The following is a 72,089-nucleotide window of genomic DNA, read 5'->3' on the forward strand; positions in this document are numbered from 1 at the left end:
TTTAATATATTATTTACATTGCAAAAGCTAAAACTAATTAATCAAAAGAATGGGCACCATCCTCTGTAGTCTGTATTTAGAAACTGGATATTTATTTAAACTTGCAAATACCTTATGACTCGCTCCAGCGTCTTCAAATTGTATTGTGTGTCTAAGGATTTAGAAATCTAGATTTCCTGAACATCTACGATGAACAATGGAAAAATTATTCATTGGGCACATTTTAAAGTGACAGTTAATGAGGGTGTTTTTAATGATGTCTTTTTTATTTATGAATTATAATTATAACATTTCTCCTTTCAAACTCTTTCCTATAGCCTTTCCCCTCTCCTTCAATATAATAGTCTCTTTTCACCAATTATTATTGCAGCATTTATGAATGTGTAATATATATAATATATTCAGTTCATATAATGTTAAATGTATGTAGGATTTCAAGTGTGTCCACTTGGCACTAAACAACCAATTAGTGAGCATTACTCTGGGAAAGCAACCTTTCCTCAGTTGCCTGTAGTTCTTTGTGTAGGGTTGCGGTCTGGTGCATTTTCCTCATCCACTTTGGCATGTCCATCGGTGTTGTCTTTGTTCAGTTTGTTTTGGGCAGTCACATTGGTGAGACATTATGAGTGGTGGTGTCATAGTTTAAATACACTGTTTTCCCTCAAATGCTCCAGTTCCATCCCTCATCCTCCCCTGCACTGAGGCAGAAGTACTCTTCAAGAGTACCCTCTGTTTCCCTCTCACTTTCCGATAGACTGTGACTGTCTTTAACCCACGGTCTTTGCCACTATGTCATTTCTGTTACTGTGCTTGCTTTGATTGGAGCTCTATTGCTATCATCATTTTTAGCAGTGTCTTTTGATGTGGCTTTCTAGCAGATTAGAAAGAGTCCTCTGTGCATATCATGCTCCATGGTCCTGGGTTCACATGTGGCATCATTAGAATAATGTCATTAAAGTTTTTTTTAGATTTTTTTCTTTACTTATACTTCCCCAAGTGTCCCCTCTGGAATCCTCCTATCTCTTCCCCTCTCCCCATGCCTGTATGAGAGTGTTCCTCCCTCCCATATCCCTGCACTGGCATTTCCCTGCACCAGGACATTGAGCATTCATAGGGCCAAGGGCCTCTCCTCTCATTGATGTCCAATAAGGCCTCTTCTACATATGTGGCTGAAGCCATGGGTCCCTCCATGTGTACTCTTTTGTTCTGGGGGTGGTCTGGTTGGTTGCTATTTTGTTCTTCCTGTAGGGTTTCAAACCCTTCAGCTCCTTCAGTCCTTTTTCTAACTCCTCCATTGGGGGCCCTGTTTTCAGTCCAATGGTTGGTTGAGAGCATCTAACTCTGTATTTCACATGCTTTGGCAGAGCCTATCCCAGTAGATTATCAGTCTTTCTATTCACAGTGAAACAGGTAAGTTGCATAAATCATATAATTTATCTGTCTGTCTATCTATCTATCTTTCATTCTCTCTCTTAAAATTGTCTGTTCATGAGGATAGAGTGGTGTCTCAGTGGTTAAGAAGACTCACTGCTTTAGAGAGGACCCAGGTTTGTTTCTTGGCACTCACTTATTGTCTACCATCAGTGATACCAGTTCCTCAGAGTTCAGTTCTCTTTTCAGGTACATACATGGTGCACAGATGCACATACTAGCAAAATACATAAAATAATACACACAAAATAAACATTATTAGCAAAAATAAATTGAGATAAAATAAAAATGAGAAAATTAATATTTTTGGGTAATAGTTTTCCTTTTTATTGGTTATTTTATTTATTTTCATTTCAAATGTTCTTAATCTCCCCTCTGCAAAAACCCCCATCCCATCTCCCCTCCCCTTTGCCTTTCTGAAGGTACTCCTCAACACACCCACTCACTAAAAAATACCATCCTGAGTGAGGTAACACAGACACAAAAGACGATACTTTGTATGTACTTACAGATAAGTGGGTATTAGCCCGAAATCTCAGAATGCCCATGATATGACTCACAAATTAAATGAAGCTTAACAAGGAAGACCAAAGTGTAGTTGCATCAATCCTACTTAGAAAGGGTAACAAAGTAATCATTGGAGATAGAGAGAAGGAGAGACCTGCAAGGTGTGGGGGTGGGGAGGGGAAAGGAGAGACCAGGATCAGGTATAGGAAGAGACAAGAGAGAAGTACAGAGGCTCAGGAAAATGAAATATGTAGCAGTGGTGGTATGGAATTAGATTAGGCTGTTTTCCCTCCCTACCTCCAGTCCCTGTAGATTTCACTGAACTTCTCAGAGGACCCATCACCACCCCCTTCTAATCCCTTTGTGTCAGTCACAGATACATAGAAATACTTTCTACCTGGGATAGGACCCATGTAGGCAAATCACACTCTACTTTTTGTTCTCAATTACCATCTCTCTATTCTCCCTCTCAACTCAAAAACAATGTGCTTACAGGAACCCCTCCTCCTACCTCAACTCCATCTACTGGTGGCTCCAACTCTTGATTTAAATCCAGGGTCCTCCTAGCTCTTTACTTCCTGGATCTCCTCATAATTATTTGCTGTATTGCATCCTACTTGCAAGATTTCCTCTTCTTACACACTGCCAATTCCCTTTGGACTCTACCTCAAATTCTGCTCTTTACCCTCTGGCAGTGTTTTCTCCTAGACCACCTCTACCCATCTCTACCAACCACTAACCTGCACGGCCACTCCATTACAGGCAGCCCACAGATACCACGCCTTTCTAAGATCTACAGAAGCAAGAGAAACCAAGGAATAACATACACATACACCAAAGACATAACCAGATATTGATACTTAAATTCACCTCAGTAGTGCAAACCCCAGATGCCTTAACACTAGTACAAAACCACAAACATTAAGAGTGAAGACAATATACTCCCCAACTAACCCAGTAGCCTTACTACTACAGTAGACCACAAGAAATACCATGTAGCTGAAGTACAAGACAAGGTCTTCAAAATAACTATTATAAATATATTCAAAGACCTTACAGAGGAACGAAGAAATCCTCTACTGATATCTGTGAAAACACAAACAATGAAAGAATAAAGATAATTTAAGACATGAAAGTAGAATTTATAACAAAAATAGAGTCACTAAACAAAATAAAAAACTGAGAAAGAGCTGTAAATGAAAAAATTTGGAAGGCAAACAAACAAACAAACAAAAAAAAACCCACACAGGTAAACCTTGCCAACTGAATTCAGACATAGACGAGAATCTCAAGTATTGAAGACAAGTTACAAGAGACCAGAACCCTATGCTCCAGTCAAAGAAAGTGTTAAATCTCATAAACTTCTGACACAAAACATGCAAGTAATATGTGATACTATGAAAAGTCCAAAATTACAACAACAGATACAGGAAGGAGAAGAAACCAAGGTCAAAAGCAAAAAACTATGTTCAACAAAATAATAGAAGAAAGCAACCTCATGCAAAAGGAGATGCCTATCAAGGTACAAAGAACATACACCACTAGGTAGGACCAGAAAACAACATATACTATAATACATAATATAATATATATGTAAATGTATAGAATAAATAAACAATATTAAAAGATATAAGGACAAAAGACCATGTAATATATAAAGGCAGACATATCAAAATAATACCTGACTTCTTAATGGATACTTCAAAAACATAAATGATCTAAGAGATAACAGATGGCATCTCAGATTATTATATATGAGAAACATACTTATCAAAGTCTTAAAAACTAGCATTCACATATAAGAGAATACATACCGTTTTTGTCGTTTTAGGTTTGAATTACCTCACTAAGGATGCCTTTTTTTCACAGTGCCATCTATTTGAATTTCATGATTTCTTTCTTTCTTTTAATTTGATTGATTTTGTTTTTGTAACTGCTAAGAAATTTTCAACAATATAAATGTACCACATCTTTACTATTTATTTATCTGTTGATGGACATCTATACTGTATTCAATTTCTGGCTGTTATATGCTTTATTCTAGTTAGAATTTTTTGTGTTTTATTAGCTTGTTTACTTTCTAAAGACACAGAGAGAATGAAGCTGTGGGCTGGCTAGATGTGAGCATCTGAGAAAAGACAAGAAGGAAAAACCATGACTATAATATACTACATGAAAATTTTTCAATAAAAATTGATGATGAGTAAAATTGGGGGCTCTAAAGAGCATGGGGAATTATAGCTAGAATGAGTATAATACAAAGGCATTTGGGACATTTACAGAAAACTAGAGGACTCATGAAAAAGGAAACATGTTCTTCCTAATTCTAAAGGAATGGGAGATAATGAAGTTAGTGAGTGCTAACAACCCTATTGGGACAAAGGTGTCATCAACCTAAAGAATCTCCAAGGAAGAAAGAAGGCTGGGAAGCAACCTGTTCCTCAGTAGAAAGTGAATTCTCTTCTTTCTCCTTTTCACTCAATAGAAGATTCACAGCCGGTCTTTAAGAAAAGGTCTAGAAAGTATAAAAATCCAGGTTTCAAAAATAGAAAAGGCAAAACTTAATAAGAAGGCATATTGGAGTGTTCTTTGAAGAAATTAGGACATGGGGAGTTAAAAATACATTCTAAGAGTGAACATGACTTGAAAAATACACAATGATCTTCAAGGATGAATGGATAATTTTGTGTTGCCTTGACTGTCAAGATACTTGGGTAACATTAATTTGGATATAACTCTGAAGGTCTTTTTGGATGAGATTAACAGTGAATGAATAACCTGAGTTAAGATTGCTCATCTCCCTGTATGTGGGATGTCATCATCCAGATAGCTAAAGATGACTCACTGAAAGGCTGAATAGAACTCATGAAGAAGGACTCCTTCTCTCTTTATTAACTCTGACCCTTAGATATCAAATGTCTCCTGGTTTGTTTGCTTGTTTAGGGTTTGGGGGTTGCTTTTTTGTTTGGTGGGTTGATTTTGTCTCCTGTTTTTCTAGATTTCCAGCTTGCCAACTACAGGAAATACAACTGTTTGAATTGATTGGTTTCTCTGAAGAGTCCAGAGAAATGCAAATTCCAAAATATCATCAGGGGAAAATAACATGAGGTATACTTAAATATACAGTAGAGACACAGTAATAATAACACCCATGGGAATGGGATTACATGAGTAAATTTTCTCAAGAATTTGAGGCATGATGGGATTAACCGAAAGTCTCTGTGCTGCGGACATACTCTTACTGACAAACTAAAATTCATTGGGTTATCTGCTTAGTCATTGCCAACAAAGGATAGCAGGCAAACTGGATGTTGCTATTATTGTCTAGATCTTGCTTCTTGCTTAAATTATAGGATATAAGAAGGATTATAATAGTCCTAAAACATGAATGAAATAAAAGTGGCCTGATAGAAGGGCAAGTATGTTTGTTGCAGGGGTATTAAGCTATTCTTTAAAATAGAGAGGCTATAATTAAAATCAAATATAGATCTTCATTTATTGATGAGTTCATCAACATGAAATTTTGAGCTGTAATGATTAGGAAAATAAGATTTCAAAGTATGAAGCTGTGAGACACATTAAAGCAAGAGCTGATCTTAAGTGGGATATTACTGAAGAAGCTCAACTGAGTGGCTTTGCCAGTTCCCTCATGTTTTCCCCTCAGTAGCTGCTAACATTGGAGGATGATGCTGCAGCTTTTTTGACAACAGGAATGTGCCACTGATATAATAAAAAGTGTGACCCTTTAAGGAGATCAAGGCTTAAAAAGGAATAGGCAAGGGCTAACAACAAAGAAACATAGCTTCAATTAACACATTGCCTCTCAGGCTTTGACGTTTCAAAATACTTTAAGAAGTTCACGGGCAGATTGTCAAGGAGGGAAGAGAGCAAAGCAAAGGATTAAAAACTAACATTTAATGGAGTCCTTAACCTTTACTCTACCACAATCCTGTCATCTTCTATTGGAATAATTTATAAAATATGTAAACAATTTAACAATCACATTTATTTAGGTATAGTTAGTAAAATAGTATGTATTTTGGAGGGGGTTGGGTTTCTTGAGACAAGGCTTTACTATGTGTATATGTGGGAGGCCTGGATCTCAATATGTAGACCAGATTGGCCTCAATCTCATAGAAATCATCCTGCCTCTGCCTCAATACTGCTGGGTCTAAAGGCATGTAACAATTAAACCTACAAGTAAAATATATTTTAACTTATAATATATGAATTATTCAGCATTACAATGTAAAGATATAGAGAATATGAAATAACTGCTGTAAGTTTTTATAGCAGTAGTAAGTATAAAATAATATTAGGATATAACTATAGCACAGAATAAAAGGATCTGTGACTTCATGGTGGACGAAAACAGAGATACTGCTGATCTATTATGACAGTTTATGAGCTATTATTTTTGTTAAAATATGTGATGTTTTTAACTTAAATGTTAGGAAAAATATGGATTGACTTGTTCTTTATGTAATGGTTTGAATTCTCCTCCCATCAAAGGCTTCCAAGAGCTTTTGGCCTTTTTGGAAGTCACTGAAATAGAAGGTCTCTGACTTCTAATGCAATAATTCATCAATGATTTCATAATTTTGATGGGCTATTGGTAATGAAAATTTGAAATTGGAACCTAATTCAAAGGGTTGCCTTTGATAATTTTTCTCATGGCGGGTATATTCTTCTCTGTTTGCATCTTGGATATATAAGTTGAGTAGCCTTCTTCTCTGGTACACATGTCCCTGCAATCCTATTCTATCTCCCTTCATACCCAAAGCAATGCTGGCATTTGTTAATGAGTTAAAACAAAGGAATTGCAAGTCAAAATAATTATTGCTGCCTAAAAAGAATTTCCATATTTTTTTTGTCATGGTAACAGAAAGATGATCAACATTATCTAATACCCACACCTTTTGAGTTCTATATATTGACACTTTGGAAATGAAAAATGAAACTTAAGAGAATTCAAATTAGTCTTTATCAGGTTTGTGTTATATAAAACTGATTGAGAAATTATTCTGGCTTCAGAAAATTTAATACTAAATATCCTAGACCACAAATAGCAGTAGTAGTAATGTTGTCCTCTTATAAAATGAACAACAGGAAGATGAGGTGGTCAAGGGTTTCTATTTAGAAATATATTCAAGACCTTAAATTATCATATATATTTACCAATGACAGTGATACTTTTACATGATGCCAATAAATTGTGGAAGTCTAAACAACTTAATGGTTCATAAATAAACTTGAAGAATCACAAAAAGTACGATTTTCTAACAAAATTAAATAGGTAAAAGAGCTAAGTGTCATGATACTGACTGAAATGGTAGTATTAACATCCATGATTGCATCTACAAACCTGGATGCTTTAATGTTGGTGATAATAATAATAGAAACCATTGACAAATTTCAAAATCTTAAGAAATAAAGAGCAAGCACAAAGGAGGTATACACAGTGTGATCCCTGGGGTTGAATACAGTTGCAGTGCATCCATCAAGGAGTATATGTTGGTTTGGGATCCTTAATCACACATGAGGTAATAGGAAGAGGTAGTGGGAGCTTTGTAAGAGCTGGGGTGTGATGGAATTCCAATGTCTGACCCTTTTTCCTCATTCTATTGTCTTGTATGGCTATGGTATCTCTCTCAAATTTTCTACCATGGTATATCCTATCATGATATACAGAAAACTACATCAGAGCTGGCTAAATGCTGTGTGGAATACCAGCTTCAAAACTTACAGCTTCAAATGGCTCATTTTAGAGTATTTAGCCATAAAGATTTCATTGTAGCAATGAGAAACTAATCACTAAAAAATTGGTACCAGGAGTGAAGGAAGCATAATAACTAAAGAAATATAGGAGAAGATTTTACAACAGAGCGATGGGAAGAGATCAGAGATTTAAAGAGGCAAACGAGAAGAAACACGGAAGTACAGAAATACTGCTGATGTTTGTGGGTACCCACAAGTTACACTAGGAAATGTATATGGTGGAAATGAGGGTATTGCCAAGGCATCAAGATAGAGGTCAGTGATCCCTGTTATGCTGTGACAAATATCTAGACTGTTCTATGTCTGTATACTCAGTTATATGGATGCTTAACTTCAAAAGTTGTAGTCTGGAGTATTATGCAGAAACTATTGCTAAACAACAAATCATTAGGACTTTGGCCCTGATAAAACTGGCCGTGATTACTTTGATTGACAATAAGATTCAGAAGTCAAAGGAAACTACAGAAAATCTGCAGTGAGAGAAGGGAAAGACAAAGCACGTATGGTTGTGGAAGGAGAAGCACCTGAACGTGGACAACAGGAAGCCATCTGAGAGACAGGGAGACAGGTCTTTAGGGAAGTCTCAGAAAAGATTGAGGCCATCCCTTGCATTACAGACCCTAAGACTAGAAGATCAGAGATATTTTACACAACTCTTGAGCTGCCTCAAGAGTGTTGGGAAGGAACTCTGTAGCAGCTACAGTCATGGTCTAACCGGGTCTATACATTCCTTTTTCTCTGGACAGACTCTCGTGTTTTTCTAGTACTGGTAGAATTTAAGAGCTGTGGAATTAGATTGATCCTAATGTGATCTGGAAGGAAAGTAAGGCAGAAACCTGCTCCAGTCAAAATCCTTCCAGATACGCTCCATTCAAAGAACACTGGTGGAATTATGGAACTAAAACTACAAGAAGGACTGGAGGAAGCTGGATTAATGGATAGCACCTGCGTGTGATCATATTCATTATACCCCCCAAAAAACAAGCATTAATAGTTTAAGGATTTATATTCTCATAACATGGCCCGAAGTAAAAACTGTTGATTTGTATAATAAGTTAAAAAACATTTCTAAATTTATTATTGGTCAAGGAAGATTATCAGGAGGATTAACATAAGGGAAAAACTTTTGAAGAAAGAGACTTTGATACAAGAATGAAGCACCTCCCTGCACAGCACAGACATCCTCAGACATGCAATCACACTTCTATGGATGGCGCAGCCATCCTTAGCAAGCAATTATATGAAAGAGCTTACCGTTTTCTTCAATCGTTCCAGAGCTCCAAATTAAAATCATTACACAGTGAAAAAGCGGCTTAAACAATAATACAAACTAATTTCAATCAGCAGAAGTATAGCTACTCTTCACTGCTGTAGTTGGGTTTCTACTTGGATCTTGAATTAATCCCTGAAATCAGTTGCTGACTGGAGGACTAACTGGAGACTCCAAGTTTTCATTCAACCTAAAAGTTGCCTGACTTTTTCAGCTGGTGAATCAGCTGAATCCTTGAGTACTAAGGGAATTTACAGTTATGTGACCAAATGCCACTAAATTGCTTTCATATATTTGTTCACAATTTTATTGCTATTACCTGGTTGGCACTTGACTCATTTACAAGCACAGAATTTAGGCAGGTTTCAAAGACAATGTTTATGATAAAGCCAAAGAAACAAGCATTTTGAAGTCTACATCGATGACTGGCTAAGAGGACCAGCATTGCCTTACTTTGTCTTTCCATGTTAGTATATGAAATATGGTGTGACATTTTTATAAAAGAAAAGTGTAAGTTTAAATATAATGTGGAGAAGATGAGAAATATCTCTCCTGTTACACGGTATCAGAGAAGACACAGATCTCTGCAGTTGTTCTGAGACTTGGTGCTGACCTTGTAGAGAGGGATTGCATCAGTGCTTCTCCCTCCTCTGCTGAGTACGCTCTGTACCATGACCTGATGATTGGGTTTTTCTTCTATGTGAGGGCCGCCAGGAGGGTGAGCTGTTTGATAAGTCACTGCTTGTACTTGGGACCCCTAGTCTTTCACCACCTTATTGTTGTGACTTCCTCCATTCTTCTCATTAAAAATTTTCCACAGTAAGAGACATTTACATACTTCTTTTAGGTACTTAACATTTTAAATGAGCTTAAACTCATTGACTAAAATGTGTCAGAGTGAAGAGTTCACAGAGAATGAGAAACTTTCAGATACCATGAAATACGAAGAGGAAATGAATGATTTTAAAAGAAAAGGCATGAGATATGTTTTTAAATTATTATATACATTTTCAGGTTTTTACAAAGTAAAGTTTTCTTAGGTAAAAGTAAAGCATCAGAAGATTATATACATTTGCATGTTTCTGGTCATATTTCATTGAATATCCACATGGACTGGGACAGTCATGGAATTATCTCCCTGGCTGCTCAATGAATCTCTGTCCTCTGATTCAAGGCATGTTCAGAACAACAGGGCTGAGTATGGACAATAGATTATTCTTGAGGTCAAATGAAATATCTGGAAAGTCACAGAATTATCTGTTTTTCCTCTAATGAGTCATTGTTAAATACGATTGCATAAAAACACACGCAAATTTTCTTGAATAACACAAGGAATACATGAGGATAAGAATGATAGCTACTAGAGGAAATGAAGTCTTTGTAAATTTCAATATTATGAATCATTTTAGACATAAAAATATTCTCAATATAATTTTATCTCTAAGATTTAAGGTAATTTTCTCTATCCAACCATTTGAAGGTAATATTTGGATGACCTTCCATACTAAACCCTTATCATGTTTTGTCGTAAGGCCTTCCTAGGGCATAGGTCCAGACGGAAGTAAACGAAGAGCCTCTAAGTCCATGAGGGAATCTTACTCTTACTGAAGGCACACAATGACATTGGCTTCTAATACACAAGAACAAAAGAACTTACATTGTTCCTGGGTTTACTTTAGAGGAGAATGGTATAAAGATGTTCAGCTTATAAAATCTAGTCTACCAAATGTATTTTTTTTTACTGTAGGGACAGAAGCAGTGTGAGTCAGATACTTGGTTTTAGGTAGTTAAGTGACACATCTATAACAATGAAGAACCCCCCACTGAGTTGTGTTTAATTCTCCTTAGCATAAAATATGAGTGACTACCTTGTCCAGGGTCCCCAATAGCGGTCTCTTCTGCAAATGAAATATCAAAATTTGAATGTCTATTTTATATATTTATATATTTATATTTATTTAGTCATTTAATTTGCATACCACTCAGGGCTCCTCTCCCAGTGACCCCTTCCTACAACCCTTCCCTTCACCCCCTCTCCACTCTTCCTCTGAGTTTCCTTTTCACCCTGGCATGTCAAACCTATGAGGCTAGGGTCATCCTTCCCTACTGAAGCTAGACAAGGCAGCCCAGCTAGAGGAACATATGCCATGGGGTGAGGAGGCAGGGGCATGTCCAAGAGGAGAGAGAGCCCTGGGATAAGGGAGGTGCCCAAGAATCACTGGCAGTGCCATTAGCTGTGACTGACAGGAGTGTCTATTTTTAATCTTTATCATTTCTAGGAATTTACTTTTAGCCCACCCATCTCCAAAGAAGGCCTGGAAGATTTTTAAGGTTGTCTTATGGTTAGGCCTAGAGACACGGGAATAGTTGATAGCATTCTCCCACATTACATCCATTCAAGCTCTTTCATACTATTCCACGGCAAGAATAACAGAAGACATCTGTGTATTGTTAAACAATCATTTGTTCTCATTTTCACACTTTATATATTGATTGTGGAAAGTAAAGTCGTCTCAAAGCAATTAAGAGTCAAGAAAGAAAACCCTTTTTAAAACTCATAGAATAAATCTTCTAATTAAGCAGGGAGAGACACAGAGAGGTATAGACAGAGAGCCTGTAGCAATTTCAGATGTCTAAATTATTAAAATAATAAGATATCCTTGCAAGTGTCTTGTAATTAATGATGTCAGTTTAGGTTATAGTAATTATGTGTTTTTTTTTATGAAAAAGTTGAGTATGCATCATTAACGACTATGATGTAGTCTATTGTTACAGATTTGAGAGATGTGATGCCCATGAATGGGCATGTATCTGATGTTATATTTAAGGGGATAATTATAATATACCATAGAACTGCTTCAATATTGCTAATATTTATTTAAGTCTTGTGAAGTCCACAAAGAACATGCAGACCACCTCAGTATCAGCCTCAGCTTGTAAGAGGATCCTGAGAAAGGGATGTTTGGGAATGACTTGGAGTCAGTGATGGATGAAAGCTGACAGCTATGTGATGTGCTCAAGATAGCTCTCTCTCTTGCTGGCATTTTCTGATATCAAGATAGCTCTCTCTTGCATATCAAAGCCTAGTCTTTTATTTGTAAAAGCTATTTCCTTAGAAATTTCATATCAGCTTAATCATTTACCACAGGTTCCCTTTTGATCATTTTATGAATCAGCATTTTATGACCTCGCCCATTGACTCTTAGAAATTGAAACAGAGAGCACATTCAAGGCAAATGAACCAGACAGCAAATACATTTTTTTAAACATAGCAAGTCCTATGTGCTTCACTGGACACAGCACTTGTGGTTGCCAAGTCTAGACCTATGGCTATAGGCTATTTTTAGGTGAGAATATTAGATTTACGAATTTAAGAATAATACTTGTTATACTTTTTTTACACATTAGCACACTCTTATTTGTGCTGATGCAAACAGCATTGACTCTCATATTTATAAGTCTTAAGTACCTCAATAAATTCTTTTGATATTTGGATTTTCTTCCCTTTTTTAATCTCAGCAAGTCCAAGATATATTATTGGAAAGTATTAAGTGATCCCAGAAAGTAGGAATACCATTAAGTCATCATTTTTTTTCTTGATACCGGACTTTTTGTCCATCTCCACCCTCTATTTGTATTGCACATATAACTATCTCCTTTACAGAGGAGAATGTATGGGACAAATCCAGCTGTTGATGGCTGAGAAGACCACCATTTTAACCACTCATATTACACAACCATCTATCTGATCCAGGTTTTTCCTCTATAAACAAAATCACGTCTCCTTCAATATCTTTCTGGCTAAGTTGACTCATTAGTGCAGCTGCCTATGTTCTTTCTGGTTTGTGAAATCCTTCATATAATTTATTTGTATCCTTTTTATTTTGCATAGTTGAGAAACCCTGTAAAGAACAGTTCTTACACTGCTGAGGACCACCAGATACATTGCTGTTGTGCTGGCCATGTTCCAGAGGTGGGAAGCCTGTCACAGCATTCCTTCCTCAGCCATGCCAGACCTGACGCAGAACAAACTATAGTGAAACATATTTAGTAGGACTAAACTAAACTAGTAGAACTAACAAAATAAAATATAATAAAGAAATTTGCCAGTTAATGTGCAATTTTTTGTTTTGCACTAATGAGATTCAGAAAAAATAATGTGAAATATTTTTATGTTGTGGAACAATCAGAACTATGCATCATTAATGAAATAGAAAAATAACTGCAATCAAAGCCAAAATTAAATGTATGTTATCAGTGTGACTCCAGATAGACACTTCTTTTCTACAGGCTGGGGCTAGAACTCAGTAGTTACACACACACACACACACACACACACACACACACACACACACACAGTAGCACTTCCTACATAGTGCCCACCAACACGCACATACATACACACACACATGCACATACATATACACATGCACATACATACATACACAAATGCACATACACGCACATACATACACAAATGCACATACATACATACACAAATGCACATACACGCACATACATACACAAATGCACATACATATACACATGCATGCACACATACACACACACACACACACACACACACACACACACACACACACCACATCACTTGTAGTGGTGAAAAACAGAGCTCTGGTAACTATTTCTTCTGCCTGTATCTACTTCCCTGCTTCTTTCACTACTAATTCCCTGAGTTCCACTTCATGCACTTTCTGCATTCAGTTTTTTTGATATACTTCCTTCCCTCGTAGTCATGTATCTCCCAGATCTTAGGTATGAAAAGCTTGGTCTCAGCTGTTGGCACTATTTGGGAGAGTGTGAAAACTTTAAGGATGAGCACATTGGGAGAAAAAAAAGTCACTGAATGTGTGTTCTTGTCTCCTTTTCTTCTTTCTATATTTGCTTGCCATGAGATAAGCAAGTCTGTTCTACAAAAAAAAAAAAGCTCTTGCTGGCGGTAGGTATTTCAGGATGATCTGCCCCACCACAGACTGAAAAGTGATAAGGCCACCCAATGGTTTAAAACCAGGAGCCAAAATATTTGTCTCTTTTTAAATTATTATATCAGGAATTTTGTCACAGCAACAGAATGCTGACTGATACTTTTATGTGATACATTCACTTAACATTTGAACTCTGATGTTCCTTTAAGTTGTCAGACTTTTCCCGGACATCTCAAAAGCTACCTATACTCACCAGCCTTAGACTCACATCAATTTGTAAACGCTAACTTCCCTACCCAGTTCCTGAAAGTCCTCTTACAAATGACCCTTTGACCTGAAGATTTCCAAGGTCATTCCTAATTTTCCAATTCCTTCTATCCTCAAACTCTGCTTTTCTCACTTGTTGCCTACTTTCATTTAATCTCTCACTCCCTCTCTCCATCCCTCCCTCCCTTCCTCCTTCTCTCTCTCTTCCTCTTTCCCTAGCTTTTATATCTACTCTTACTTATGTCCTTAGTAATCCTGTCTGACTCCTTAGCCCACTCTATACTACAAATTCCCATGTTCCAAATAGCTAAGTCTGTGTGCCCAACAGACTTCAACTGTCTTCTGGACCCTCCCCAGCAAGGAAAAATTTACCATAACCCAAGAAAATCCCAAGTTGTCCATTTGAGTTTTTCCCTTCTTTGAATTTCTTGATGTCTTTCAGTGATGCCTCTTTGCTCATTCCCTCAGTAGAAAAGTCTCATCAGGTATGGTTTCTGTACTGGGAACCATGTTCCAACCACAAGAAAGCTTGATGATTTTCAGTTCTACTTACACTACAATGCTTATTCTCACACGTGTCTTTCTTGCTTGTGAACCTTCTTGGTCAAACTGACTGTAAATATCTATCCCCAAATAGTCCTGTTAAACTTACCAGGTTTCCCTTTAAGACTATTACATTAGCTATTAGAATATATACCAAGATAGATACGGAAGTCATTTGCAAAGTGAGTTTACATCTCAGGCATCTTCTGTTCTACATATGCAAAGGGACACTGAAAACTCCAGTTATACACCGCCACACACAAGCCCCATCATCTCCTTCTTTTCTGATATTATTAACGCTTCATCTGTTCTCAGGAATCCTTGCTCTCTTTTCTCCTTCCCAGACATCATGTCAAGATTGTACTTATCCCGGAAGGCCACCTGTTCACATTTCACCTCCTTCAGATGTCTCCTTTCTAATCCTCTCAACCATCTTCAAACCTTTTATGATGGCAATTAGTGTATTCTAGCTTGTATTTCAGATACAATGCTCCAACTATACACTTCCTAATCTTCTTGAGTGATGCCTTTTCTATTTGCACCTGGGGAATTCAACAAAGGATCCTGCTGAATTCAGTAAATGTTTAATAAATTTACACATCTTTTATGATATTCACACAATTTGTGACATTGTATGGAAATTACTTGCAGAAAATTTTAACAACACCATGATCTGTCAAGTTGAGAGCTAGTCTAAATTTTCTCATTATGTTTGATGATTTAAATATTTCAGGTGAAATACAATAAACAGCACAAATGGGAAATTCTACAAAATAAATGAATACATGGATAATATTAATTGTATATGATATAAAAGGTTTTGATGTGAGAAAATAATTTTCTTTTCAGCAAAAACTAGAAGTTTTGCCTCAGTTTTTTCACTATTACTAAGGGAGAATTAGATACAAAAAATATAAAAGTCAGATATTGTATTTCTACTTCTATTAATTTTTTATAGACCTTGCATTGGAATCAATGTCAAGAAAAGCTGTGTTGTCTAGAGACAGTAATTTATTTGGGGTTTTAAATTTTCATAACTAACTTTAAATATATTTCCTAACTTAACTTTCTCAAAGATTCTTGTGACTAGAATCAAAATTTTATGTTTCATTTAAAAGTTCTGTAAGATCCAAGGGATTGAATTTTATAAGGTTATGAAAATGAATAACTGACGGGGAATAGAATAATCAACAAGTATAATTTATAGAATATGCTTTTTTAAAAAAAGCCTCATTCGCAATCTTGAGATTCTCTACCTGCAGCTGGGACTGTATTGATAGATGAGTCCTGTAAACACTGCTCAAATGGTCACACTGCATTTGCAGTTGTGACGGTCCTAAGCAAATACACCCAAGAACAGGAAAGGATCTGCTATAGAATTGATTGCTCAGGACCTAGTTTATCAACTCTCTGCATCCGAGAGCTCGCTTCTGTGTAAAAATGAAGCTCAGAGTTTCACAGCCAAATTTATTTTGGAAATTGAAGTCTATAAGCCTACGGGCACAAACAAATCTCTATCTTCCGGCACGTGTTTAGAAGAAAACAACCACAATTTCAGAGCTATTTTCTCAAATTCTAGAGTCTCAGAAAGTTCCAGTTACATTTTGTCTTTGACCCTCCTTCCTTCTTAGCATGTATTACCACAGGATTTCTGGTACAGTCTCATTTACTTTAAGAAAGTTTGTCTGGATCCCTCTCCTTTTGCACTCGAAAGTACTTCAAACACAATTCTAGAATTTGTTCAAAGTTCATTTTGTACTTTCACATTTTAAGATATTTAAGTACTAACTTCACATGTTTTCTTAGAAACTTCTTTCTCAGTTTGAGAGAGGAGAACAGTGCATTTTGTATTTCATGCTCTTTCCCTCTGGAGTGACAAGCCATAGAATACTGTCAAAGATTTTTAAAAAAAAGTATTTACAGATTAATTATTGAATCATAGCATTTAATGTCTTTTTTCCAAAGATGAGAATGATAAAGTCTGGAGTGTTTGTTTTTATTGACTATGCAAATCAAAATAAACTTAATTAGTTGCTGCTTATTTCTTCTCTTCCACACAGATCTTTTAACTTTGTAGAATTCTAGAACTGTATAAAATGTACTGTACAGAGAGCTGAAGATCAGAACATTCCATAAGTAATAATCCCAAAAGAATTTCTTTCCCAGGGCAGGAATAGCTCGTTATAAATGACCTGAGTTTTCAAGAAGGTCAGAAGAGAACTTGATCTGACTCTTGGTTTCAAACCATGCCCTGAAGCACAAACACAAAGACAGCTTTAGACGGAAAGCGAGCTGTCACACCTGGCAGTGGGCCTGAAGGAAGCCACTAAGAGTAAAATTTTAATTCAGGCTGCATGGAGCCCACACTGGCAGTAGAGAGCTATTGTGTATGCCTTTAAAAATCACAAAAGGTATAATTTGGATACATAACTCTATTATGTACTCGAAGCCAGGATAATCCTTTTACTTTATTTTAATTAAATCTTATATGGGTCATAAGTAAAATTAAACAACATAAGGGGAGTTTCCTTTATTTTTCTAATTTTTCATTTCCGAATGTGATTTCGGTGCCTACACTGTATTATTCATACCATACCCCCACACACACAAACACACAGACACATACACAGAGAGGGAGAGAGAGAGAGAGAGAGAGAGAGAGAGAGAGAGAGAGAGAGAGAGAGAGAGAGAGAGATCCACATCCCCATAGATTTTTTCATGAAAAGCACAAGACAAGTATAAAAGAAGTCAGCAAAGGTATTCATGATTCCTGAACACACAGGATGAGGTACCCGGATCAAACACTCACATTTTCTAAGACTCACTCCAGGGCAGGCCACAGGTAAGAAGCTGGAGTCTTAATAATGGATTTGCTGGTGCAGGTAGAAAATACGAGTCTGTATAGTGGCCACATAACTGATTGCAAAAAAAAAAAAAAAAAAAAAAGTCCTGTAGGTATTAATCCTTGCTGATCCCTTTAATGGGAGCAAACGTGCATTTCAACGCAATCTCTTCTCATTTGATCTTTATGCATCTTACCTGGTGATGGTGATATGCTCTCTGTCTGAAAGGAAAATAAACACCTCAGTCAGTGTCTCCATGAAGGGATTAAGAATGTAATTATATGACAGGATAGAGCAAAAGGATGGATTCTGTCATCTCCTTCTGAGGGTGAAAAGTACAAAGGCTAAACCAGGCATTCAAAGATGAGCAAAGCCCTTCTCAGAATTGACATTGCTTGAAGAAGCAATTATTTACTTGAGTAAATCTAAAAGAAAAGGGTAAGCTCACACAACACTTCAAAAGAAAAACCCAACGGGAAATAGTCTGAGTTCTGGAATATGAAAGTTAGTAAAACAGAAATCACTAAGTTCTCAGATTTTACATTACCTCTACGAAGTACATTAGGACCCAACAAGACACCACTTTCCAGTTATATATCAACTCTCAGCCATCAATAATCCTGATGTCTTTTTCAGAATATAAACTCTGATTTACATGAACAATAAGGATATCTCTCTCTGTGTGTCTCTGTCTCTGTCTCTGTCTCTCTCTCTATCATCTGTGTGTGTGTGTGTGTGTGTGTGAGAGAGAGAGAGAGAGAGAGAGAGAGACAGAGAGAGAGAGAGACAGAGAGAGAGAGAGAGAGAGAGAGAGAGAGAGAGAGAGAGAGAGAGAGAGAGAGAGATACAGGGGGGCTGCTGGGAGGGAGGGAGGGGAGGAGAGTTATTTCTAGAATGATACCCGACATGAAATTTACAAAAACCTGAATATCTAAAGCAGTGTTTCCACAGTGATCGTTATAAAGGAAGATAAGGATTAATGAACTTTAACAATTTTAAAAGCAAAAGAAGGCACTTTTGACTTTTAGTCAGCAACAATCTAACTGAATTCTTTCTCTATAAATCATCCTCCAAAATACTATGGGAAAGGCTGCTATTTAATAGCAGAAAATTCCTTAGATGAATTAAGGCAAACGCTTCTGAAGCTGCCTACTGTGCACTAGATGGTCCGCTGCTCGATAATTTCATATTTAGTGGGTACAGACAGTTACGCTGCCTACTTAGGTTGAAAGGCCATGGCACATCTTCAGTTCATCATCTTAAAACACAAATTATTATTTCTTCAAATAAAAGCACACAAAAACTAAGTGGCACAATGAAAAAGGGCATAGGTCAGTACACATATGACATCAAAAGACATACGACATCAGGATGCAAAACATACTAACAGATGGATGTAAGAAAGTACAACCGTGAAATTATTGTACAAATCAAAAAGATTTTTGGGGGGAGTGAGATTGTGTCAGTATTCATAGAAATTAGTCTGAACATGAAGAGGTGGAGGGTTTGAAAAGGCAAAAGTTGGCTTATTTCAAGAGTGATATTGCAACAGAGACAAAGATTTTAAAAGGGGAGGGGAGAGAACCATATTTGAAAACAGATACAACTGGGAGAAAGTAAAAGAAAGCAATACAGAAAGGATTAAGCCTTAAGTGAGCAAACATGGTAAGTTGCAGTTAAACTAAATTGGATTGTACGGAAATGTTCTAAACTGGACTGAAATGAGAGCTAAAGTAATACTTACCCATCAGCAAAACTAAGGGTCAAAGTATAGATGTAAGGATTTGCTCCCATGGTGGAAATTTGCTCATTTCACACATGTCTATTTAACTGCTTATTACACAGCACACTCCTTAAAATCCGAAGGCAAATGCAGCAGTCTCTGTGCTTTAGGTAGAATGAACATGGACAGTGTGGCAGAATGTTCACAGAAGGAGTCATTACGTGGTACAGGGCATTTTGTTATGGGAAGAAAGAGGCATAGCTATCCAGAGAAGGGAAAACATACAATCCCAGGAAAAAGTGACTTACAGTATAAAGGGGAAGAAGCTGGATCCTGCCTAGGGTATGGCAAAGTGTTCCACGAGTGCCCAGACTCCCCAGTTTAACCTAAACATTCTATATGATGATTTCAACACATTAATGTAAGTATTCATCGCCTCCCTTCATGGGAGCTATGATAAGGAAATTTGTCAGTTAAGTAATAGCAAATTGTATTAATAGTTATGTTTTCCTGAATCTGTGGTCCTCTGTGAGGCACATGTTTTCCTTGCTTATGATTTCCAAGTAAACTTTGAAATAAAATACCAAAGTGATCCTCAAGAAAATGTCTATCCTTGGATTATGAGAAACTTAGAGGAAACTCAGCACCAACAGAAGGATCCCTGCCATTTGAAAGCTGCTGAAGAGAAACAATATGAGAGGGGTCAAGCGGGAATTTCTGGCTTCATTGGGGACTCAGTCATGTCATGTGATGTTTTTCTGGACGCTGTCCAGTGAAATGGCATGGGATGTTTGGCTGCAGTGGAGTTGAGAGAACACTTGATGTTTGCAAAGAGTATAAGTATAACCCAACAGACAGTGGAAGATGTCTACCTTGCTTTTTTTCCCCTGATCTTTGCTTTTCTGACTTTGTAGAGAGAAGGGCACCAAAGAACTTCTGGTGGTGTTCCTGCTGCTTCTTGCTGCTTTAGGAGACTCCTGCTGACTGACAGATCCTGTTTCTTCTGGTGAGAACTGCTTCTGCATGTTCATGTTTGGTGTTCTGCTACTAGCCTGGACTGCAGAGGGCAATTGGGTTTGCTTCCATTCCATGCTTCTAGACAGGCCCATCCCCCACCCTACCCCGTTCTATTAGCCAGTTTCCTCCCCCACCTTTGGTTAGTGGCTATAAAAGAGGTTGAAGCCTTTAAAAACCCATATTGAAGTAGGTTTTAGAACATATAAGCCTGCAGGGGGATGAATTCAAAATGAATAAATACACACAAGAGAAAACATTATGTATGAACCATACGAAGAACGGACTTGAAGATAGTGTTCCATGCCATGAAAACAACTAGGAGGACCCCAATCCAAGATACCACAAGACAACTGCCATTTTCAAGGAGGAGTACATGCCAGCATGCAAAATGATTGCACTTAGATGGATAAATTAACTGTTCAATCTTCATCTACAGTTAGCCAACCATCATATTTTATTAAACATATCATAAGAATAGAATAAAATTCATCAAATAGTGAAGTATTTGGTACAAGTATCTTGTAAACACAAACTGTAACAAAATGGGTTATTTCCTAAAACATAAAAATTTGAAATTTGATAATAACTGTTTTGAAGTTATTTAAACAACCCTAGCCTGGTCAAACCCTAGCCCAGACTGGTCAAAATGAGTGTGCATGTCTACATTTTAGGTTGAGCTCATAAATTTGAATTTTCAATCAATTTAGCTTACACAGTATTGTACTTTTAAAATAAGTTTGCATAATTTAATTTTAATTGAAGCTGATTGTAAACAAATTCACATCAAATGAAATCTGATGGACGTTAAACACTTAGGATGTAAGATTGAAAAAATATGTTTTATGGAAACTCATAAAGTGCTTATCCAGTAAAATTGTCTGCTTCAATTCAAAGAAAATCTGTAGTCTAAAAGGAGATACTCTATGTAAGGGCTGGGACATCTGCTCAGATGGGATGATGCTCGCTGAAGAAGCATGAGAAGCCACGTTCAATCATCTGTACCTTCATAAAAATCAGGGGTGCCCAAGTGTAATGCAATGTCTGGGAAGTAAAAAGGAGGATAGCTGGAATTCACTGGACAGCCAACTAAAATGTATCAGTAAGTTCCTGGTTCAGTGAAAGACTATATTAAAAATAAGGCTATAGTGATTGAGGAAGTATGCTATATTAACTTTTGGAATACACACACACACACACACACACACACACACACACACGTGCATAAGCTTGCATATGAATAACCATAGTCAGATATCTTTGTGTATTCCTATATACATATATGCACCGTAGTTAGTATGGCTTTTCATAGAAATTAAATCTAAAATATGACATTTTAGGCACACTAGTATTAAAATTACAATTTAAGATAAAAGGAATATAACACAATGAATATAAACATAATGAATATAAACATTATTTTAAATGAATTTACAACTATTTTTCTCAAAATTAAGATAACACACGGTTTTAAATATTTTATATCAGTATCAGTGAGAATGTAAATTGGTGTGGTTTTTGTGAAAATTAGTGTGGATGTTCCTTTAAAAACTAAAAACAGAATTTTCATATCATCTAGCTAGCTACACTTTACCAGAACAGATTTCCAAAGAATTCCATATCCTACTACAGAATTACTTGATCATTCATCCGTGATAGATTTGTCCCCAGTGCTTAAATAGCATGTACATGCTAGATAGTAAACTTTCAGTAAACGTTCATTTAACTGATGAAGCTACAGTTACTGACGATTCCATTACGTCCTTGGACAGGATCCTAAGGAAAGTAAGGGAGCCAGGCACATGTGTGTCTAGAAAAATATAGTTGCAATAATAGTAACATCAAGGACTGGATATTAGAACATCTTTGTCTTGTCTGAGAAACAAAGACAACAAGGATTTTATAAGTATGTGAGACAGAGGAACCAAAGTAAGAGATGAGATCAAGGAGGTCTTGGAGGAAGGAGCTAGGTAGATGGTAGTGGACTTTACTTTGAATGCATGGACAACTTTGGGCAAAGCCTGAAATAATGTTTCATAAGCTCTCCACAGTCTACCAAAAACTTTGTAGGGGACATGAGAGCAGAGATTCAAGTGAGAAAGTTTCAATCATTCAGGTAAAGGCTTTGGTTATTTAGAACAGTTATTAATGGAAGCCTCTGTGTGTACTTCCAACTGCAAAGGGGGGGGAGAGAAGAGGGGGAGGGAGTCAGAGGCAGAAAGACAGACAGACAGAGTAACACAGAGTGGGGGAAAGTTGAGGAATTAGATGTGAACTGTGATAGAAAAAAGGGCAACCAAAGGTGACCTCAGTGGTTTATGGACTGAGAAAATAATTTGCAAGATTACAGAAGGAGCTGATTTATAGAAACATTTTAAGATTGAGAGGTTCTCATGAAAGATAGTAAACACACAAATGAGAACTTCAAACAGTAATTCAATGAAATCGTCCACCAGTTCCCTCTTTTCCTTCACAGAATCCTACTCACATCCCAGCACAAAACTCTCACCATATCCTTTATAAAAGTGGAAACAACTCAGTAAAATCCTCCCTTTTATCACATATTATAAGGATATTTACATAGATACACTCAAAATAAATTACCGCCATCTCTTCTCTGTAAGGAGAGATTTAACCCTGATGATATGGTTGCTTGAGTTTGTGAGTCACACACTTTTTGAGAGCCAAAACAGCAACTGAAACCGTTTTTATTAACTGGCGGTGCCGGTCAATGCCCTACATAGATATGAAGATTTATGCTTTTTCAGAATGTGCCAGAAGAAGGGCTGGCACACTTTGCATGTCAACAAGGATTACTGGCATCTCATTTGGTATTTATCCTTGACTTGCTTTGTAGAAGGCCATACAGGAAAAGCCCTCAGTATCACTGATCTATGCCAACAGTGTTGTAAACTTCCTGGTATTCTGGATGCACGTGAGTCCCAGACTTCTGTCTGAATCTATGCCCTTGTACTAAACTAAGAGATGCATTTGCAGAAATTGGCTGGAAGATTGTGACTTCAGTTACAGTGCTAGCTTACGTGGTATATGCTTGCTTTAATTCGAGCCTGAATAGGGGTTGAAGCTGCCTCGTTTCCTATAGTGACATACTGTCCTGACTCTCCTATGTTTGCAGACTTGCTGTGGATTGCTCTGTAAGCCAGAGGTCTACCTGAATTGTGACTTGCTGAAATCTAATCCTTTGACTTTTTTTTCCTACTAGGAGACATCAAAACATACATCTGATCACTGAAGTTCACATAAGTGTGCATGTTTTGTCCCCTGTTCGTAGGTTAAAAATCTTACTTCCTTTCCATTGTACAACATTCTTTTCTTGGTCTGACACTAGTCCTGTAGATCTCAGAGGGTATCCAGGGTCAGGGGAATGTCCTTAGTAAGGTGTAAGCTCTCATGTCCCAGATTAATGAAATAGCATAGAGATGCAGGGATAGTACAGTGGAGATGTTTTATTAGGAGATAGTCTACTTCCAGGAAAAAGAAAGCTGACTGGAGGACAGAAAAGCTCATGTCCTGGTCACCCTCTACTCACACCATTGCTTTAAGCAGGAGCACTCATTCTCCATGCTGGCTATACTGTAACCTCTTCAGACCTAGAATTGCATAGCATACAAACACAATGTCTATGTCTGAGGATGTAAAGTAGGGATTGTGGTAAGCAGTAATAAAATATGTATTTTTTGTTGTCCCTGTTTAGAAAATTGTATCTCAGGTATTTATATCTTTGGATAGCAACATGGTATAGAATTTATAGGCAAGAGATGAGGATTTAAAGTCCTGATTTTTAACTTGGAGACCAATTAATATTTTTGTTCACAACTGTCCCAAGAAGGAGAAATTTACAGAGAAGAAGGAGGGGAGATGGGAATTTTATGGCTCATAGAAAATGATCCAACTTCAGGTTGGTTTATTCGGTGGATGCACTAGTAGTCAGATAAGTTTACAAGGGGGCTATATACTGTTTTGAAATATAGGTAGAAATTCAAGTAAATAAGAAACCACTTGATGTCCATTAATGCTGGGCAGGTCTACTATTTCAGTGGCCATGAATAAACACTATCTCTGTAATTAATTAAGGAATGAGCTTTGGCTTTCCATTGCTCTGCAGTCAGGTTAGCAAGGAATCACTAGAGATTTTTTTTTTTTTTGCAATCTTATTATCTAATACTTCAACCTACTATCCTTTATAGCATGAGTCATTTTATTTTAAAATACCTGTATTTAGAAAATATTAATAATGTTAAACTAAGCATATAGGAATTAGATAAAAAATAATCTTATTAGATAAACAAATTAAGAAGTCTGTAAGGTAGGAAGAGCAAATATTCAAATTATTGCACAATTGAGTTTGGGAATTAAGATAATATGTATGCTGTCCTCTTCTTTCTTCTTACCTTGAGAAGAAGAGGAAGAAGAAAAAGAAGAGGAGGAGGAGGAGGAAGGAAGGAAGAAGAAAAAGAAGGGGAAGAAGAAGAGGAAGGGGAACGGGAAGGGGGACGACAAAGACCTTCTGTGCCTTTACTCATATTCTAATCTAACAGAAAAAGTCATCTAGTGACCATTGCTTTTCAAGTTCATTAAAAATTTCTTAATACACTGGATTACTTGATCTCAGTGCACTGATCACATTGTGTAACATTAAGCCAGAAACATTTTTTTATTTATTCTTTAATCTTTTTTTTCACAGTCCAGACTTTATCCCCTTCCTGGTCCACCCTCTGACTGTTCCACATCCCATACCTCTTACCTCAGAATCTAACAGGATACCCCACCACAATCCCTACTCCACCAGACCTCCCCACACCCTGGGGCCCCAAGTCTCTCAAGGGTTAGGTGCATGTTCTCTGACTGAGTCCAGTCCCAGCAGTCCTTTGCTGTGTACGTGTTGGGGGCCTCCTATCAGCTAATGTATGCTTTCTGGTTGGTAACTGATTGTCTGAGAAATCCTGATGATCCAGGTTAGCTGAGACACTGATCTTCCTATAGGTTTGCCCTCCTCAGCTTCTTCCAGCTTTTCCCTGATTCAACCACACGGGTCACTAGCTTCTGTCCACTGGCTGTGTGTAAATTTCTGCATCAGACTCTTTCAGCTGCTTGTTGGGCCTTTTGAAGTGCAGTCATGATAGGCCCCTGGTTGTAAGCACACCATAGCATCAGTAATTATGTCAGGCCTTGAGGTCTCCCCTTGAGCTGGATCCCAGTTTTATTGTGTAACAATTCTTCTCAGCAATCATTGTCCTCTTTCTCAATTTTTAACATTAAAATTCTTTTACTTGTAAATCCTTTTTTCTTGTTGGAACAGCCTACTCCGTTGTCATTTAACCATTTTGTTATAAAACTAGTGTTGGATAAGCCTAAGGCTCAATATTAAGTCAAATTTCAGGGTTGATGTTTTTACCCCTTCATTTTATTTGATGGTGCCTCAGATTTGCCACACAGACAATGGTCCTTACCCTGAAATGTTGTTTCTTAGAGACTAAGGTTATTACTATTGTCACTATAAATAGCAAAGTGATCCTGCTCTTATTCCTTGGAATATTTGGAAACGTTGATTATTTATATACTTGGCACATGCAAGAAACTGAAATTTGTGGGATTTGCATTTTCAATATTATATTTGAAACAACTTGGCTGCTTATCCTACTGCAACTTAAACAGCTAATTATACTTCAATATTCTATTAAGACCATCCAGACTAAATATTAAATATCTCCTTCCTCCTCCTCCTCTTCCTCCTCCTCCTCCTCCTCCTCCTCCTCCTCCTCCTCCTCCCTCCTCCTCCTTCCTTCTTCTTCTTCTTCTTCTTCTTCTTCTTCTTCTTCTTCTTCTTCTTCTTCTCATTTTAACCAACAAATCTATACTGAAGTTTGAATAAGCAAGAATATTAAACATTAATTATTATCAAACTATGTGACTAAATTATGGAAAGTGTCACTGATATCTTGGGTCATCATTACTTTAATTTACATCTGTTTACAAGCAGTAGGAATGTTCTAGCTTTGTCATTTTTTATAACTGCATAAATCCATCTTCAGAGTAATTCAAATACTGTGGAGTACCTAGTGTGTTTATATAAAAACCAGAAATATTTCAGATAGCCTTAAGTATTACAGTAAGAGATATTTTATTGTTCAACATTAAGAAGTCATTGCAGATCATTTAGAAACAGCCAAAACATATTGAATGTGAAATATGAGTCCAAATAGAATTTCCACATGCCTAAAAAAGAAGCAGTTGGATCAAAAGTTGATTAAAAAATTTCATATATTACCTTCAAGTCTTTGTTTTAAATTTTGTTCAATAAACACAACACATACCCCTGTATGAGTTGAGCAAGAATGACGTCAGCAAATACGCGAAGTGCACAGGAGAAAGCTCATGAAGTCTAAACCCTACCCAAAGAACTACAGGCAACTGTAAATTGTGAATGAGAAACCTGGCCCTCCACAGATGGACACCAGTTGATTTTCCAGTGTCAAATGGTCAACGCTGAAACATATATACAGGTAACATTATATGAACTGTGACCATACTATGTCAGAAACTGATGAACACATTTTATTTTTCTACAATAACAGAATTTATTGAATGATAGTATTCTCTTAAGATATAATGATTTTGATGTCGGTCTATTGGCCGATCATCATATTTTTCATGATAGCCCTGGCAAATGCAAGCATAGGCTCTTTTATTCTGATTTAATTGATAAAATTAACTCTTAGATTACATATTACAGTTCTATATTAAATCTCTTCTGCCTACCTTCTCTCTCTCTCTCTGTGTGTGTGTGTGTGTGTGTTTGTGCACACATGCACATGCACCTGTGCAGACTACATAATAGCTACAAAGAACTAAAAAGTAAAGACTATGTAAAGAGAGGAAAACAGATATAAATACTAACGAAATCTCCTGGGAGAAAGATAAGAAACTGTGCTAGAGGTCTGTAGAAAGAGCTGGTGCTTTGAGTCAGGCTGATACTGGGTCACAACTTGGGCAGAGTTCAACCCAGTTTAAGAGGTGAAATACTGAGAACAGCTGAATGACTAATCACACAGATGGCAGCTCTGGCTGGGCGAGCATGGAGTTAGTTGTTGGGACTGAATTGAGCTAAAGTCTATGGGACAGATTTGACTTATCTATTTAAAACCCTTTATTACACATACCCAAGTCAGGTCACAGGTCAGTGTGTCCATCATGAACCATCACAATATCCATCTCTTTATAGGTTCCAGGTGAGGGAATTGTATCATTTATTCAATCTTGTTCACTTAGGCTCCTTCCTCCCAGAGTAAAGAAACCAAGCTGAAAAGACTCTCGGACAAGCCAGGATGTGAAAAGGACTCCCAGACAAGCAAAGCTGCAAAAAAAAAAAATCTCAGAAGAACAAATGATACAAGGAAGATTCTGAGACCATGTGACCATACTATCTCCCTGCAAAGAACAGAAACCTGGCCCAGCTCCCTGAAAGAGGTTTAGACCAACCGAGGCACCTGGAAAGGATACCCTTCCACCTGTTGGGTGTCTTCCGGCTGTGCAGTGTGCTCCAGATTCCCAACTTAATGAGCTGTCACCCATGCAGGGATGGACTTGGGTGATGCAGCTGTCTCTTCGTCTTATCTTGCACCTGTAAGTAACCTCTCATCCACTTTCCTGTAAACACAATAAGACTCATGGTTCATTAAGTTGGACTTTATTGGTGTCTATCTTTTGATCTGTCATAAGATGTGTATATAGGATGAGTAGATGAGATGTGTGTGTGTGTGTGTGTGTGTGTGTGTGTGTGTGTGTGTGTGTGTGTGTGTGTGCATGGAAAAAGTTTTGTTCCACAACAGTTGGGTTTGGGGTGAGAGGAAGAGCACATGTGTTTGAGAAAAAGAGCTGCTTTGTCCGTGTTACATGACAAAGGTGAAGGAGAGGGACACGTGCAATCTAAGCTATGTGACATGGAGTATGAGCAACTCAGGCTTTATGATGTGGGTCACTCATTTTCTTATAGGGGAGTGGTGCTTCGGGAATGTGTTAATGGGGAGATGTGATCCAGGTCAAGCTGCCTCTGCCTCCTAAAGTGTATTGTAAACAATGCAGTATCTTCTCGTGTTTCGTGAAGCTTTTTCTGGGTAGAATCTGAAAGGATGGAGTTCTTTAACATTCTCAACCTTTTGTTTGTATAAAAGCCGAATCCAGGAAAATGAATGAGGAATAGCACATGGAGGAGTTAGTGGTCATCAAGGTAGTCTTTGTCTTCTTCCTCCTTAATTAGGGATCAACTGAGTTTGGAGCTTCTCCTCACTATAGTAGGTAGGCAGAAGGAGCGTCCTCTGGGTAAGAGAGCTGGTATCTGAATTGACACACTGTCCCTTGATCATAGATCACATATTGTAAACCCTTTTAATGGTGGAGACTATCAATTCGGGCAGGGGTGGGGGTGTGCAGTATGTGTATTTACTACAGTGAGTAGCTCAGGGGAGCAGGAAGATGGACTTAAGGACAGAACAAGCGCCAACAGAGAGAGAGTAGTGCTTGCAGGATTCAATTTTTGATGGCTTTAGCTTCCTGAAGAACAGTTTTTGGTATTTAAACTGTTTGTAATGTAGATAAGTTAGACATGGTATGAAGACATTGGAGTAAAAATAGTTTTGTTTTTAACAGAATTGTTATGGGTAACTTCTTGGTTAATTTAAGTGTAATGATTAACTGTTTTGGAGTTTCCACCAGGAAAAATAGATTGGCAGAGATTAGAGGACAAAATATTTTCCTGTGTGACAGGGTCCTCTTTATTCTGTATACAGGAAAGAAGGAGGTAGTTGCATCTCAGTAGAATATGTCTACTGAGCAGGAAGAGCTGAGAATGGAGATTGTGATAGTTGTGATTGGACCACACAGTTAGCTGGTGTCTCAGTCTTTTTTCTGGATAAATAGCTACTAACCAAAGAGGGCAGAAGACTGAGGCCTCACGTTCTCTGTAAGCAGGGGCTTTCTGCAGCCCATATTTAGGATGGTGTCAGCTGTACATAACTCCAGTCTTAAGTGGGCATACTGAGCCAGCAAGAAGAAACGAGAGTTCAGGGAAACTGGTTCTGGCTAGTCTTGTAGTAGTTTTATTTGTTTGTTTATTTAGCATTAGTCATATGGGATGGAACAGAAGAGTTAAAAGGAAGAATTTTTAGGTACTGGTGACCACAAAAGGCAGAAGACTTTGTTGAGTGCTAGCATACAAATAAATTGTGATACCACAAAGAAAATAACTTCTTTGGCATAGATCTAGTATAAAAATGAATATTCAATGAAGAGTTTGATCCAAACATGGGGTATCTGCAAGCATCTGAAAAGGAATGTCAGGTATGTCAGTGGCTCACTGAGGTGAGTTTCCTTCAGCAAGCTGCTGGACTCTTCTGACACACAAACTCTTGTCATATGGTATTAGGCCTCACACAGAGGTAAGAAATAAATTGCCTTTCTAAAGACTCAAGATAGACATCAATAATTCAATTCTAGACTTTCAGCATTACAAATATCCATAATCGTTGATGTTTAAATCAATCTTGACTGTACATGGAGTGTTTTCTTTGGTAAACCTTAGTTTATAGTTCTTCCAATTGATCAACATCACATTTTTTTAATATGAAAACCATTGTCTCCTATTCTCCAACACTAGACGACTTTATGCTAGGATATACTACAGATGATATTGTGTAGGAGAAAGGAAGGGTTGGTAAAGGCATTAAGCAGGAAATCCCAGGATCAATATCAAATCTACTAGTCACAATCCAGATCTTAATTCTGGTTTTTGTCCTCTGTTCTTACATAATATTTTTTTTTTCGCCAGGGGAGAGCGCGAACGCAGTCCCCCACTACCACAAATTATGCAGTCGAGTTTCCCGCATTTGGGGAAATCGCAGGGGTCAGCACATCCGGAGTGCAATGGATAAGCCTCGCCCTGGGAAAACCACCTTCGTGATCATGGTATCTCCCCTGCCAGGTAAGTATACATAATATTTATAATATTATATCTAAAGTTAAAATTTCTAAGAGCAAAGGTATGACCAGAAATCACAAGGTCAGTAAATGAGAGAAACTGGGATTTAACAGGCAAAATATATTTATGCATATGTTTGATCTCAGGAATTTTGAAAAGAGTAATTTTACCTCAGGAATGCTATAATCCTTAAGATGTCTTATCCTGCTCCCACATCTCTGCTTAGGGTCTGAAAGGCTAACTTATCCTTTACTTGGGGCTAGCGGAACCAAGTTGCCCCAATGCTACAGTGCAGTAGTTTTATATATAAGTTCAGAACAACAGGACAAGGAATATGTAATAATTAAGATCTCATATTTTTGAAAAAGAAAAGAGTGTTACGGGTTTTCTGTGGTATTCTAATTCCCATAGGTTCAGGGACCAGCAAGGTACTGCAAGCATTCTAACCAGCCATCACTTACCTGTGTTGTGCTTTCATCTAAAGAATTTCAGATCTCTCACTGGCTCAAATAGGTACAAGCTGCTAGACTCTTCTGACACAGGAGTTCTTGTCACAAGGATATTAGGTTACTCACAGAAGTAATAAATTGGCTAAGGGGGTCAAGGTAGACATTGATCAAGATAGACCAAGATAGGCCTCACTGAGATCCATCCTTTGACAGGTGTGAGAAAGTATTTGGAATATTTTCTTTGGAGGTAGCTTAAGGTGGGACTTTTGAGAAGACAGAAATCCATATGTCTATTCAGCTATTTTTATAAAAGAAGCAAAGCTTATGGTCTGAGGAGCCAAGAGAAGAACACAAACATCTCTCTTCACTATCCCACAGAAGTTTGGAGTGAGATCACACTTACACAGGACAACTGTAGCTCTAGAACCATTTCATCAGAAATGGATAGAAGTTGATCGTCACTGAGAAGCAATTCTAATGCCCTACACCTCTGAGTTAATGAAAATGTGCCTTTATGTTTCGATGAATCTGCCTATTTTAGATATATCATCTAAATAAGGTCATGCTCTAAGGCCATACCACCTTGAACACATCTGATCTCTTAAATAGGATTAAACGCTCTTCTGTTAATGTCTTATATAGTATAATTATTAGTACAATCATTGCAAAATTCATCTATCTTAGATTCTATCTCAAAAGTAACCCCACCCCCTTAGCTGAAGAATCCATTGTGAGCAGACACTGAGGCTCTTTCGTCTACTCATTCCTTAATGGACTTTTAGTTTCTCTCTTAGCTATCATAAATGCTTCTTAAATGAGAGTGAACAGGCTGAAGTCATTTGAACACCTGCTTTCAGCTGATTGGGAGAAACTGAATTCAAAGTCTGAGACCTACTTGTAGTTCCACCGTTGATGTCCCCTGGCTCTGTGCTGTTTCTTCTTATCTCTTTGATTTTCTTCCAGCAGTGCACCCACTTGTCAAAAATGACTTCGGGGTTTTGTTTAGCTCCTATCCATCCTGATGGGTGTAAGGGAGCATCTCTGTGTGGGTTTTGAGGTTAAACTCAATTATTGGAAACACAACTATGGTGAGAGAAAGGAGCCCCTTCACTCTGGAGTCTTCCTGAAGTCTCGTGATTGTTGAGATTCAAGAGTTCCAGCACAATTAACATTTGTCTGAAAGTTTCTGAAATTGAAACAGTATTTTTTTTTTATTGAAAATGTTAAAATACTAATGGACCTTGCTTAAGGGCTAAGCCTATAAGACCTTCAAAGATGACTTTACTCTTTTTCCAGATATTTTTAGAAATCTCACAAATAAGACTACAGCCTGGTCTGCAATAAAGCACTTTAGCTTCCCCCACAGCCCTTGTGACCTACGGCTTTACCTTATCAGCTGTAATCCGACCCAATCTTGGGAACCACCCTAAGATTGCATTTGGGTTTCCTAGCAACCCTTAGAAGATAATAGCTTCAAAACACAAATGGCTTGTTTGATTGTTTTTAAAGAACATGAGTTGAGACTTTCCTTTGAGAAGTCCCTATTTCCTTTTGGGTGAGCTTTATACTACCTTCCTCAGCACTCTCATTTTTATTAATGCTAAGGTTTAACATCTACATTGACATTTCTTTTACTCATTCTTCACACTGGCACTCATGCTTTGAGGAACATAATAGAGTACATCTCTACCCCAACACCATAGAGATTTGATTTTAATATCTCTAATAATAAGTGAAATTGTTTTTAAAAGATACTTGTCATATTGTTTATCTTCATTTGCAGAAACATCTTGAGATCCTTTGCCTATATTTGGTAAGGAAAGTAGAGGTTACTGAGTTTTAGACATTCATGAATTATAAATGCTGTTACTGTTACTTCATAGGCCTCTAGTTCTTGTCTCACCCTTTATCCCTGGATTCAAGCCATACTAATAGTAGCTATCTCTTTGAACCCAAACCTGACATCTATCTGTTAGAGAACACAAGCCCTCCACGGGAGATGTAACCCTGGCCTCTTTTTCTTGCAACAGTAAGTTGCAAGATGGCCCTATCCAGTACCTACTCCCATGTCTGGAGTCACTAATGCTAGGCATATGGTGTGAAACTTCCTTCCAATTCCCCCAGAAGCCAGAAGAGTCAAATCATCTGTTTTCTAGAGACTTGAGTACTCTCTCCTTTAGACCCATCTGTCTGTTATGCTATATACAGCAAGTATCTGTTCCTGTGCTACTCCACCTTCTGAGATTATATCTCCTAAGAAAGCTGCTGCTAGAACTGAAAAGCCTGCTCCTCCTCTTCAAGCCACATTTACAAAGATGTTTCAAAGGATAACCTTGCACCACATCCTTTCTCAAACATGAATTTTAATTTGTAACAGGCGTTTATTAGATTCCTGGCTGGCTTGCAGATATTTGCTCTCATCCGATAACTGCTGCTGCTTCTTTGTCTTGTTGTTTGTTATTTTTGTCGCTGCTGCTGCTGCTGCTGTTGTTGTTGCTGCTCCTCCTCCTCCTCCTCCACCTCCTCCTCCTTCTCCTCCTCCTCCTCTTCCTCTTCCTCTTCCTCTTCCTCTTCCTCTTCATCTTCTTCTTCTTTCTTCTTCCCCTTTCTCTTCCTCCTATTTCTACTCTTCTCTTTTGATTTTTAACTCTGCTTATTGTTTTCTTCGCTATCTTGCATTTCATAGTTGATTTAGTGTCCATTTCCTAGGCTTCACTTTTCCTGCCCAAACATTCGGTGTCAGGAACAAGAAGTATGATGATTTTATACCCCCAAACTATCTTTTTTGATCTAAAAGTTTTTCGTAGGTTCTTAATAAAAGATCATGTGAACTATGAACAATGGTGAATGTATTATTTTTCTAATTTGGATATATTTTTTCACTTAGGTCAAGCATTTCTAAACCCATGTGGAATAGGAATGGAAAGAATGGGGCCAGGGAAAAAAAGTCCTACTTGCCACTGTATCTGATCATTTTTGCATGATGGAAAAATCAATTGGGAGTATGTAGTAGAGGATTTTTGCAAACCTTCATTCTGGATGTTGCTCTATAGTTTTCTTTTCTTGTATTTGGTTTTATTATCAAGGCAATAGCGGTCTCCAAAAATGAAGTTTTGGGTGAATACTTTCCTCAAGTTTGGATAAAACTTTGAAAACTATTGGTACTGCTCCTTCGCAAGCAAATCTTATCTTTGACCTTCCTTAGGCTGAGAGGTTGTCTGGTAATGGATCCGATCTCTTTACTTAGTCTTTTCACCTTTCCTGCCTCTCTATGAACTGGAGTTGATGTTGATAATGTGTATGTATCTAAGAATATTCATTCCTCTAGGTTATTAAAATCTTTGTCATAAAATTTTTCCTTAGAGTCTCATAATATATTTTTAATTTTACAGCATGAGTTCTAACGCCACTTTTTTCAATTTTGATGATTTGTTTTCTTTCCTACAGTTTAGATGTTTTTGAATATTTCTGTAGAGTTGTGTTCTTTTTAATGTAAAATTTTATCCTTGTAAATGCCCCCACACAATGTCACTTTTGCTATTGCATTATCAGATTATGTCTTCCTTTCCACTAAGATATTATCCAATTAAATTTGTGTTTCATCTTTCATTCATACGTTACTCAACAGTATGTTTTTAAATTTCCACTTTACTTTTGGTGTTAACTTCTTTTCATTATATTTTGGTAAGTATTTAATATGTGTTTTCAATTTTGTCAAAGTTACTCAGGAGTAGTTCTATGACCTATAATGTGATCTCTCCTGGGAATGCTCCATGTTTATTGAGAATATTGTATATCTGGCTGCTGTGTAATACAGTGTTTTGTATGTATTTGTTAGGTTCATCTAGTCTATACATTTATAAGTCTTAATTTGCATTGCTGAGTGGAAGGTCTATTCATTGCTGAAATTAAGGCATTATTGTGCCACTATTTCTTTTAATTGAAGCATTTCCTCTTAGGAAAAAAATAGAATCAGAGATGGTTCAATGGTTCAATGGTTAATGGCTCTATCCATTCTATTATTTTTATGCACGTTTTAAAATCAAATGCATATCTCGATATATTGCCCCTCACCCCCACTTTTGAAATCTGTGTTTCAAAAGTCTGTGTAACTCTTTAAGGTACTCTATGTCTTTGATTTTATTGATGTATTTATTTGTGTTTAAAGTAATTATTTTGAAGTTATGCTTGTTATTGCTGTTTTGTTGATGTTTTCTATTTGTTCTATAGATATTTTGTTCCTCTTTTCTTTCCTCTGTCTTCTGCTGTGTTCACTGCTTTTTACACAATGGTATTCTTTGTTTCTTTCTTACTAATTTTGTTTCTCTTTTCCTTTGCACATGTTATAGGATGTTCTCCTTGTGCTGTAGATACAAGAAACAGCTTATTGCTGTGGCAACCTGTTTTAAGCTAAGAATTACTTAAGTTGTTTACCAAAACCCCTACTCTTTTATGCTTCTGTCTCATGCTTTCACAATGACTCAAGAAATATGCGTGTATATTGTATATCCTTTAGCATTCTGTATAAACTATCACAGACAAACACTTTGTACTATTATATTTATTTTGTACCTTCATCATTTACTTTCTGTAGTGACACAACAAGTAATTATGAGCCAGCTCTAGTATTGGAGCATCCTGGATTTGTCTGTGTGTTTGCCTTAACCAGAGATCTCTTTTTTCGTAGATTTTCATGTTGCTTTCTGTTCAACATCTTTTTTTGCTTCACCTGAAAGACTTGTATTGGAATCCCTCTGAGTTCATCCTTGATAGAGGTCACACTTTCTCTGTATCCTAGAGCATCTTTATCTTTTAATTTTTCAAAAATATCTTTAAATTTTGTTCATATATACATGGACATTTTTTCCTTAGTAGTTTCTAAGAAAACTTGGAATTATTACCCTCTAACATATTTTTCAAACTCTCTGGTTTCGTGTGTGTGTGTGTGTGTGTGTGTGTGTGTGTGTGTGTGTGTGTGTGTGTTTTCCTAAATGATGGCATAGTTAGATTTCACGATATACATGGTATTTTCAATCAATTTATGATTTTATGTCTGCCTCCTAAACAAAACCCTTATTACTTATGTATGACATAATATTATGTTCTGAAATAACTCCTGATCTAAATTGAGCTCCAAGTTCTCACAAGGAATGCTACTACACAATTTTGTGACATGTTGGAGCAGGTGTTAGAAAAGAGGATACAGTTTAAATCAAAGAGCATATTACAATAAAATATGTATTTGTTCTTCATCTGAAATTGAAAATATCTTAGTGTGACTGCCTCTGCTTTTATTATACAGTATTTTAACAGTCAAAGTTTCTGTTGTTAGTTAACTCCTGGGAGAATTAAGTATAAGCATTAAAAATGACCTGCTCTTCCTCAGTTAGGATGTGAGATGCTCTCACAAATATTATTGCACAAGATAATAATAAAAAAAAGATATAACAAGAAAGAAACCACTGAATATGTGTCAGACACAGTATCTAACTTTTAGGCAAAAATTAGTACATAATCCTTTCAACCATTCTCTCTTTAAGATAGAAAGCTTGAGGCTTAGCAAAAATAACTTGCTACAGCCACATCTCAAGGAAGTGAAACTGCCAACACTCTAAACAAGGCTGCTACTTCCCAGAGCCTGTGGGCTTTCTCTAAGTACTGTCTTTGATGTATAAAAGTTCAATGCCACTGAGAACTACAATCAATCTACTGTTTGTCCAGACATCTCTCTGTCTCTCTCTGTCACTCTGTCTCTCTCTGTGTCTCCCTCTCATTTTATCCCTATCCATTTATCTACACTCTCTCTCCCTATCATCTATCTATCTATCTATCTATCTATCTATCTATCTATCTATCCTTCTACTGAAACATTAATATCTCTGTGCATGTCTGTATGATTCTATCCATCTATCCATCCATCCATCCATCCATCCATCCATCCATCTTCCTCCAAGGGCCAATACAAATATGATATCTATGATGCAACCATGTTCAATTTAAATGTCACTAAGTAACATCTTTGTGCCATCACTTTTCTATACTGAAAATATATTAAATAAGAATAGATACAGCCTTCCTGCTTTTCTTTTTTCTCTCTCCCCTCCTCTGTCTCCATCATCCTCAATAAACCTCTTTCACTTGGAACTATAAAAAATAGAATAGATACAGCTATCTGTATTATAAAATAAATGCACAGTGTTCTTAGAGAAATATTAGCCATAGCTGTGGACCAAAGATCAAAATTTTAAAGATCTCTTTTAACAGAGTAACATAGTCATTATTTCTATGTTTGGAACTTCTTAGAAGACAAGTATAGATAAACATATTCATATAAATAAACAAAACGTAAGTATTCAATTATTTTGATTGAATATTAATAACTTAAAAAGCATATATTTTATTACACAAACAATACACATAATTTTGATATATAAAAAGGTTATTTCTAAATATATTGATTTTATTGAGCCAGATACGATCTTATATAGTACTGTGAGTAAGACGACTGCATATCTGATTTTACAAATTACCATCCATAAAAGAGGAGCTGTTAGTGATTATACCTGAACAGCTGGCAAAGCTGGGGTTATCAAAGACAGGTCATATTTACCAACCAATCATCTCTATCTTAAAGACTTCAAAGGAGCCTCAGTTGTGACCCTGATAAAGGCTACATATTTTTTATCTGAGAAGGAAAATAAGAGGTTCTGATAGGAATGTTAGATAGCTTTTTGTCATTTTAATACCAGGATATCTACCCTCTAGTTCCTGGTAAACCAAGCAGTGTTTAGTATGGGTTCCTTCTCATGAAGTGGGCCTTAGGTCAAATCAGATTTTTGGTTACTCCCACGAGTTTTGCCCACTATTATCCTAGTATAAGTAAAGGAGAGTATTGTAGATCAAAGGGTATGTGGCTGGATTAGAGTTTACATTTCTTTTTTGGTAGCTTACAGAGTAGCTTCTCAGACACAAACCATAGGGGTAAAGGTTCTATGCAAGTACCAGCTCGAACTCTCCATGTTCAATGAACTGTGTGTGTGTTATCTTCAGTAATAACACCTTAGCTGTCAGTTTGTGAAGAGCAACCAATAGTTGTTGTCATCTTCTTCCACCTTCTCCTGCTCCTCCTCCCCCTCCTCCTTCTCCTCCTCCTTCTCTTCCACCTCTTCTCTTCCATACCAATGAATTCAAAGCTATTCCTTACTTTCATTTCTATCAAGTTCAGTGTTTTCATCTGTTCTTATGTTACAGCCTTTGATTAATTTGGATTTGAGATTTTTGCAGGGTGATAGATAGATATGGATCTATTAGGATTCTTCTACATGCAGCCATCCAGTTTATCTAATAACATTTGATTAAGAGTCTATTTTTTTTCTGGTGTGCATTTCTGGCTGCTTTATAAAACAGTCACATATCCATAGATGTGTGGGTTTATCATAAAATATTTTTAAGCAGATGTTTTCCTAGGATCATAGTTTAAATATCTACATTCATGATAAATTGGAGCCCTGGGTTTTAGAGTTATATCAAAACTGTTCACCTCATTGTAACCAGGAAGGAAAGTAAGAAAGGAAGGAGCTAGAATCTCAATTTCCTCTTAAAAGCAATCCTTCTCATTATTCACCAGTCATCTCTTAATCTGAATATGATATCTAAGATGCAATAACATTTTGTTTAAATGTCACTAACATTTCTGTACCAGTAGCATCTACATTGAAAACACATTAGAAGAAGAAGAAGAAGAAGAAGAAGAAGAAGAAGAAGAAGAAGAAGAAGAAGAAGAAGAAGAGGAGGAGGAGGAGGAGGAGGAGGAGGAGGAGGAGGAGGAGGAGGAGGAGGAGGAGGAGGAGGAGGAAGAGGAGGAGGAGGAAGAGGAGGAGGAGGAGAAAGAGGAAGGAAGAGGAGAAAGAGGAGGAGGAAGAGGAGAAAGAGGAAGAGGAGAAAGAGAAGGAGGAGGAAAGAGGAGGAGGAGAAAGAGGAGGAAGAGGAAGAGGAGAAAGAGGAGGAGCAAGAGGAGGAGGAGGAGGAGGAGGAGGAGGAGGAGGAGGAGGAGGAGGAGGAGACCCTACTGTCTCAGGAATTTCTCCTACCTCCCACTTGTGTCATTACCTAGAGACAGATCTTGACAGATCTGATTTTGAGGAGGCATTTTCAATCCCACTCATAATGATATCAGATTACATCAGGTTTTTATTTATCTGAAGATGTTAAAAAACTTAGGTTAAAAATACAGAGAATGTAAAAGGGAATCCATGTCATTATTAAATACTCTCCTCACTGGAAACAGAAATACAACATGTTTATTGCAAATAGAAATCAACTAATGTGAAAACCAGTCTTTGTTGACGAGTTAACAAAGCATGGGATCCTGAAGTCTACCATTGCTCTTTACATCACTCTTCACAAGTGTATGTTCCTCTGGATTTTTATTTCCGTAAAGAGAAATATTGCAGTGACTTTATTATCCGAATAGGTACTTAGTCCTAGGCTATTTAATTTTCTTTATCCTTTTTTGAGTTTAATGTTGTGATTTAATTATTTTCCCCTTTATAGGGAACTTGCTATTAAAGAATAATGATTATTAACATTATTAGCACACCTACTGACTTCCATTGTAATGGTGCTTTTCGACATTCTTTAAGATAAAAGACTTAACCCTTAACTTACCTCATCATAGCTGGATTCCCTTTCCTCTGTTCTCACATCCAGACTATTTTCTTTTCCTTTTTTTGAGATTATGCCACCACTTTCAACAAAATACCAAGTTTATTAAAATATACTGTTACACATAAAACCCAGAATTTCCAAATGTATGTACTTTAAGTTGCACAAACTCAACCTCCTGGCAAAAATATAAAACAAGTATATCAACCATTAAATGTTTATTGTCTACTAGGTAAAAAATTAGTTTGTGGCCATTGTCTAACTATAGGTCAACATCATGGCCGTCCTATAGATGACCTTCAAAGTGCCTATCTGAAAGAAAAGGATACGCTTCAGAAGTTGTTTATACAGTTAACCAACACACACTGGACAGATATCACTAGCCTTATTGAAAGGCGTGAAGAACAGAAATGTCATTCTGAGAAAATAGTTCAAGGTGATAAGGAAGTTGTTCTCCAGTATTTTAAGGAGCTTACTGATATGTTAGAACAGAAAACAAAGTTTTTTTCTGGCAGCTCTCTGTGAGGTTGGCAAGATGATTAATCAAGAATACACTCCACAGATTGAAAGAATGAAGGAAATAAGAGAACAACAACTTGAGTTAATGACAACGATGACACCTTTACAAGATGAATCTCCACTTAAATTTCTTGAAAAAATTGATGATGTTCACCAACTTGTGCAGATGCTGAAACAGAGACCACTTCCTGAGGTCCAGCCTGTTGAAATTTATCCTCAAGTAAGCAATGTTTTAAAAGAAGAGTGGAGCAGAACAGAAATTGGACACATTAAGAAAGCTGTCATCCCTGAAATGAGAATCTCTTCAAAAAGGATGCCATGTTCCTGGCCTGCTAAGGGTGAAAAAGAAATGGAATTTTTAAAAATCTTAAACATTGCTGTAGTTTCACTAATTTCAGTGATATTCATGTTGATGCTCCTTTTCAACCATCACATAATAACCTTCTTAAATGAAATTACTTCCATATGTTTCTCTGAAGTCTTTCTCTCTGTTTACCAAAGTTTATCTAAGAACTTATATGACTTAAAAAACACAGTATGCTACACTTTGTGTTTGTTAAAGGAATTTATGTGGAAAATAGTGTCTCATTGAAAACCTAATTTACCAGTTTTATGTAGGTGTATTCTGTATAGCAGAGGCGAAGTCTTGGTTGGTAGATGGAAAGGTCAGGGTGGCATAAGTGGCAAATAAACTTTACATCTGTTCCAACAGATACACAGAAATATGACAGATTCCCCAAGGTGGGGTAGAAGTGGTCAGAAATGAGACATTATCTGAAAGGCAACTCAAATCAAATTCGAAAACGACAAGTTTTGTTTTGAATATTAATACCAGACTATTTTTGGTGCATGAACCTACATTCCCAAACACATATCCTAGAATAAGCACTGGCTTTAAATTAAAGAATCCTATCATGTACAAAAGAGCCTAGCTGCTGATTTTTAATTCAATTGTTCCTTGAAAGAAATCCAAATTATATTTGATACATGTTCCATTATTCCATCAAAGAAACAACCTTGACAAAAATTAAGACTGATTTCCAAATAAATAAAGTTGATTCGATCTACTTTGCTGTTTGTTTATTAATAGACTTTTCATTTAGGGTAATGCAAAAACCATCACAAAGTGATAAACAACTTAAATTTAAATAACTATTCACTAAAATATTTATGTTTAAATTTAAATGCCCATAGCTATTTCTAGGCCTTGCGTGCTTCTGAAAGCCATAGCGCTTTCTACATATTTGCCCCTATGAACAGCATGAACAACAGTCAATATGCATTTTTTAAAGCATTTTCAGTGTAATTTTTTAAGAATTGACAGAATCACTGGCACTTGGTGGTGTTTCTATAAGGCGAGCAGCCATTTTGACTGTTCTTGCAACAGTGAAGAATTAAGGGGAGATGCAGCCCAGTACAATATGATAAAAATATTTAAGAACCAACATTAATAACCATAGCTGCTTCATGATTTATTTGTAGGTTGATGTCAAGGTGATATATGATTGGACAGTAGAGAGTGAAGGGGGGACAAAGTTTTTGTAAGGCAGGAGAGAGGGGGCGGGGGGAAATCAAGATGGAGTCTACAGAGAAGGACGGTTCAGATTTAGGTGACCTAGGTCAATTTTATCTTGTCTAGGTGGGCGGTTTATATCTTTATCAATTGGCAGGGAATTTACTGTGTGGAAGAATTGTGGATTGAGAATTTAACATATAAATCTAATTGCTAAATTATAAGTTTCTGGAACTTTGATTTTATTGGGCTTAAAAGACAGTGTGTGAAAAAAAAATGGCTGAGAGGCAGTTGGAGCGTGTGGATCTGGTTCTGTTGCCCGCATGGAATGGAGTGAGCACGCACAGGGACTGCAGAACGAGGTGTGTGTGTGCGTGTGTGTGTGTGTGTGTGTGTGTGTGTGTGTGTGTGTGTGTGTGTGTGTGTGTGTGTGCCAGGCATGATAACTACCACCTAGGGGACCACACAGAGGGCATCTAAAAGGGAGACAGCCAGAAGAGGGTGGCTTGTGGACTGGATAGCACAGTAGCATATGGAGCAAGTGGATCAGGCTTGCGAGAATTGATAGCAAACCACCATTTTTAATTTTTACTGCAATATTTATTGTTATCTAAAAGTGTCTTTTAAAGAATTATTTATTGTTTTGCATGTTCATATGCAAAGGGTTTGTGTGTAGAGAAATCAAACAAATGAGCCCATGATTTGGAGGTCCAAGAAAATCTATGCTGTTGATTCTCTCCTTTCAACAATTATGTGGATTCTAGAGACCAAACTCAGATTACCAGGCAGATGAGGCTTTTGACTTTACTCACTGAGCAGTCTTCCTCTCCTCATTTTGAAGACCTGGCTCAAAAATTTTAATGGCAAAGATAGAAAATAGAAAAATAATTCTGCATGTATGATCATAGGCAATGAATGAACTTTCAGATAGTCTACTAAAACACAAATTCCTAGTACTACATGTGAGAAAAAAATAGATATTATAAAACTTAAAATACTGAAAAGGCAACTAAGGATAGAGGAGGGAAGAATTAGCATCTCCCTAAGAATGAGACCCCTTATTGGTTGTTCAATGCAGAGTGGTCAAACTTTAAACCATATACACTAAATACAACAAGAACAGATGCAGTAGGTTTTAATATTTATGCATGCATATACATATATAATGTATTTATATGTAACAATAATAAAGAAAATATGGCTATCAACTTGGGATTAGAGAGAAGAATGGGGTCGGGACTTGAAGAAGGCTACCTGGAAGAGGCTAGGAGGAGAATAGAGAAAGGAGAAAGTTATATAGTTCTATTTCAAATAAAAGGGGTTTTTAATAAATTGGTAAATGGTAAATAATTATAGTACTTAGGTTCCTAGACTCCACTGGACATATTTGTAAGAGAACTTTCAAAGAATTTCACATTAAATCTCAACATTGGTAACACATCTGATATAATATTTTCAAAGTGTTGAAAGTTCAACTTACTAGGATGCAAGGAAGCCCATAATTTAAATTCTATTAAGGGGTGCCCAGGAAAAAAATAAAGAGACCACTCCTAGAAGCCTTATCTTGCATAATATTGTCAAATATAACACCAAAATATTAAGAAAGTTGACATCATTTTGGGCTCTGCTCACAAGCCTCCCTATGTCCCTTAACCAATACCAGCTTCTCCTGGCATTCCATGATTTCCAGGCTAAAGCAGAGATGTGAGCAAAGGTGGGTAATAATAGCAGAACCCACAAGTCACAGAGACTAGCCCTGAACTTTGACTGCTTGTTCAAGCATCAAAGTATCAAATCCTTGAGTGGATTTTCTCCTGAGATAGTCAACAATTTTACCCACTGCTGATCAATGCTTAAGGTGTTCTGATGGCAAGTTGGTTTTAATGTCTATATAAATCTAGAAGATAGCTTCCTGTATGCCGAATGTTCTCTGAAGTAGTGAAACACGTGGGATGCATGCATTATAGTATTGAGTGTGATATAGATTAATGGAGGCCAGGGTGTCACTTAGCTGTCAAATATGTTAAGCTTCTAAACGTTTATGGATTCTACCATAATTGCCAAAACAAGCCCAAAAAGTAAAATATAGAGAGTTTACTTTTTAATTAATGTTCTCTCTGTCTCACAGTATGTAGCCTCAGCTGGTCTAAAGCTCAAATCCCTTTGCTTTGGTTTTCAAGAGCTAGGATTACAGGTATAAGCCATCAAAATGGGTAAGAGAATATGTTTTTTAAAATATATTTGTCAGAATTAACCTGTGATATCCAAGTCTTTTCCGTGATCTGTAATGTAAGCTTTATTTTATCAGGCACTTTACTTTTGCAACCACAATGTACAAAGGGTCAGGACCCAGCACTGTTTGCTTGTCTGGCTCCTTAGGAACAGAACCTCTCTGTCAGCTCTAATTTCAACCCTTCCTTTCTTTGCTGTACCATGTGACTACAGAGAGCCTCCACACCCATCACCAGCCTGCATTTCTCTTCCCCTTAGTCCTCAGAAGCCTTTAATTAGCAGCTTACTCTAATTATTACACTTCATCTACTTGCCCTGCTAAGTCCTTGTGTCCCTACCCCCACATCTCCCAACTTGGTCTTTTTCTTCTCAGACTGTGATTCAATATTCTTAAATTATACAAATGAGTACTTTCAAAGTGTATTATCTTTGTATAAAAAAGCAGTACAAAGTGCTCAAAAAGGAAAGTGGTTCTATACGCTCAGAAATTTACAATGTAGGCTGTTTCATCATCTGAAAAAAGTGTTTTAGCCGACAAAAGTGTTGTTCTATCCCCAGTGTTAGATTTCATACTTCCTTCTTGGTCTCTTAAACTCAGACATGTACACATTAATAAGAACTACACTGTCAAATGTCAAATGTTCTCTGTATAAAAAATATTAAAAATGAAGTAACGGGAAATATTCCTTAAAAGATTTCATAGAGAACTTCTTCACCAGCTTTTACCTCTCTGCCATCAAAAAAAAAAAAAAAAATCACTGATGTGGTGACCACAGAGTAAGGTGAGCAAAGACAACGTGGATTTGGGTATAGCAGTCATGCTGTATGTGTTCTTTTTACACTTTGAGTAAAAAGTGAGATGTACCATTGTTTAACAGAGTATTATCTTCATTTAATATTTACAAAATAGCAAAATGAGCTTTAAAAAGCTCGTTGCTTTTGCATTTGTCTACTTAAACAGCACCTCCAAATACATGAAAACAGTTCCATGGTGACAAACCACACAAGTCTTGATAGACATTTGCTTCGTCTGTTCCTTTTCTTCCCACCTTCATCACCAAAGCTAAAGTTCGTCTTGTGTGCAATGGTAGCTGTCTAGAGGGATTTGGTCCAGATCAGCTTGACCAAATGTTCTTTGTCTGCGTGATCAGAAAGCAGAGCTTTGCAACAAAGGCAAGGTGGGCTTTCATTATTCTGTCTTTGATCTCCAAAAAGTGAATTCTTGACTGGAAAGGCGAGAGGATGGATCTTAAGATTTACCTTAATGCTCTAATATAAAGATAAACAAAGTATTTTTCCATGAAAATTTGGAAATTCCCAACAACAAAACTAACTGTTTTAAACCTATTAATAGCGACAATAATCATGGTGGTGGTGGTAGTGGTGGTGGTGATTAGGAGTATGATGATGGTGGTGGTGGTGGTGGTGGTGATGAAGATGATGCTGTCTTCCCTTTGATGACCTTGTACATTTCTGAGCCCTAACTTAAGAATATTTCTTTACCTAGAGTTTGAAGAATGTTTTTAATTTTAGCAATAAATAAACTCTGTGATGCTTGGTGGAATATCTTGATGTGTAGTACTTTTTTTTTCTTCCTTCTTTCCTTAATTCCTTCCATTCTTCCTTCCTTTCATTTCTTTCTTTCTTTCTTTCTTTCTTTCTTTCTTTCTTTCTTTCTTTCTTTCTTTCTTTCTTTCTTTCTGTCTTGCTTTCTTTCTTTCTTGCTTTGTTTCTTGGTTGCTTGCTTTCTTTCGTCACCAGACAGAGATTTTCCTTGTAGCCCTGGGTTCCTTGGAAATCATTCTGCAGAGTAGGCTGGCCTGACACTCACAGAGATCCACTTGCCTCTATATTCTGAGCTCTGGGAAAAAAGGTATGCACCATCACACCTGGCTATTGGTATATCATTACAAGTGATGCTTTCTTTGCTTTTTATCCTATCTTTTTATTGTTTATTTGGTCTCTGAACTGCTTTAGTAATCATGTCTCTTTTCTTTCTTCTTTGCAGCATCTGGTTTTCAGAAAACAACTCACCCCTCAGTCATTCTGTGTTTGGCTTTCTATCTCAGTTAAATCTTTTTGACTTAATGTTTGTACAAACACATAAATGAGAGCACTGAATCATGTGTTTTATTCTTTAGGGACATATCAATATTAATAATAGTTAAATTTTCAAATATGCTCTGCACTTCTGAGATCAGTTATATCTTTCTCTGAAATAGAAACCCACACACCTATGATTTTTTTTGGCAATAAATATTTTTATTTAATCAATAATTTTAAATTAAGGAACAAAGTTTTCACAACCAAAGCTGATAAAAGTGAGAGTTCACTCATAGGCCAATAGACCATCAGGTACAGAATTTAACATTAAAATATACAGGAAACAAACCTCCACAGAACCCCAAACCCCAAAAATCACTAGCATACAAATAAAGAAGAAAAATGTTACCTCTCCAACCCTGTTTAGTCAGATTATTCAAAGGCAGCAAAGCTAGAATCTGCATTCATGATTCATTCTTTTAATTATACCTCTATAGTCAACCCAAACCTTATTAAAACTCTTGGAACACATTTCTTTTAATGTTCCTCAAAATCATTTCATCTTTACTTCTTTTTTTTTATCTTTATTAACTTGATTTTTATCTTTATTAACTTTATTTACATTTCGAGTGTTATTCCCTTTCCCGGTTTCCGGGCAAACATCCCCCTAATCCCTCCTCCTCCCCTTTTTTATGGGTGTTCCCCTCCCCATCCTCCCCCCCTTGCCGCCCTCCCCCCAACAATCACGTTCACTGGGGGTTCAGTCTTAGCAGGACCAAGGGCTTCCCCTTCCACTGGTGATCTTACTAGAATATTCATTGCTACCTATGAGGTCAGAGTCCAGGGTCAGTCCATGTATAGTCTTTAGGTAGGGTCACCTGATTTTTGACAAAGGAGCCAAAACCATACAGTGGAAAAAAGACAGCATTTTCAGCAAATGGTGCTTGTTCAACTGGAGGTCAACATGTAGAAGAATGCAGATCGATCCATGCTTATCACCCTGTACAAAGCTTACATCCAAGTGGATCAAGGACCTCCACATCAAACCAGATACACTCAAACTAATAGAAGAAAAAGTGGGGAGCATCTCGAACACATGGGCACTGGAGAAATTTTCCAGAACAAAACACCAATGGCTATACCTCTCTTGGTCTTCAATAACAACAAAAACAATAGAAAGTTCAAATACACATGGAAGCTGAAGAACGCTCTACTCAGTGTTAACTTGGTCAAGGAAGAAATAAAGAAATTAAAGACTTTTTAGAATTAAATGAAAATGAAGGCAAATGAAAGCAATGCTAAGAAGAAAATTCATAGCTCTGAATGCCTAAATTGTGGCTAGGCACAGTAAAGCAGGGGCGTGTGCCTAGAGAGTTGTTCAAACTCATGGCACTGAAACTAATAGAAGAGAAATTGGGGAAGACCCTCAAACACATGGGCACAGGGGAAAATTTCCTGAACAGAATACCAATGGCTTATGCTCTAAGATCAAGAATTGACAAATGGGACTTCATAAAATTGCAAATCTTCTGTAAGGCTAAGAACACCGTCATTAGAACAGAAAGGCAACCAACAGATTGGGAAAAGATCTTTACTAATTCTACATCTGATATACGGCTAATACTCAATATATACAAAGAACTCAAGGAGTTAGACTCCAAAGAGCCAAATAACCCTGTTAAAAATGGACTAAAGAGCTAAATAAAGAATTTTCATCTGAGGAATATCAAATGACCGAGAAACACCTAAAGAAATGTTCAAAGTCCTTAGTCATCAAGGAAATGTAAATCAAAACAACCCTGACATTCCACCTCATTCCTGTCAGAATGGCTAAGATCCAAAACTCAGATGACAGCAGATGCTGGCAAGGATGTTGAGAATAGGAACACTACTCCATTGTTGGTGGGATTGCAAACTGGTATGACCACTCTGACACTCAGTCTGGCAGCTCCTCAGAAAATTGGACATAGCACTACCTGAGGACCCAGCTATACTTCTCTTGGGTATATATGCACAAAGGATGCTCCAACATATAACGAGGACACATGCTCCACTATGTTCATAGCAGCCTTATTTATAATAGCCAGAAGTTGGAAAGAACCCAGTTGTCCTTCAACAGAGGAGTAGATACAGAAAATCTGGTATATTTACACAACTGAATACTACTTAGTTATTAAAAACATTATGAAATATTATGAAATTCTTAGGCAAATGAATGGAACTAGAAAATATAATCTTGAGTGAAGTTACCAAATCACAAAAGAACATGCATGGTATGCATTCACTGATAAGTGGCTATTATCCCAAAATCTCAAAATACCCAAGATATAATTCAAAGACCACATGAAGCTCAAGAAGTGGGAAGACCAAAGTGTGGATGCTTTAGTCCTTCTTACAAGGAGGAATAAAAATACTCACTGGAGAATAAATTGAGACAAAGTATGGAGCAGAGACTAAGGAAATGGCATCCAGAGACTGCCCCACCTGGGGATCCATCACATATACAGCCACAGTACCCAGACAATATTGCTGATGCCAAGAAATACATGCTGACAGGAGCCTGAGATAGCTGACAGAGCCTGACTAATACATAGGTGGATGCTGCAGTCAACCCTTGAACTGATAACAGGGTCCCCAATGGGGTTAGAAAAAAAGTCTGGAGGAGCTGAAGTGGTTTGCAACTCCATAAGAACAACAATATCAACCAAATGACTTCAAAGATTCCCCAAAGAGTAAAGCACCATCCCAAGGGTATACTGGCGTGGACCTATGACTCCAGAAGCATAGGTAGCAGATGATGGACCTGGTTGGGTATCAGTAGAAGGAGAGGCCCTTGGTCCTGTGAAGGCTCTATTCCCAATGTAGGTGAAAGTCAAGATGTGGAGATGGGAAGGAGTGGGTGGGTGTGTGGATGAGCACCCTTATAGAAGCAGGGGAAGGGAGATTGAATAGTGTGTTTCTGGAGGTGAAGCCAGGAAAGGGGATAACATTTGAAATGTAAGTTAAACAAATCTGATAACCAAAGAGAAAAAAATATAATGGCACTAGCTTCCTTCTGGAACTGAAATATTTGGCTAACAAGATTAAATATACTCTTATATCTTTGAGAATCAGAATGTTTTATAGAATACAGGAGTAATGCTTATTTGTAAAGGTTGTTATGGAGGGACTTAATTATTTTTCTAGTTGATATGACAAAACACAGGACACAGAGTACTTAAGAGAGGGAAGAGTTTACTTTGGACTCTTTGTAAAGTCTATTCAGCAGACAAAGCATAGAATCAGAAGTGGGAGGCTCCTTAAACTTTGTATCACCCTCAGGAAACAGACAGCGCATACAAACTGGGGCAAGCTATAAATAAGTGTCCACCCCAGATCCTTACTTCTTCCAGCAGGCTTCACCTCTTAAGAGCTCACAGCATTTCTAAATAGCATCACCAGCTGGAGTTCAAACCCATGAGCCTGCAAAAGTCAACTAGCTGGATGATGTATAATTCTGGGGAGAAAGGGGAGGAGGATGAAGAGCAAGAGAAGGAGGATAATAAAGGAAGGTGTGTATGAGTGGAAGGGTGTAGAGTGTGGTTATGGAAAGAGCTAGAGAAATATTCAATATGACCAAAATGCATTGTAAAGGCAAAGAAAGAGAAAACTCAGAAAGCACAATGTCTGTCTTTGGGTCATAACATTTGTGGTGTTGACCATCTAGAGGTGAAATAAAAATGGATGATGTTGACAAAGGAAAGCTTTTTGTTCAGAAGTGTGTCCAGAGTTACACTGTGGAATAGGGAGGAAACTATAAGACTGGGCCAAATCTCTATGATTTGTTTGGGCAGAAGAAAGACAGGTCACTGGAGTCTCTTTCAAGGATGCAAATCGGAACAATGGGATCACCTGGGGAGAGGTCACTGTTGGAGTATTTGGAAAATCTGATACGTAGTACATCTCTGGAAGAAAAATAATCTGAAGTGATTTTAAGAAGGGAGAAAGGACAGACCTAATAACTTATCTTTACAAGGTTGCTAACAAATATATCTCCTGCCTTATTTATTACAAAATGTCTCATAATGTTAATGTACACTGTAACTTAAATCATACACCAGAATTGAGATCATGGATGACTAACAATGTTTTTGTTGGACAGTCCTGGTTTAACTAATAACTGACTTGTATTAAGGTGGGTATGATTTTAAAATAAATCTTGGTCCTGTGAAGACCTGATGATCCAGTATAGGGGAATGCCAGGGCAGGGAAGCAGGAGGGAGTGGATGGGTGTATGGGGGAGCATCTCATAGAAGCGGGGGGTATGGCATGGGGGTTTCCAGAGGGGAAACTAGAAAGGGGATAACATTTGAAATTTAAATTAAAAAAATTAGGGGAAACCTGGAGGAACCTGAGGAGGAGAGCAACCCTTTAGCAGTTACAGCAGTATCAATTAACCTGGACCCCTGAGATCTCTCAGACACTGGATTACCAACCAAGCAGCACACACCAGCTGATATAAGATCCCCAACACATATACAGTAGAGGACTCCCAGTTAAACTTAGTTCTATGGTGTGAAGACTATATTCCAATATACTTTTCATACCTGACACTAGATTAGCACTTCATCTCACCACAGAGTCACTCGATCACCTTACTTCATAAAAGAACATGAGCACCATACAGTATCATTCCATACCTGTATCCAAATAGAGATGTAAATGTATATGTATATTGTAACAGTTTTTCATTAGCAACATTATTTAATCCTCATTACATCTAATTTATAATTTAAACTTCATCATAGATAAGCAAATATGGAGGTCAAAGAACATATATAGAGTTCAGAATTGTCAAATGTACAGTACCTGTGGAAGGTTATATAATATATACCCTGGAGCTAAGAATATATATATATAATATATATATATATATATATATTCAACTTAGTTCATTAGCCTTATAATCTTACATTTTGTTAAAGTATCTTGATATTGTGTTCAAAACTGAACTTATCTTTAATTATAATACAATAAACAATGTTTTCTATGTCAAACTTCATTATGTATGTTTGTATCATCTGTCACTTGTCTAAAATTCTAAATTTTTGCACCATTAACTCATTCTTTTTATAATGTTTGTATTGTCATTGCTTCAATTTCTGAAATTCTTCTTTTAGCTAAGTAACCACATACACAGAAATATATCAATTACATGCATGGCCTAAAACAAGCCCCCTACATTTCTGCACTTGGGCTAAGATCTGGAACATTACTGACACCATAGAGGCTGCTCCCTCAGCCCTTCTTAACCACTAACATTTTTCTCTTTTCCAAAGATAACCGCCATCATGACATCTCATACCATAAAGTGGTTTTGAAATTTATGTGATTTCAACTTTATGGACTGAAAATCATGAAGATGTGCTTCTTAAATACCCCTTCCAGAAAGGTGCCTGCTAACCACAGGAATGCAGTTAGCTACCAGCCTCCAGCTGTGAGCTCTTCCTGGCCTATCATAGCCTTTGGGGCAAAGTCACCCTATTTTGGGAAATCCCTAGTCAGTGACTAAGTCAAGTGGCATTGCCTTGAGGTCATGCTCTTTCTGGTGTGTTTTGTAAGCAGTTTATAAACAATTAAGTCAGAGGCAGAGGCAGTTGTGCTCTGAGCCATGTTGTACTATGACCATTATTTGCTACAGAGTTCCCATTTGGTTGGCAGGAACTTGGTCATGCATCACATTTGCATGACTTCCCTTGCTTATGCCTGCTTCCTGTTTTGTTTTGTTGTTTTTGTTATTCGTTCATCTTTTGGTCCTTTCCTGGGTATTATCCTCCTCCATAAACTAATTCTATATAGAGCCTATTTCTGGTTATTTTTATTTTGTTCAATATTATTTTGGTGATATTTGTATATCTGTTCATGGATATCTGCTTATTTCCACTATGGACTGTTATGAGTATAAACAAATGACAAATACTTTTCAGGAAATAATTTCTGATATATATATATATATATATATATATATATATATATATTATTGCATGTTATCCAAAAATTTCTACAATCTTTATTTGTGTATGAGTAAAAAATATTATAATAAAGGATAAAAAGATAAAACAGATATTTAAAAATATTTGTTCAATAATGGAAAATTTTAAAAAAATAGATAAAGAACCAGTGATTAACCCATTCTACTAACTCAAAGTACCAGAGAAAAGGATTGCAGAAGATGTCTGTTGTGGGTTGCTCTGATGCTGCTATGTATTCAAATGTTAAATATTGGCCGGCCAAATCTGATTGATCTGGTTGCAGATCAGGCAAGCACATTCTCAGTTATACCAAACAATATTGTATATACTTTTCTTGTCAATGCTCTCTGACTGGTTAAGTAAAAATGCCTGACAGCCAATTACTGGGGACAATAGAGGTAAGTGTAGCTTCAATTCACAGGGGGGGGCGCCACAGATATGGACCATGAGGAGGCAGATAAAGGCAGAGAGAGAGAGAGAGAGAGAGAGAGAGAGAGAGAGAGAGACTGATGAAGAAGCATTAATGGCCTGATGGAGCAAATCCGGCACAGACAGGATGGCAAATAACTTGGGGAGCATGGCTGAGAAATAGCCAGTCTAGCATAAAAAACACAGTTTGGGGATAATTGCTCAGTAATTGTGCTAAAGTTGATTAAATAAATCAATGGGACTCTATCTCGATTATTGGGGGTTGGCTGTGTCATAATAAGAATTAATAGAATTATTAAATTACAGCAACAGATGGCATTGAGCAGGAGTTGACACTGTACAGAAGCCGAGCCAGGTGAGTCCCTAGAAAGAGACTCTTGGCTCAGCAGGTGATGTTCTCATCTGGGTGGGTAAGACAGAGGCAGTGGTGAAAGGAAACATGGCATGGTTCAGCTAGGAGTTCTAAAACCCTAATGCTGCTTGTGACGTTTGAAAATTGGAAAAAACAAATTCAGCACTGGATTGACTTTGAGAATACAATGGGAAAGATAAATAAGTAAATGACTTTTGTAGGCATGATTCATAACATAGACTCTCAGAAAACAAACAAACAAAATGAGCTAATAATAACGAGATTTATCATACAAAGCAGTAAAGGCCAGAGTTTGGCTTATTCTGCTCTCTGGACAACAGGCATTAGAAACCCCCTGAAGAGTCAGTGTCTTATGCCACATCCTACTGTAGAAACTTGGGTCTCTCAATCTCATCTTGTTCTTATAGCTTTATTCCTCTGGGAGTTCCATGCAAACATGCCCTCTGCCAGAAGGCTTGGGCTCTTCCTGAAGAAAGTTTTCTGGAAATAGAGTCCCCCTTTCCAGCTCACAACAGCTTTCCTGATCTATTTGCTACCTAAATCATTTGCACACAGTTCACAACTCTCATGTTTAATAATTTATATATTAATATATTAGTCTCAACAGCCATGATTGAAACTGTGACACAAAGTAACAAAGAATGTAAATATAATAACTTGAACATCTTCAGGGATAAGTGATAATGGAATTATTTGAACTCATTCTAACAAGACTGAAGAAACCAAATTCCCTGCTTTCCCTGTGACCTCTTTAATCCTAGCAAGATGGGAGTGAAAGGCTAGCTTGAGAAAATTGTCTAGTGGTGTTCAGCTATAACCCTCTGAGCATAGTGTTTAACTGAACTCTTCGTGGACAGCCTTGGATTTCAAAAGATCCACCCAGAGCATGAGTTTTGAGAATTTGCAGCTAAGTAGTTCATGACTAATTCCAAAACAATCAAGTGATTCTGCAAAGAAAATCATGGGAAGGTAAGCTGTTCTGAGCACTTTCAAGTATGACTAAGCTCATTAAAGCTTCTTGAGAAATCCAGGCCTCTGTACATGGAAGCTTTGCTGATTCAGCATAGAGCGGCAAGTAAGTGGGCAATACAAATATGGGTAAGTGGAGTTCATTACTGAGGCTTGCTTAGGGCTCATGAGTGTCGAAGAGAGAATACTTCACTTTGATTCCAAATTTTGGGTATATTTTGTGGTTAACATTATCTAGAATGTTCAATCCAAAAGAGGGTTAATAAAAATAAAAAAACTTTTATCAGGAGAAAGGATCTTGAATACATCTGAATAATCATATTCTTTTAAGATGTGACACAGAGTTGCAGCAACATTTGACAAAGCGAATAAAATAAATCTTATTAGATTTTTTCATTACTAATTCTTATATGTAGGTGTTTCGAGAAGAATTCTTCGTGTGTATGTTAGCTTTTCAAAATAGCCAAGGTAAATCAACCTAAAAGGAAGACTCTTTTATACTGGATCAGTTTCCAAGGTTTCAGTGTGCAGACAGTCAAACCCTTGCTTTGGGATTTGTGTCAAGGCAGCCCAGGGTAGAGAGGACAAATGAAAGACAAAACAAGACAACTCAGGATAGCAAAAAGTTACTGAGTGATAATAATGTCTAGAGTCTCAATAGTCTTCTTCTTCTAATGATAATCCTTCCTTTCTCAAGGTGTTGAGTAACAGCCTTAACTGGGAAGCTGCAACACACACAAATCTACTCATGACAAATAGGAAATTCTTAACAGACCAAAGTATGGATACAATCAAAGTCCAGTTGGGTGAACTAATGAGTTTTATCGAAGTTACTTACAGGAATATGGGTGAGAATGTACTTACATGAGCAGAAATGACTCAAAGACAGTTGCATTATTAAAGCCTACCCAGCATAGATGACAGCTGGAGCATACTATATAGGTTCCGGGTAGATCAACAGTTGGAAGAGTGTCTTTGCCAGGAAACTCAGATGCTCTTCTAGGCAACTCACCTGCTTTCTGCTTCCAAACAGCTGGTCTAGCTTCAGAATCTGCCTTGCAACTTTGCTTGTCAGTCTTTTTTGCAGCTCAGTTCTCTTCAGTCTGGATGATGAGGAGTGACTACTCTGGTCAGTTTCAGGGACTTCCTGAAGCTATTCTGAGTTGTTTATCTTTCTGCTTAAGGGGTTTCCTGCAGGATAGAATGTTTCAATATTGAAGGAAATTGTATGACACAAGGCTCTGATGGTCATAAAGTTCTAATCTCTCAATAGTGCCAGAATCCAATGACAAGATATTTAAAGCACAGGTCTTTGTGCAAATTTACTCAAATGATATTATTATTTTTTAGAAATTCTGTACCAAAGCTTATATTCCTAAATATTAACAACTATCACAGACTATATATAATTTCATCTTGCTTTTTGAAAGAGCCCTTTTGGCAGCTATGGTTACTCATGCTTGTGTCTCAGCTCTTGATGCATGGGTCTCAAAAAGACAAAACAAAAGATTGTATGAGAAAACACTTCACAAGATCTCTAAAATTTGAAGGAAGATAAAAGGTTTGCAGGAGAGATAATCTTTATGAACTTTGAACAACATAAACAATTAAAGGCATATGGTAGCTAGTGGCTTCCCACCATATTTCAGTCTACGTTGTCTGTGTATAGATGTTCCTTCCAAATTCTGTCTAGATCAATAGACGTTTTGATTCTGTGCTTACCAGGTTCACCTTGAATGCTTGCTTAAAGTGCAGTGTTTTGTACAATGCCCAGAAGGAGTTTTGTACAATGCCCAGAAGGATTTTTATTCTATTGAAAATAAGGATTTTCCCCCCATACAGTATATTCTGATCATGTTTTCCCCTTCCATCCTCTCTCATCCTTCACACTTCCCCACCCAACACTAAGCCTTCTTTCTCTCTCTGTTTAGGAACAAACAGGTCAGTACAAAAACCATAATAAAAACCATAAGCAAACCATAATAAAACAGAGATCACAGACAAGGTTTGGTATGTGTGCAAAGAACAGGAGAAACACACACACACACACACACACACACACACGCACGCACACATGCAAGCACGCACACACGCACGCACATGCACGCACACGCATGCACACCTCATAAAAACACAAACTTGGAAACCCTAATAGTAAAGTCAAAGACAATCAAGGTAAAAAAAAATACCCAAACAAAACAATATGAGACAAAAACATCTTCAAAAGTACCATGAAGTTCATTTTGTCTTAGCCATCCACTGCTGGGCACAGGGCCTCCCTTGAGCATAGTTTATATACCAGATATAACCCCACTGGAGAAAACTAAATTTTTCTGTTGCAAGGGGTTGTCAATTGAAGTCCAAATTCTCAGCGATAGGGGTTAAACTCATGTCCTCTTTCAGTGATAGGACCCCATTTGACTGGGCCTCCACCATCTCAGTGCATACTGTCAGTCTCTGTGAGAACATAGGTATATTAGTTCTCTTGCATGTGGAAGTCACTGCGTTCTTGATGCCTTCTATCTGCTCAGTTATGGAAAATGATTTCTTCCTGCTCTTTCACATAGTTCCCTAGGGAGGGGATGTTTTTATGATGACATATTATTTAGAAATGTGTGTCCCAAGTTCTCTCACTCTGTACAGTGCTTTATTGTGAGCCTTTATATTACTTCTCATCTCCTGCAGGAGGAAAGTTCCTTGATGTAGGCTGAATGAGATATTGATGCATGGGTATAATAGAATGTTCTTTTAATAGAAGAACAGTATTTGGTTTTCCCCTGGGTCTATGTCCTGTCTAATCTCTGGTTCTTGACTACCTGAGCCGTATTAGGCATGAGTTCCATTTCATAGAATGAGCCTGACATCCAATTAGATAATGGTTAGTTACTCCACTTTTATGCTACTATCCAGCAACATATCATGCAGATAGGTCACCGCTATAGGTTGAAGGTTTTATAAATGGGTTGGTGTTTTTATATCAACCAACTAAACGGCACATAGATATTAGCTTTGAAATCATTTTCAGTTGACTAGCTCCAGTGGTTCACACATTAACTTCACAAATATGTTTTTGAGTAGGGCAAACTCTTGGGTTAAGCCAGTACCTTCTTCAGGGTGGTTGCTTTGAGGATTTTTATCTTAGTTAATTTTGTCTATGAATCATATAAAACAAAAATTAAGCAAGCAAAATCCACACTAAATTCCATATAAAGCAAAGGAAAGTGCAAGTGAAAACACTATGTATGTTGCTAAATGATATGTTAACCCTCTGGCTTTGATAGGAAGTCTTCAGGCTGAGCCTTGTATGTGTACCTAATAATGCTTTAGGTGCCATGAATCACTATGACTCTTCAAAAACAACACATTCATTTTCTATCTGTTTTACTATTCAAAGCCTTAGCAGTTGGCATCCATATTGTGACCATCCGAATCATGTGGCTTTATACGTTAGATAAAAGTTAAGGAGAATGGCTTTTATAATAATCATATAAATTTTAATCATAGATGTAATAAAGGGGTTATGAACATTTTAATGTTTCTTTTCTTTTCCTCCTCCTCCTTTCTCCTCCTCCTCCTTTTCGTCCTCCCCCTCCTTCTCCTCTTCCTCTTCCTCTTCTTTTTTGTAAGATGCCTTTTACTTTGATGTGTTTCAGCCAGAACTCCTGAATGATTCTTGAGTCAAACTGATTTAAACCAACAATAGGTCCTCATCTTCCTTTCACTTCCTGGTCTCTCATCCCCTTCCTTTTCCCTTACCCTTTCCTCACCTCCACATCCCTTCTTCTCCATTCCTTTCCCTCTTTTATTTTCCCTTTCTCTTTCCTATCCCTACTTCCCATTCTGTCCCCTTCTCTACTTCTGGCCTGCAGGATCCAGGTCCAGCTCTATTGACCTGACTGAGCTAGAACTTGTTAAATATTAAAACTTGGCAATAGATCTGCCATATTTCCACAACCTTCATTTTGTAACTCATAACCTTAACTTGACCTATTGCTTCTTGCCATGACAAAAAACAACTTGTACTTTGCTAAGAGATCTTCCATACTTTGGCAATCTCCGTAGTCTCCTAGCCTCTAGATCCAGTCTATCAGCTTAAAGGTCAGCCTCAGCTGCTTTGTCTAAACACCCTATATGGTGCAAATGTTGTAAACGTTGCAAATGCACCTGTTCCTTGTATTCCCCATATACAAATTGGTTCTGAAAACTTCCAAGGATCTCAGCTCTGGATCCTTACTCCTGGCTGCATCCCAGATTAATCGGTCTTGGAGTATGCATTTAATAAACCATCAGTACCTGACTGAGACTGGCGTCTGAGTGGTTCGTGTGCAAAACAAGCTGCTTTAGGTTTACACTGATTCTCCTCCTGAGGCTGAGTGTTGGGACACTACACACCCAGACTCTTTCTTTCCTTCCTAAGACTACCCTCTTGCGATGGAAAAGCAAATATTTATTTTGAGGATGATTACATTTAACATTATAACCTAGGAAAAGTTCTAGTGAAATTAAGTGTTTTGTGGCTTATTATTACTTCAATCTTCCACTAGTATCACTCACAATGAAATGTCAGAAGGAAACATGTTGTGTAACCTCCAGTGATCACTGAGAAAAGTAGTAGGCGGCAGCACTTAAGTAAAGGCGCATTTATTCACCACCTTGCTGTTTAGTTCTTTAACTTGCCATAATGAATTTTAAAAAGAGAGGGAGAGATTTGGATCAGCACAGGCATGGGCCTTACACGGTGGCAGGCATGATGGTATGCACAACACTTCTGTCTCAGGACATCAAAATGCCGAATATTATAGGTATATTTTAATACTTTCACTTTATACTTCTAAGACAGGAGGAGATGTAAGATGAATTTAATCCTGTATCGAATTTTAAAAATAATTTGCAAGAAAACGGAGGTAAAAGCAAAACAAAACAAGCTTGATTTTGAATGAAGACACCACGAAGAAAATGGTGTCTTGATTTCTAGTTCGAGTGATTGAAAGTGCCCGGAGGAAGAATATTTTCTTTCTCTTAATGGTCAGTTCTGTCTACAAGTGGTTTATTTTTCTAGAAGCTAGAACAGGTGTGGTATATCAATGCCAAAGTCTTCTAGGAGTTCATACCTGCCCCGGGCTTCGAGTTTCAAGGCTGTCTAGTGAGACCGTAAAACAGCGTGCAATCCAAGAACTCTCTTATCACGTGGACACAGAAAGGACTTGTTAGCAGAGGCTTTTCTGGAAACTCTGCTTTATCTTTAGTTTGGAGAGTTTAATTTTGCACTGGGAGAGATACTGGTATGATTTTTTTTTTCTTCTTCTTCAGAACACTGTCTTCTTGGCACAAATTTTGACAAAATGAGGTTAAAGTTTATGCATATGCACGAACAGAGGTGCTTTTATTTTCATTTTTCAAATGTCAGGGCAGGCCAAGGACTAAACATGGGACTTTTCAAAACTCAGAGTTGTTGTTATTATAGTAACAGGGAGGAAAGAGGGAGGTCAAAAGGGGAATGTGATTTTGCTGTTTGAAATGCAACATTTTGCCATGAACTCTACAAAAAAAAAATAGAATTAGGTCAAAAGGGAGAAAAAAACCACAACGGTTTCCATATTCCAAATAAAGAATCTCACCTTAGGTCAGATGGTAGTTATTGAAAATGCATGACTGCTTGAAAGAACTCACATAAAGGCTATATTTTCTTTTAAAAATATGCAGTATGCCACAGCACTACATTTGTGCGGTGCCTGGTTTGTGTGACCAGTTCACCTGAAGGTGCCACAGGACAGTCACGTGTTCAGGACAGCAAAGAGGTAATTGGAGCAGATCATTTTGCTGACCCTGACTGCTATAAATGGCTACATGAAACGAGGGAGGAAGATCAACACAGCTCAAGTTTTGAAGTGAAATTTTATCTCATTTCTGGCACCGTGAATACTAACCTGATCTTTATCTATCTAAGAAAAAACATTCCTGGGTGAACGGCCGGCATAACTCCTGACGATTTCCACATACCTCACGGCAGCTATGAAAGCCCCATTGTATGAAAGCTTGGGATAAACAGGATATTTAAAGCCCGTTAGTGTGATCAGGTTCATCTGTAAATTGCACTTTTGTTTTAAAAACCTCTGAAGAATAATTCAATGCTCTTCACGTCTGTTCAATTTTCTTCCCTTAGGCAGACAAAAAGCCATGAACCAAGAGGAAAGGCAAAAAGGCACATTATGTTATTAAGATACTCTTGCCTATTGTTGTAGATAAAGGAGCCTGGGGAGAGTCTACCATTCTAGTTTGCAACTCCTTTCTGCTATTAGAAAGCCAAGAATGTTTAGCAATGTGTTCTTTCCAAAGTCACCTAGCATCATATGGGCTCCCACTGGTCAAAAGGCCTCCAAATTATTTTTCCTGTACTTATGACTGAAGATGGAAGTTTTCCAATTTTGATAATCTTGGTTTATACAAATATACTGTCAGACCCCACTTAAGTGTAGAATTGAATGAGAGAGAGAGAGAGAGAGAGAGAGAGAGAGAGAGAGAGAGAGAGAGAGAACTTAGAGGAATGGGATAGAATGGTGACTGCCAGTTAGTGGAAACTGGTGGATGGATGAAGAGAGTGAGGAAGTTCTGAGAACCACTATAAAATACTACTTCAAATTAATATTCACTTATAGACAACACATATGCTGAAAATAGATTTTAAGTGTTCTCACAATGTCTGCAAAGAAGGCTGTATGGCTAATGGATGTTCTCATAGACTTTGTGCTGATAATTTCTGCAATATAAAAGTACATCAAACAAATTTTTAATATTATTACATACAATTTTATGTCATTTATACTTTATTAAAGAAGAGAAAATTACTTGAAGATGTGTTGGCATAAGCTCTCTATGTTTGATCTTGAAGGTCATCATTTTTATATAAATATTAAAATCAGCTATTAGTTTCTACATTCTTGAAAATACACTCTGTGTGGAGAATGAGGGATGGAAGAAGGGGAGAGGGAGAAGGAGAGACAGGCAGGCAAACAGGCAAGCACACTGGCAGGCAGGACGGCAGGCAGGAAGGCAGACACACACACAGCAATGTGCATGTCATCAGTACAGCATCGAGACCAAAGTTCAATTCTGGAAGGATTGACAGATTTAAGCATTTTCTCTCTAACCCATAAACAGTTCATACAGATCATTTTATAGGTCTTTTTTAGATTCTCAATAATATTTCAGTTTTTTATGATAAAGTTATGTGCATCTTCTCAATGGCTGGTAGATTTTTATTTTCTCATTTTTAAATTTCTATTTATTTGATATACATGCACAATTAATTCTTTTATGTTGGAAATACATCCACCAATCTATGCTGAGATCACTTATTATAATAGTTTGTATAAACTTTTTGGTTTTTTACACACCATCAGGTTCTTCTCTTTTCAATAATTATTTTCTTTTTCCCCTAGGACCATTTTACTTGATGACTACAAATATAAACTTCTGATAGCTTGCTTTTATGTATCTGTGAGTGTGTGTGTGTGTGTGTGTGTGTGTGTGTGTGTGTGTGTGTGTGTGTGTATTTTCTTGTGAGTGTAATATATGTCTATGTAGCATATGGGTATGTTGTATATGTACATTTGATCTACATATTTATATATGCACAAAGGAGCCAGAGGAGGATGTTAAGGGTCTTGATAACTACTCTATATCTTATTTCTTGAAATAAGAATCTCTTATTGGAATTAAACATAGGCTGGCATCCAGCAGGTCCAAAAGAGATTTTCTACATCCAGTGCCCACAGTTCCTGACTTACAGGTACACGCAGCGATGTCCAAATTTGCTGTTAGTTTTGTTGTTATTTGGATGTTGTGATCTAAGGTTAGTTCATTAGGTTTAACACAAGTTGTACTCATCTCTCCATCCACAGATAACTGCCTTTCGAATCACTCATTGAGATTCTTTAAATGCCCCTTTGTGTCTATTTCCACTTCTTTTACCAATCTCTCATGAATCTGGTATTACTAGTCTTTTTGTTAATGTCTTTATAGGATTAGGGTTCTATCCTTTTATTTTTAACTGCAAGTAAGTGATAAGCTTATATGTATAGACTTGTAGATAGAATATAGTTGGTTTGTTTGGGAATTGAATCTCATTTCAATACATTTAGTTGTTTTTAACTCTAAATATCTCAAGTAAAAAAATCTGAGCAAAGAGAAACAAAAGTGTAGATTCCATTTCTAAGTGATTAGGGTCATAGCTCTTTAACAGGAACAAGTAGGCCAAAGTGTGGGTTGACATAGTACAATCCCAGAAACCCATAAGTAGTGCTTACTTACTAGAAGTCAACCAGGTAGGATCATGGCACTAACAATTGGATAAATATTATGAAGTCATAAGCAATATGTGGACTGGTAAGCAATACAACCCAGGTCTCACCAAAGTGGAAAATCTGACACCTCATTTCCAGGATAGGGGGATTCTGCTATTAATTTATTTTCTGTTCTATTTGGAAGGAAGAGACACAGTGTTAGATGAAAGCAAATTACAGTTTTTATGCATGATTACACCAGTTGGGAAATTGAAACAGTATTTTGCTATTTTGTTACTCTAAATTACAATGTAAAGATACGCGCATTCAAAGGATTATTTATCAACACAAGACAAATGAGCAATGTGACTTCAAATGCAACAAAGTTTTAATGGATCTTGTGGTGTTTGGAATATGCTTGACCCAGGGAGTGTTTGGACGTGTGGCCCTCTTGGAGGAAGCATGTCACTGTGAGTGTTAAGACCCTCACCCTAGCTTCCTGGAAGCCAGTCCTTTCCTTTTGGACTTCCGATGAAGTTGTAGAACTCTTAGCTTCTTCTCCTGCACCTTGCCTGCCTGGACACTGCCATTTTTCCACCTTGATGATACTGGACTGAACCTCTGAACCTGTAATCCAGCCCCAATTAAATATTATCTTTATAAGACTTGCCTTGATCATGGTGTCTGTTCATAGCAATGAAACCCTAAGGCAGATCCATTGCTCACACAACCTAATATCTAGAGCCCTAATTACAGAAGGCAGGCATAGTTCATGAATTTCTTGTCAATCAGATGCTCTAACTGTAGAACCAGGCTGTCTGGACTGCCGCCCATAAAAGCTAGAGCATAAACACAAATACTAAAATGTACAGTGGCTTAACTTTCTTGTATGTAAACTAAGTAAAGACAATATTAGCTAGTTCTTAGAGGTACATTTCAGTTATAAATCACATCTGAAGCTATAGAAAATAGTGCCTAGAATATACAGAATGTGTGAAAATGGTAATTTTTGTTATTTTCATTACAATCATCATCACTTAAGTACAGAAATCTCTTTAAGAGTTTCAAGTCTCTAACATAAATGACACTAAATTTTAAGTTGCAGGTTATTTTTGACAATGTTTCAGCATCAAAACAGAGCCTACTTACCATGTTTCCATCAATTCATAGTGAGAACTCTTAAACCAGAAGTACCACTTTGTAAATTCCACAATGCATTTACCATGACAACCAGCTTAGAGACAGTTTGTTTCGGTTTTAAACATGATAGAAACAGAGAAAAGGATCTAATATAGGAAATCCTCCACAGATTCAAAGACTATCTTTTGTCTCCCATCCTGTAACTAGACCCACAGGATCCCAACTGGATTTTGAAATTTTCTGGTATTTATTCTTGGGCATGGATAGAAGCTAACATTCAGATAATTTATATTAACTTAAGCATGATGGTACATGTCTGAACTCCCAAAGTGGGAGTCTTAGATAGTGCTTTTGATGATCTTACATTTGAGTTCAGCTTGGACTAGGTAGGAAGAGTAATGTAGATTCCAGAAACCCGTTTCTTGTGTTTATATTCATTATGGCATTATGTAGAACAGTGTTTTCCATTTATATTGTGATTTATGTTTCAAAGGTAAGTATATTTAGAACACAGTGCATTATTCCTAATTGTAGTCACTTTTATTTGAAAATATCAAGGAAGTTTATTTTTCTTCTACCCTTTGGCCAATTTTGTCCTAGATTTTCCCATAATACCCTTCCTTGCCTACATCCTCACTCAGACTCCAGTAAGCATCCGTACCACTTTTATGATTTCAACTTTTGGAGATTTTTTTTTCTAAAGCAAAAACATGTGATATTTGCCTTTTTGTGCCTGATTTATCTTACTTAGCCTGGTGTTCTCATATTGCCTCAAATAGTACGATTTGCCTCCTAGATCTTATGGTCAGTGTATTTCATGTGTGTGTACACATATATGTAGGTATACAGATCACCCTTTCCTCCTTAGTTCTGTTCATAATACCTAGGTTGTTTCCCTGTCTTGAATATTATGAGCAATAATGTGATGAACTTGAGTATAAATTAATGTCTGGAAGGTATTCATTTGAATTCCTATGGATATATATACCCAAAACTGGAATTATTGATACTATGGCTAATTTACTGGTTTCCACTGTAGGCTTTCCATGACCAGCAAGAGTGAGCAAAGGCTTCTTTGCTCTGAACACTCATCATCATCATCTCCCTTTTACCTGTTTTCACTCAGTCACTTTAATAGCTTGGGAAAATATTTTATTGGTATTTTATCTGCAATTCGATGATCAATGTTAATAGGTTTTGTTCATGAAATGGTGGCTTTTCTACTTGTCCTTTTGTGAGGTGTGTTTAAGTAGATTAGGTCCTTTGCCTATTTTGGTTCCTTATGCAGTTTTTGATATGAAAATTTTATCATATATGTAGTTTAATAATATTTTCTCTCAAAGCAAAAGTTTTATTAAATGTGACATTATGTCTTTGCTCTTCTGTGTATTTGCTGATAATTTTTATCATCTCACTAATAAAATACACACCATCCTTCTGCATTGTTTAGGAGACTAAAAAGGTTTTATTCCATCACCCAAGACAGAACCAGAATAATTAATGATGGAAAGACATTTTATGTTATAAAATTTCATCTTTTAAAAGAAAATAAAAAATTTAAAAGATTCATTTTTCTCAATTATCCCCCTTATTTTAGACTTAATTTTATCTTCACATAAATATTTTCTATATTTCTCAAGAGTCTATTGGGGAAGAGTCAATTTCTAATATGTTGAGTTTGTTACCTTCATGTAATTCCAAATTAAGTATGTCCTTTTCTTAAACTGTATTTCAAGTCCTTGTAAGGCCTTGGCCATTTTCTGCCTTATCCCTCACTAATCAAACTTTGTTTCCTCCATTAAATGCATGGCAACAAAGTACAGCAGGATGTGGGGATGAAAGGTTAATGAGTATATTTGTCAAAGTCATGGTCAAGCAACCACACAGTTGAATCACTCTTGTCTAGCTTGATCCCCAGCCCTGTGCAGTTAGTAAAATCACATACATTATATAGCATTTGTCTTCTGTTATCCATTGAATAAGCATTCAAATTAGTGTATAGATGAGAGAAATGAGCTCCAAAGAAGGTCATGACATCATGTTCCATTGTCACAAAGTCTTAGGTTTCTAGGTGACTTCAAAGACAGAATTCATTTCTGGAGATCCCATTGAGATGACTCAAAATCCAGATCCAGGAGATTTCTTGATATATGAAAAGTGTAATTTTTCTGAGGATGCACTTATCTTACTCATCCTGTAATGCTTGTCACATGTTCCCTGAAAAATAACTCTATCAATTGCTCTAGTGCTCTAATTAATGGGACTTACCCATCCATTCATTAATAAGAAAGGGGCTCCCAGAATACAGTGAAAGAAGGGTTAAAGTGTATTTGACAGAGTCAGACATACATTGGGAGTCTTTTGTTATGTATTTTACCATAGGTGCCTGTGTAGAAAAGATAAAGGAATATACTTTATTCCTAAAGCATTATCTGCATAGTCTATTAAATATATGAGGTCTCGCCTTGGACTGAGAAGTTCTGCTAGTGAATAAGGGTTGGCTATGCTCCTGTTGCAATTCAAGACTAATAAAAGATATTCTCAGCCTGTATCACTGTAAATAGCACTGTTTACTGGCATCACTCTAAGTTGTTGACTGCATGGTACTTTAAAACACACAAGTTCTCTTCAAAACAGTAAAGGTCACAAAATAATTTTGAATGCATTTTAGCACTCTAGTCTTTTTCCATCAAATTTTGAATGTTCCATCATAAAGCTTATTCTATGTCACACAGGTGTTCCTGTGGATGATGGATGAGAAGGAAGTGGCTTCTGGCAGCATCCAAGAAAACACCCATGGTTCTCAAACAGATGCTGCAGGAACCCGAGGCTGCCAGAGACCATGTGTTGAGGTCAGGTACTCAGCCCTTAGTTGTAACTTCATATAAGAAGCCTCTGTGTAGTTCTTATTGAATAGTGCAGAGAACTGAGGCAGAAATGCAGAGGAGCTATGTTTGCATTGCCAGTTCAAAGATACAGTAGAAGATTTTTTTAATCAAAATAAGAAGTAGTAAGAAGTAGTTTAAATTATGGAACCTGTCCAACTGTCTGAACTTAATATTTCTGAGCAATATTTAAAATTAAATAGATTTCTGGAAAAATATGTTCCTATTCTTTAGAGCTTAATAATATTGTCTAGACAATCTGAAATATATAGGTATTTTTTTTTTTTTTTTTTTTTTTTTTTTTACTTGATTGGTTGGCTGGTTTTGTTGTTTAAAGCATTCAGCATTAGAGAAGGATCGTAGAGGCTTCTTCTATAATTAGAGAAGCAAATGAAAAGACAGGGTATATGAAAGACAATCAAGAGAAAATAGAGAATGGAATTTACCTCTACATAACCTCCAACTGCCCTCCACCCCAAAACAAGATTATAGGGAAAGAGAAAAGGAGAGATTAGACAGACATTGGTTGAAGGACATTCTGTGTTTTTCTCTGAGTTTTCTAGTAATCTTTGCTACAGCGACAGATACCTGTGATTTTCAACTTGAAAAGGAGAAAGGTTTGTTTTAATTTATGGCTTTGTAATTCTCAGTTGTCTGGGGCATGTGAGGCAATGCCCTGTTGTCAGAAGTGTGTAGTAAAATGTGCCCTCATCTCATGGCCAGGAAGCAAGACACCAAGAAGGATTGATGAAGGTCATATAATCTTCCCGGAGTTGTTGTAGTAACTTGAAGACCTCCCTGCAGACCCTATATATTATGGATTCCAGCAGGACCTCACAGTACTCTGCATGCTGAGAATTCTGGATTCTTTGGGAAACAGACAACACCTGAGGGACAACATTATCTTGTTTTACAATACTTGTTTTTGAAAATGGGCAGAGTAGGTAGTATTGTGAATTTTCTTTCAACACTTTTCTTAATTAGTAGACAGATTGAGAGGGAGCGCCAGCAAAAGGTGGAAATTCCCCCCTAGGGCCGTAAGAAGGATCCACAGGGCAGGGCTCTTGGTAGATTCTTGTTGAACTCTGTGGGTGTGTGAACTTCAAGTTCAAGCCTTTTGAGAACAGATTGAGGCACATTCCTGTTCTTTCTCTCCAGTGGGAACAGAAATGCCCGTGGAGAAAGTTTCTCATACACTTTTTGCCAAAATATCATACTCCAAACTCCTACAGTGCTCCCTTCTGTGAGGAATTCTAATTTGCTTCAAAAATAAATCCAGTACTTATATGGAAGAAAACTCCATTCCTCCATTCACCTAATGACATTGAGAGGAGAATAAAATGATGAGCAAGATATAATAGCTTAGATGATAAAATCGCTCAACTTTTATTTTTACAGAAGTAAATAGCTTCTGACTACGGGTTTCTTTTTGCTTCTTTTTTTTTAAAAAAATGAAATTCTCTATTGAATGCAAGAGTTAGTTCAATTGTTTGTATAACAGCTATTATATTTTTAGAATAACCAAGATTCTTTACACACACACACACACACACACACACACACACACACACACACACACACACACACTCACACATGTATAAGGAAGGTGAATACCAAGGTGCCATCATATGTCATTAAACATGTTTGGACATAAAGTCATGAGACAGTATATTACTCTAGATTACCCCACAAAAGCAAATAATGGCTATATTACTACTGTTAAATAAATCTTTCCAAGGTCAACTTCAGACCATCTCTAAAATAATAAGTCAAATAGGAGAGGAATACTGCCCCTTAACTACCCCAGAAGCATTAGCTGGGGTAGAATTCACCTAAAGAGGAAAGCTGCTCTTCTTAATGTAAGCCTTCTCCCCACAAAGCAAGAACTCTGCTTCATCTCCTTTCTCTGTGGGGTGGAGCTCCCAATCACAGATGTCATTTGGATGTGATAAGCTCTGGAGCGATAAGACGCCGGTTCATGAATCTGCCTTAGTTCTTGCTATGCATCCACCATTGCTCATTCTACGACTGCAAAGTCCTCACCAGGGAAAGGGTTCTGGAACTCTTTCATATTTTCTCTTAAGCAATGAGGGATGGGGGGACACCTTTATGGGAGAGGGGGAGGGAATAGGGAGCTTATGGACAGGGAACCGGGAAAGGGAATAGCATTTGAAATGTAAATAAAGAAATATATCCAATAAAAACAAATAAATAAAATTTAAAAAAGAAAAGAAATGAGGTTTTTCTCTCCCTTGCCCACACAAACCTGTAAATATTAGTATTGTAGAATAAGTAAAGTATTAGGAAGCAACTCCTTTTAGCAATGACCTAGGTCAGGAGGCTTCTTGGTTTTCATTGCCTCTTCAAAGCAAAACCAGGCTTAAGGTAAAACTTTGGCCTTCCGTATATCCCACACAGCTGTCTGAATAGCATGTGTTTCAAGATAGATCATAGCAATTTTGTTTGATTTCTGGTCCATCTATAGTCTCTGTTCAGAGCGGTAAGTACATTTTTTCCCCACTGCCCTAACACACCAAGAATTCTGGTGGCTCTGAGCAGTTCATTCATCCTTTCAGAAAATCACATGAGAGTTGTTAACTGGGCTGCCCAATTTAAACTGTTTATGTTTCCTTTCCAGGATCCTCCAACCAGTGGGATGGACCGCAAGCAGAGCCTGGCAGCGGGAAAGCTGCAAGTGCCCGGACGCCGCGTGTTCCACCTCCTTCAGATATCCTGACTCACACATCCTGTCTGGGCCGATGTTGGGTTTCTGACTGCGGAGTGTCTGGATTGTCCTTAAATGCACAAGCCACCTTTCACAGGTCAGTCCTTCTGTAGAGTAACAATTGTGTTCCGTGGGCCTTTCTATCACTCCCTGGTTCCACTCAGGGGTCTGAACGAAATCAATGTTTTGTCAGAAAAGGAAGTCTGCTTTAAGACCCTCAGCTGTAGTGCCCCAAAGAAAAGTAGAGTCTCTAAGCATGAGACATGAACAAGATTTTTTTTTACATCAGAGTAGCTATATTAAAGTTTAAAGAGAAAATTTTTATTCCTAAAGAGAATATAAAATTTGTTATTATATTTAATAAATGATCCAAATCAAAAGTGAATATCACATCACATGTGAAGCAAATGCTTATGGAGCTTCATCTGACATTTATAATTACACCTGATTGAAATTTATCTGTTCAACTGTAGCAGTAGGAATCCTGAGAATCAACCTGGGGAGTGAAGCAAGCAATCAGTTGAAATGAGAAGGTTAGTCTATTTTAGTTTCGTTTGGCTTTTGCTAACTGTAATAGAATATCTGGTTAAACCCAAAACAAAAGGAATAGGACAGAATCTATAATAAAGATTATCAATATATAAGCATCAAAATGATAAGTTTTCTTTTCATGCCAACTTATGTAACTAGTGATTTCTACAACCCAGTTTGTTTGACATTTCAGCCAAATTTCCTGAAAAATTATATTAATAATTCTCATAACCAATACCTTTAACTGAACAAATCTTGATAAAAGTACATGCTATAGAGGCAATTAGCTTCTATTTTCTTCTTATATTATGAAAAACATTTCAAAGACAACTAAATATATGAAGACAATGTCCAATCGCCAAAACTAAGAACCCAACAGCCCATGTGTTACATTATTGAAATTCTACCACTTTTGATCCAGCTATTCTCTTTGTGACTCCTTCCCAATTCCAGCATATTTAAGCTGAGTCAAAGAGGAAAAACCATATATATTTTTCTCCCATGTGAAACTGAACTCTCAGAGATCACTTATGGTTCAAACCTAAATCCCAAATGGAGCTGAAAGGATACAAAGGAAGAGTAGGATGTGTTGCCGACAGACCCAAAGTTTATCTTTTAGGACAGGGTTGGTCTGCAATGACAAATTATTTCTTGCATTCTCGTACAGTTTATCTTTTCCCTCTTCAATCCCTTGGCCTGAGCTGCCTGCCCTCGAGTGTAATTGCTTCTATTGCTCCTTTATGAGTCATCACAGAGTCAGCTCAGTCCACCTTTCAAAAATCCCACTGCCCAGAGAACACCTGATAATGTGCTATCTCGGTGAATTACAGCTCTTCTTCCCTGCATTCCTAGCCATATTTGGACTCAGTAATCATGGAGGAACCATTTTTCTTGTATTAAGAACACAGTAAAATCTTTCATGTGATACAATTATTCTATGATTTAATCATGCCTTTCTTAGAAAAATGTCTGCGTAGAATGTGATGTATCTGTGGTACTGCTTTGGAAAATTTAGGGGCTGCGAGCGATGATTAGCAGGCTTCTTACTGGCTCTTCTGAGTGAACAGGGAAAACAATGAAAAAACGAAAAGTACTTGAACAAAGAATGGATCGTCCAAGTGGAAAACCTTGATAGCTCAAAACATTTGGTGACTCTTGGAAGGCCTCGCCTATCCTGTAAAGGACAAAGAAAAGGAAACAGAGTTGAGATGGATTTTGGATTTGCTGTGTGAAATAAGACTGGAAAGGCCTGCTAAGAGCGACAGCTGAGCCTTGAACATTGGCACCTTTGTCAACTGTGGTACCTGGCTAAATAAACCCAAACATCAAGAAGGCTACAATACAGTTTTAATTTTCTTAATGCTTTCTCACATAACAGTTAGAGTAGAAACAGGCTATAACATACTCTCCTTTCTTTACTTGTTTATAGGAATACATTGCCTTTCTGTGTTGGCTTGGAGGGGTGAGAGCATAAGGAACACCCTCACAGAAGCAAGGGGAGAGGGGATGGGATAGCAGGTTTCCAGAGGGGAAACCGGAAAAAGAGACAACATTTGAAATGTAAATAAAGAAAATATCCAATAAAAAAAGGAAAAAAGAAAAAACACATGATGTTAAAAAGAATATAAATATAACCCAAAAGATTGTAGACAGTACCAGATTATTTTGGTCCATCGTGCCATTCCTCATTGGTCATAATTTGCCATTGCTTCATAGAAAGAAACACACCAAATAAACTTCCGGTGGCTTTTTGCTGCTTCTGTGGACATGGGTCAATGGGCTGAATGATGTAGAAGTTTCTGGATATGTCAGTTGATACAGACTCATTGGAGTTTTGCTAAGACATACTCACGTGGAGTTTTGCTGAGGCAATACCTGTGAGAGGACATGGACTTGTGATGTTTGGAGGACATGTTAAAAGGACCCAACAGACAGTGACAATATGCTGGCATAGCCTTTACAACTCTACATTGATCCCAATTATTCATTTCTGATCTTCCCTTTCTTGAGGGAGACACTGCAGGAGAGCTTCTGGCATCCCTGCTGATCCTGGTTGCTCCTGCTAACTCATGTCAACTTGACAGAGGCCTGGCTCTTTCTGCTGGGTCATGCCACTGCTGCTGATTCAGATTTGCTCTCCTGGCACTACTGAACTAGATTGCTAATATCCTGACAATTAGAGATTAAAATCACCTAAGTAACTGCTAAACAGGCCTGCTTCCCCCCTACCCTAATAACCATTCTTTTCCACTACCTCTGGTAGGCGGTGGACTAGAGGGGAGGTTAAAACATTTAAGAACCCTTATTTTTGATTTGGAATATCAAAGCTTACAGAAATCCTTTGGGCTTCAGATAGGAACATTCAGAGAATCTCAGCTCCTGCTGGAGAAAAAAGAAGTGGAGAATCTGCACTGTGAGAAGTTGATTTAGCCCAGGAAGGTTTTGCATGTAGTAATGAGACAGGGAGATCTTAAAAGACGACAAGACAGCAGGAAGACAGCATTCCTACATACATGGCTATAGCCCAATGTGCAGTGAGTGGGAAGAAATGTTACCACATATCAACTGTTTAGGTTGATAATAATGAATATTCATATGAGTCTGCAGGGTGTATCTAGGAAATACAACTTTTATAGGCTAGATAATTTGTATTCCAATACTTTCTTTCCAGACAATAAACAGAAATGTTGTATGGCCATGTTTCTTTGTTGTGCAAGACTTCTTGCCTACTGAACAGACTTACCAAGGTGACAGACTAATTCAATAATAAAACAACTCAAAAAGAAACTGATCTTCTAACAAGTGTTTCTAGAGATCTCATTTACCATAAAGACCATGGGGACATAATTATGGACTGTAGGTGAAATTCTTATACATGATACCAGTAGTGTTTTCACAAGAAAATGTTTTACATTGTAATTGGTCTTTGAATATTTCTGTATATCTTGGAAATCAAATTCTGGTCATCATGGTAACAACCTCTAGTGGAATATTTTTTCTGTTTAGAATGG

At 37.2% G+C, this 72,089-nt stretch overlaps 1 protein-coding gene and 1 non-coding gene across 2 annotated transcripts; one reads left to right on the forward strand and one right to left on the reverse strand.

Moving 5' to 3' along the window:
* The first annotated feature begins 22,002 nt into the window (after nt 1-22,002).
* LOC116895815 (tripartite motif-containing protein 59-like) lies at nt 22,003-40,804 on the forward strand. Its single transcript, XM_032896949.1, is given in 6 exon segments — nt 22,003-22,104; nt 22,371-22,435; nt 23,088-23,254; nt 30,164-30,316; nt 39,587-39,927; nt 39,929-40,804. Coding segments are annotated over 6 exon segments (1,437 nt in total). The 3' UTR covers nt 40,538-40,804.
* LOC116897379 lies at nt 30,161-30,324 on the reverse strand. Its single transcript, XR_004387426.1, has one exon. It is a non-coding gene; the product is annotated as a U1 spliceosomal RNA (small nuclear RNA).
* Nucleotides 40,805-72,089: the final 31,285 nt, after the last annotated feature.

This window comes from Rattus rattus, chromosome 3 (assembly GCF_011064425.1).
Source record: "Rattus rattus isolate New Zealand chromosome 3, Rrattus_CSIRO_v1, whole genome shotgun sequence".
NCBI classification, from domain to species: Eukaryota; Metazoa; Chordata; class Mammalia; order Rodentia; family Muridae; genus Rattus; species Rattus rattus.